Genomic DNA, 51,259 nt, shown 5'->3' with positions numbered 1-51,259 from the left:
AGATTTTCATCCAACGTTTACAAATAGAAGATCATTTTAAAATTATAATAATTATAATGGTTGAATTTTCATTGAACGGTCCATATTTCTTATCCTTAGATAAGGAGAGGATCCTGATCCAAGTCGTCAAACTAAAGAAACAAAAAGAAACGCAACTAAGACTTGAAATGGCCGGCAGCCCAAACCCCAAGTACGGATTTGACACCTGAAAAAATAAAGAGTCAAAAAACACAAAATCACTTGAAGTTTCGACCGTAATTCTGCAATTATGCGAAGATGTCCAACACAATATGCTTCTTGGATATCAGTAACTCAAAAGACGCAAGACTTTGGTTGCTTGGAAAACACCAAGTAGAGGAAAGGGAGGAGGATGGGGAGACGGGTTGACGACTTGCTGTAACAAGATCAAATCTTATGCGTTTAAAATGAGTGTGACCTCTCTAAACGTCTTATTAATAATTAATGTCACAAAGATTCCACATCTATTTTGAGTGTTGAAGATTAGACCTTCGTTGGAACATGGTCAGAATTCAGTTTTAAATTCTTATCATTTTGTAATACAATTTAGTGTATTCCTCTTCACTTGTAAATGAGATGTTTTACGTTTGGTTCTCATTAAAGCAAATTTAAATCACATTATGACTAACCATTCCTCTAGTATCGTTTATTAAAATATATATACAAATTTGCCCTTGCTCGATAACTAGACATTTGCGAAGTCAACCATCTTTACGAGACAACCCAAGCGACGATTTTCGATCCGAGCTATTTTCTCCTCTTTTCCCTTCCTTGGGTTTAATGGGTTTCACGTCAAATTGGTGAACACGAAAGTTCCTTGAAACAAGAAACAAGAATAAACGTGTACAAAATAATATTTTTGTGTTTAATGATTTTGGGGTTACGATCTCTTTCAAATTTGATCCTCTGATTCTATCTCCGTAAGATGTAGATTTGTTGATCCAAGAGCCGTCGAGGCTTGATCTTGGATGAACAGTTGTAAGTTTCTTCAAGGGCCTTCGTGGCTTTGATCTTGAAGGTTGATGGAAGTTTCTTCAAGGGCCTTCGGGGCTTGATCTTGAAGGTTATGGATGAGCGTTTCTTCAAGGGCTTTTGGGCTTGATCTTGAAGAATGGATATGTGGATTTGTTTGTTGATCCAAGGGCCGATGGGGCTTGATCTTAGGATGAACGATGAACACTTTCTTCAAGGGCCGTCGGGGCTTGATCTTGAAGAATGGGTGTATGGGTTTGTGGATGAGTTGTTGATCCAAAGGGCCGTCGGGGCTTGATCTAAGGATGAACGGATGATGAATGATGAACGCTTTCTTCAAGGGCCGTTGAGGCTTGATCTTGAATAATGGTTGTGTGGATTTCTTCAAGGGCTTTTGGGGCTTGATCTTGAAGGAGGATTTGACGAAGAATGAAGAGGGCTTTCTTGATCCTTCGGGATTTTCTTGAGAGCTTTAGAACTTAAGGCTTCAAGGTTTTGGTGTGTGTCTATTTGTTGATGTTGTTGATCCAAAGGGCCGTTGGGGCTTGATCTTAGGATGAACGGATGAACACTTTCTTCAAGGGCCGTCGGGCTTGATCTTGAAGAATGGGTGTATGGGTTTGTGGATGAGTTGTTGATCCAAAGGGCCGTCGGGGCTTGATCTAAGGATGAACAGTTGATGAATGATGAACACTTTCTTCAAGGGCCGTCGGGGCTTGATCTTGAATAATGGTTGGATGTGGATTTCTTCAAGGGCCGTTGGGGCTTGATCTTGAAGGAAGATTTGACGAAGAACGAAGAGTGCTTTCTTGATCCTTCGGAATTCTTGGGAATTTGGATGCTTGAGAGCTTTGGAGTTTCAAAGCTTCAAGGATTTGGGGAATTCTCTCCCAATTTTGGAGTAGAGAAATGTATTTGTGAATTCCTTGATGCTTGATACCTTGATGGAGAAGCCTATTTATAGGCTTTGAGAATGAATCACCACCACAAAATATTTTTTTTCTTTTCCAAGCACCATTGCCTAATTTTCCCACTTAATGCAATATTGAAATTGAAGTGGTGTAACTTATTGCCTAATTTCCCACTTAATACCATTTAAAACTTGAAGTGGTGTAATTTATGGCCTAATTTCCCACTTAATACCATTTTAAACTTGAAGTGGTGTAACTTATGGCCTAATTTCCCACTTAATACCATTTTAAACTTGAAGTGGTGTAACTTATGGTCTAATTTCCCACTTAACACCATTTTAAACTTGAAATGTGTATGCTTTGTCATTGCCCAAATGAGAAAAACTTGTTTTGATCCTCAATGGATTGAAATGTACTTGCCTTGTCATTGCCCAAAATGAGAAGAAAAACTTGTTTAATCCTTCAAGGGTATTTCTTCCCATTTTGTTGAGTCACACACCATGTGTACAATTTGTACAACACGTGGCGTATGCCATGTATGCCTTGACACGTCAAAACTTTAATGCATTGGTGAACATTTGTTTTACTGAAATTTCGATGTCTACAAATGCCCCCACTTCAAGGCGCGTCGTAGACATGTGCTTGACACGTGTAAAAGATGCGTTTTGAAGTCCCTTAATGTAGATGTCAACCCAAGGGCCGTCGAGGCTTGATCTTGAATTGGGCTGGAAATTTCTTCAAGGGCCATTGAGGCTTGATCTTGAGTTCGACTGGAAGATTTTCTGGTTTCCTCCAATCGTTGATTTTCCACAGGCTTAGTCTTGAACTGGGCTGGAAATTTCTTCAAGGGCCATTGAGGCTTGATCTTGAGTTCGACTGGAAGATTTTCTGGTTTCCTCCAATCGTTGATTTTCCACAGGCTTACTCTTGAACTGGGCTGGAAATTTCAAATTTCTTCAAGGGCCATTGAGGCTTGATCTTGAGTTCGACTGGAAGATTTTCTGGTTTCCTCCAATCGTTGATTTTCCACAGGCTGAGTCTTCAACTGGGCTGGAAATTTCTTCAAGGGCCATTGAGGCTTGATCTTGAGTTCGACTGGAAGATTTTCTGGTTTCTTCCAATCGTTGATTTTCCTTTGTGCTACTCTTGAACTGGGCTGGAAATTTCTTCAAGGGCCATTGAGGCTTGATCTTGAGTTCGACTGGAAGATTTTCTGGTTTCCTCCAATCGTTGATTTTCCACAGGCTGAGTCTTGAACTGGGCTGGAAATTTCTTCAAGGGCCATTGAGGCTTGATCTTGAGTTCGACTGGAAGATTCTTTTGGGTCTCCCCCGAAGGTCTGAACTTACTCCTTTTATCTGGAGTTGATTTTGATTCAAGGGTGGAGAACACTTGATTTTGAATCGGACTTGTGATTTCTTCAAGGGCCATCGAGGCTTGATCTTGAATTGGGCTGAAGGATTCTTTTGGTCTCCCCCGAAGGTCTGAACTTACTCCTTTTATCTGGAGTTGATTTTGATTCAAGGGTGGAGAACACTTGATTTTGAATCGGACTTGTGATTTCTTCAAGGGCCATCGAGGCTTGATCTTGAATTGGGCTGAAGGATTCTTTTGGTCTCCCTCGAAGGTCTGAACTTACTCCTTTTATCTGGAGTTGATTTTGATTCAAGGGTGGAGAACACTTGATTTTGAATCGGACTTGTGATTTCTTCAAGGGCCATCGAGGCTTGATCTTGAATTGGGCTGAAGGATTCTTTTGGTCTCCCCCGAAGGTCTGAACTTACTCCTTTTATCTGGAGTTGATTTTGATTCAAGGGTGGAGAACACTTGATTTTGAATCGGACTTGTGATTTCTTCAAGGGCCATCGAGGCTTGACCTTGAATTGGGCTGAAGGATTCTTTTGGTCACCTCCACTCGTTGATTTTCCTTTGTGCTACTCTTGAACTGGGCAGCAGGATTCTTTTGGTCTCCCCCGAAGGTCTGAGCTTACTCCTTTTTTTCTTTTCTTTGTTCAATCTCTCCAATTCGTATTGAAGAGGGTTAGAGGATAGCTCAGCATATGCAGTTGTAGCTTGTCTCCACATGCTTCAATGTATCATTTTCACTTGCCTTACTTGCTCCCCTTTGCAGAAGTGGTCCCTTCTCTGGAAGTGTATCAACCGTTGAAGATGACTACTCGAGAGCAACGCTAGGTAAGCAATCAGGGAAGGGATTCCAGGCAGTCGGTTCCAGATCGGAAGACTGACTCCAAGTGCCGGCTGATTGCTTCTTTCACTTTGCCATGCGAGTAAGAACAAGGACAAAGAAAAGGACAGGGAAAGAGCATGATATGAGATACTTTTGCTTTTGACCTTGATGATATGAGATACCTTTGCTTTTGAAGAAGCGGTGAATGAATCAGCACATGCTTCCATCTACCGTTTCCTCCTGGGTCATCTGTACTCCAGGCATTTGGTATCATCTTTGGGGAAGAAGAAAAAATTGAGTATTTCGAAAGGCTTTGCTGGGAGTGCGCCCTCAGAGGTGAGGAAGAGTTGGGCATTTTCTTCAGGTCTGCCTTGCCATAAAAGATGAAGGTCGACATATATAGGGATTTCCCAATAGCAAGTAGTGATACTGTTCTTTTACCCTTGTCGACAAACGTTTTGATCCCGCAAATCCTGCTTTTTTTTTAAATAGTGACGACTCTTCGATCTTTGAATACGCCTCTTTGATTTCTGAACGACGCCTCTTCGATTTCTGAACGAGCGCCTCTTTTGACAAAGCTGCACGCGTTTTCTGAAAAGCAGAGAAAGTGTCGCCGAACTTTGCGCTTGTCGGCTAAAGATGTGTAGCTGCGATGATGACCTCCACGTGATCTTTTGACAAAGTGGCACCCGTGCTCTGAAAAGCCGAGAAAACGTCGCCAACCTCCACGTGTTTTCAACTTTGTCGGAGATCAATGAACATGCTTTATTGTATTGTGCTAAATACAGATAAAACATATACATCACCAAGATGTGTTATTTCCCTTTTTTTTTTTCTTTTTGTTTTTTTTGATGATGTGACTGTACTTGAAGTTTTGAAGTTTCAAATTGCCTACGTACCCTTGGTTGAGGAGGGATCAAGTCATGACGTAGTTCAAATGAGTGATGGTTTTGATGATGATTTTGCCGTACACAGTTTATGCTCTTGCGGGCCAGGAGTGTTTGGTTGCTGTTTGCAGTTTCAGCTCGTGCATGCAAGGAGCGTTTGGTGCCGTTTGCAGTTTCAGCTCGTGCAGGCAAGGAGCGTTTGGTTGTCACCTTTTAGGCTCGTGCGAACGAGGAGCTTTGGTTGTCGCCTTTTAGGCTCGTGCGAACGAGGAGCGTTGGTTGTCGCCTTTTAGGCTCGTGCGAACGAGGAGCTTGTGGTGTCGTTTGCAGTTTCAGCTCGTGCAGACAAGGAGCTTTGGTTGTCGCCTTTTAGGCTCGTGCGAACGAGGAGCTTTGGTTGTGAATTTGTCAAATGATCTTAGAGAAGCATTCCTTGCAATCTTTATAGTAAGGAATCTTGACTGAGTGATTGAAGAAGTCTTTGGGGAAGAAATCGCGCATCGTGATGGCAACAGACGATCTTTGTGTCATAACTTCATCATCCTCAACACTTTCATGTAGCTTTGAAGGTTGACGATGGCTGCTTTGCCCCCTTTCCGATTGGTGAACTTGTGGAGGAGACCTATGTTTCTTGTGCATTTTCTTTGGAGTGACATAAGTCCATCCTTCAACTTCACTTGACTTGACTGACATGGTTTTGGAGCATGCCCCCAGCGGTTGAGGTGAAGATTTTGAGTTCAAAGAGCAAGAAGTGACGGTGGTATAGTTTGACTTCACCACATCATTAAGATCTAGCTCGATGATCCCTTTCTGAGCCAACTTCATGATGAGATCTTTTAGCACAAAGCACTTTTCCGTCGGATGACTAATGAAGCGGTGGAATTTACAGTACCTTGGACTGTCAGTACGGTTCATATCTTCTGGCCGTCTGCACTCAGGTAGGTCGATCACCTTTTTGTCAAGCAAGTCTTTCAACATGGCAACCACGTCAGAGTCGGGGAATGGATAAGTCTTCTCCTCAAGCTCCTTCAAAGTGCGTCTACGTATCTCTTGATCACGAAAAGCTTCGGTTTGAATCGCCTTGCTTCGTGTATGGATTTTGACTGGAGTTGTGTTGACCGTCATTGCTTCCTTGGTGGGTTTCCACGTAGCCTTATCCACCTTTGGCCCCAAAACTTTGTCATTCTTGTAGTCGGCGATCTGTTCTTTCTTCCCATGACGGGTGATGCTTAACTCCATATCATGGGCGCGGGTGGCTAACTCCTCAAATGTTCGTGGTTTGATGCCTTGAAGGATGTAGTGTAGTCCCCACTGCATGCCTTGAACGCACATCTCAATGGCAGAGGTTTCAGAAAGCCGATCTTTGCAATCCAGACTTAAGGAGCGCCATCTATTTATGTAGTCGACGACAGGTTCATCTCTCCACTGTTTCGTACTGGTCAGCTCTAGCATGCTTACAGTACGACGAGTGCTGTAGAAACGGTTGAGGAATTCCCTTTCTAGCTGGTCCCAACTGTTGATAGACTCAGGTTCGAGGTCAGTGTACCAGTCAAAAGCGTTACTTTTCAGCGAACGCACGAACTGTTTGACGAGGTAGTCTCCCTCTGTCCCAGCATTGTTGCAAGTTTCAATGAAATGGGCGACATGTTGCTTCGGGTTGCCTTTTCCATCGAACTGCACGAACTTTGGGGGCTGATAACCCCTTGGCATTTTCAAAGCATCAATCTTCTTGGAGTAAGGCTTTGAGTACAGTATGGAGTCATGCGAGCTTCCTTCGTACTGTGTCTTGATAGTGCTTGCGATCATCTCCTGTAACTGCTGGATAGAGAGAGATCCCATGAATGCCGTTGCTTGGTCTAGCTTCGGCTTCTCTTCAACTTTCTCCGCTGGTGCCTCCTCTTCTTCGTCGACTTCTTTCTTTAATAGGCCAACATTTAGGTCGACTTTCACGTCGAGCAGCGCATCTAGTTGGTTGACAAGTGCGGCAATCTGCAAGTCCTTCTCTTCCACAGTCTGTGTAAGCTTTGCGATTGCTTCATTCATCTGAGCTAGCTGCTCCTCGATTGAAGTTGCTCCAGTGGTCATGACTTGCATGGTTGTACTGCCGCTCGACTCAGCGTCGGAGAGTAGGGACTCTGAGTATTTCCTCGGGCTTTCCCCTCTTGATGCCCTTAGCGAGGCTAGGGTGATCACAGGCTCGTGCCTCAGGTGCTCTTGTTCCTTTGACAGAGTTAATGCAGGGGCGGAAGCCGCGGCAAAAAGAGCTCTTGCCTTACTTCGGGTTATGGTGCCCGAAATATCACCACTTGCGGCGATGATGTTCTTGTTCTTTGCTTTGATTGCAGGAACAGCTTGATCCTTTCTTGATGCCATTTGCGTTTTTCGATGTTTTGAGGATAGAGATGAGAGGTAGAGATGTCCCACTGGGCGTGCCAAATTTGGTGAACACGAAAAGTTCCTTGAAACAAGAAACAAGAATAAACGTGTACAAAATAATATTTTTGTGTTTAATGATTTTGGGGTTACGATCTCTTTCAAATTTGATCCTCTGATTCTATCTCCGTAAGATGTAGATTTGTTGATCCAAGGGCCGTCGAGGCTTGATCTTGGATGAACAGTTGTAAGTTTCTTCAAGGGCCTTCGTGGCTTTGATCTTGAAGGTTGATGGAAGTTTCTTCAAGGGCCTTCGGGGCTTGATCTTGAAGGTTATGGATGAGCGTTTCTTCAAGGGCTTTTGGGCTTGATCTTGAAGAATGGATATGTGGATTTGTTTGTTGATCCAAGGGCCGATGGGGCTTGATCTTAGGATGAACGATGAACACTTTCTTCAAGGGCCGTCGGGGCTTGATCTTGAAGAATGGGTGTATGGGTTTGTGGATGAGTTGTTGATCCAAAGGGCCGTCGGGGCTTGATCTAAGGATGAACGGATGATGAATGATGAACGCTTTCTTCAAGGGCCGTTGAGGCTTGATCTTGAATAATGGTTGTGTGGATTTCTTCAAGGGCTTTTGGGGCTTGATCTTGAAGGAGGATTTGACGAAGAATGAAGAGGGCTTTCTTGATCCTTCGGGATTTTCTTGAGAGCTTTAGAACTTAAGGCTTCAAGGTTTTGGTGTGTGTCTATTTGTTGATGTTGTTGATCCAAAGGGCCGTTGGGGCTTGATCTTAGGATGAACGGATGAACACTTTCTTCAAGGGCCGTCGGGCTTGATCTTGAAGAATGGGTGTATGGGTTTGTGGATGAGTTGTTGATCCAAAGGGCCGTCGGGGCTTGATCTAAGGATGAACAGTTGATGAATGATGAACACTTTCTTCAAGGGCCGTCGGGGCTTGATCTTGAATAATGGTTGGATGTGGATTTCTTCAAGGGCCGTTGGAGCTTGATCTTGAAGGAAGATTTGACGAAGAACGAAGAGTGCTTTCTTGATCCTTCGGAATTCTTGGGAATTTGGATGCTTGAGAGCTTTGGAGTTTCAAAGCTTCAAGGATTTGGGGAATTCTCTCCCAATTTTGGAGTAGAGAAATGTATTTGTGAATTCCTTGATGCTTGATACCTTGATGGAGAAGCCTATTTATAGGCTTTGAGAATGAATCACCACCACAAAATATTTTTTTTCTTTTCCAAGCACCATTGCCTAATTTTCCCACTTAATGCAATATTGAAATTGAAGTGGTGTAACTTATTGCCTAATTTCCCACTTAATACCATTTAAAACTTGAAGTGGTGTAATTTATGGCCTAATTTCCCACTTAATACCATTTTAAACTTGAAGTGGTGTAACTTATGGCCTAATTTCCCACTTAATACCATTTTAAACTTGAAGTGGTGTAACTTATGGTCTAATTTCCCACTTAACACCATTTTAAACTTGAAATGTGTATGCTTTGTCATTGCCCAAATGAGAAAAACTTGTTTTGATCCTCAATGGATTGAAATGTACTTGCCTTGTCATTGCCCAAAATGAGAAGAAAAACTTGTTTAATCCTTCAAGGGTATTTCTTCCCATTTTGTTGAGTCACACACCATGTGTACAATTTGTACAACACGTGGCGTATGCCATGTATGCCTTGACACGTCAAAACTTTAATGCATTGGTGAACATTTGTTTTACTGAAATTTCGATGTCTACACAAATACGGAATGTCACAAATTTCTTCTTTCTTCTTGCGATTTCTTGCAGTTGTTCAGAAATTTTAATTTAATTTCTGGTTGTAAGAGTATTTGGAAAATGCCTAAAAAAAATCACATATTAAAATTTTTATTCTTGGCTTATGGGTGTTATAATGTTTAATTTGTTGGATTGATTGAAATTAATTTTTGAGTGAGTGAGAAATGGTGAAGAGAAGAAGGTGAAGATTGAGAGAGGGAGAGGTTTGAAAAATTCAAATTAATCATGGCCGTTCATTTTTTATTGAACGCTCCTGCTTGAACGAGGGATCCGGAGAGGATCCAATCATCATCTTTACGAAGGTCTCTTCACTTGTTTGACTTGACCCTCGATGCTTGTACATTCAGTGCATCTCAAGCACAAACATGCTCAAGAACATCACAACCAACACAAATGGAATTAACTTGGTTACGCAATAGTTGAAGAAGAATTTCTCCTCAATTCACTTCGTGTCGATTTACAGAATTTCAAGTTTACAATCGAAACCATTAATTTTGTAAGTCACTACAAAATCATTATGCAAAAATTATGATATATAAGATCATTTGATCCTCAAATTATACAAAAATAGATGGATAGATCCAATAAAAACATTATAAACCGTTTTATGTATTTTCTATATTCGATTGACTAAACAATTTTACCTTTAATTAACTTTATATATAAATAACCTTTACAAAATGATTTAGAATATCAATAGTTTCAAATATAAACACGAAGTTTTGTAAATCAAACACAAAGTAAATTAAAAAGGATCCGCATCCGGTACACAAGCAGCTTTCACCATGCCTTTCTTGGTTGGACCAGCCCAACCGGGGGACTTCCGTCCTCCTAAATTGGAAGAGCAAGAACAAGTCTCTTCTTTTTCTTCTTATCATGGTACTCTCAACACAAATTCGTCGTAAGTAATGAAGCAAACAACACGCACAAGAAAACACTGACTAGGTTGACCGCGTAAAAAATGTCCGTAAAATATCCGTAATTATTATTCTGCCCTTTATTTTCGCCTCAAATTTCGCATCTCATGAAATTCAAAAAACAACAAATATAATAGGGTACTGCTATCTGCTAATTTATTTTTAACTTTTCACACATTATTTTATTTTTTTAGTTATTGAATTAAATAAATTAAACGAAAAACAACGAATAAAAAATAATAAAAATATGTGAGAAGTAAAATGGTGGAAATAACATTATCCATATAAAATCTTAGGAAAAATAATAAATTCCGAAAAACAAAAGAAAAAAATTTAAAAATATAAAAACCATGCGTGTTTGAGAAAGTCCCTCTGTATTCAAATAGACAATTTCTTCCCCACGTCTCCCTCGACAGCTACAAATATGGAATCCTCCTCTGGCCCGGTAGTACTAGTACGCACAGACTGAGACCCTAACCTGCGCAGTGCGCACCCCCGGCGCAGGATATGGAGTCGCCCTCCTTTGTATCCAAAGCAAGGACCGCCTTCCATTCTGCGGCGGCTAAAGCGGAGCGAGTTCTCTCAGACTTGAAGCCCGATCGAGGTGTATTTTATTTTTAATCTCATTCGTTGAATCGTATTTTCCTCCGTTTACTATTTTTTACTGCCCCCAGACTTCCATTTGACTTTTCCCCGATGCTATTTTTGTTTTGTTTTTCGGGATTTGATTTCTTAATTTCGGATTATAAATGTTGTTTAGTTTTTTAATAATTTGGTGTTGAATCGGTGAAGATTCTGACAAGCAGTCGCCGAGGAATTCGATCGATTATGAATCGCCGAGGGAGGATGGCGAGTCAAAGGTCAGTTGTTGTTATTTTTTTTTCTGGAATTTCAAATTGGCTTTGATTTAATTGTTTGTGTTTTTATTGGATTGGAAATGTAGGATAAATCGGTTTAAGTTTCGTAGGATTTTGCTTTTCGGTGTTTTGGTTTAGGGACTAGAACCAGTTTTTTTTTATCATTTTCTGTTTGGTTGCTGAGAAAAAAAGATACTACATTGTGAAATCCGGCTTACTTGAGTAGAGTTTTTGATAATTTACGATTTGATAGGGTTGTTTGATTTCTATTGCTTGGAAATGAAATAATACAGGGCTCGCATGAATTGAGGCATCTTAGGTGGAGACCACCAAACATAGGGACAAAGCAAGATTGGCAGGATAGATTCAGGCACATTGGAATAGGGAAGAAAGGAGGTGAAGATACTGAGAAGGCTGAGAATTCTTCAATGGCGGTTCATTTTTATGATGAAAATTTGTACCTGCTGAACATGAAAAACGATATGGAAGCAAAGGTAGGTTTGCTTCTTATATCTTTTATTTCTGTGTGTAACACGTTATGATGGTTTGTCTTCTAAGTTTTCTGTTTTATATTTAGATCATCAATACATAATCACATCACATTCACGAATGAAAAGGTAATTTATTCGACCTTTCTCCCAGGGCCTCGCGGACTGGTTTTGTTCTTATATTAGGAAACTCAACTTAATTTTTATTAGGTGTTTGGTCCTGTACATATTAAGAAAATTTAGTGATACACGCTCAGTAACTGATAACGATGGAAAAACACTCACATTGTGCCAAGCTGATAGATAAAAAGAACAAAACCTTATCATCATCCAATTTGTGTGATGCCTAATCTGGAAAGTTTGCGATTGATAGCTTTACTTACTGGATTATTTGTCCCTTGTTTCTATTAGTTGTTTTCACTTTGATGATAAATTGGGATTGATATTTGCAAGGGGGCAGAGATGATACCATCAGTTGAAAGCTTAGTCTCAGACAACATTGTGATTCCTCCGTTGTCTGTTATGAGACAATTGGCTACAGCTGTTGAGTAAGTATTTACATTTTTGCGCTTCATTCTTTAACAAGTCTTCTTTCTCTGAAACTTTTCCTATAAACTTGTGAATCTTTACAACTTTTGGAGTTCACTTGTGTTGAAAATTTGTTCAATTGTAGTCTTTCAACGTTATGAATATGTTTATATGTTAAACGGATACCAGTAGTCTTGCATTCGTATAATAAGAAGTGAATATCTTTTCTATAATCGGAAAGTCTCTTTCTGTAATACATGTGCCCTTAGTTATTAAACGGTTCTATATGTCAATGTGAGTTTTCAGTTTGTACATAATATCCTAACTTTCTGCCCTTATATTTTGGAAATTTAATCCAGGGCTGGAAAGAAGTCTAAGTCATTGAAAGATTTTTTGGCATCATCAGGAAGTTCCTCACCTGTCAGGGAGAGAGCAGGTCTGAGTCTCTCTGCAGTGAAGTCATTAGTGCTTCGTGAAAAGGATGAAAAGCCATCTGATTTTTGTAGCAACGAGAAGGTCCTAGCATTGATCCACGCTCTGTTTGATGCAGGTAGATTCATACGTTAGGTGACCTCATGACAGTTACTTCCTTTTGGTTCTTATTCCTGTTTTGTTTTTCATTATCGTTATGATCTTTCACTTCCGTTGTAATATTTGCAAGATATTCGCAGAGGGGAGTTTTCTAAGACGGAAGATTGATTCTGGTTCAGAGGCGATTACCACAGCATCTTTGCCAAGAGATATTCATGGTGCTCCTCCTGAAAGCCTTGTTGTTAAGTTAGCTGAAGTCATTGGGAGCTTCAGAACCCTCAAGAAAATGACTCTGTTTTGGTGCAGATTTGTTGTTGAAGTAAGTTCTGTATACTATAAGTATGAGTTCTTTGAGCTTTTTCCAATGACTTACAATGAAAAGAAAAAAAAGGAAAAAAAAGAGAAATATGGGCCGACACTTCTGGCTTCCTGTATTGCAACCATAACACATTATATATTTTCTGGAAGTACACTTCTCTTTGAATAAGGTCTAGGTAGTATTTTGTGATCTTGAGTATAAACTTACTATCATAAACTGAAAAAGAAGAAATTGGGTTCAGTTTCAGCCTTCAGGTGCAGTATTATCCTGGCTTATCACATTTTAGTGCCATATAATCCTACCGAGTAGATTTCTAGCCAGAAAGTTTTCATCTTAAATTTTCTGGCTTTTTTATGCTTATATATACTTCCTCCGCTGAAATTGAATACTTAATATGTTCTTTTATCATTAATGTTTTGTTGATTTGAATTTCCTTCACATGCAGCTCAGAAGAATTTGGTCTGAGGAACAACATGTACCTAGCATTCCCTTTGATGAGATTCCAGATCTGAATTCCTGTCTTTTGTATCAGCGGCTGCAAGTTATGAACTGTTGTGTTTCCAGGAAAAGGCGTCGTGATATCGCCACTGAAACGTTAGACTTTGTAATAAGGGAAGCTAGTCCAAATGCAGAAGACTTTGCTCTTTCCAAAGACAATCCTGCATGCCCTATTTTGTATGCTAAGTTAAGCACTGGCGAACTTGTCCTCCGACTAGGTGCTGATAGCCCATCTGGCAACCTGACAATGTTGGAAACTGGTGAACCTGTGTACTCCCCTGTGACCCAGGTATGTTTTAATAGCTTGTCGTTCAAGGAAAACTATTTTAACTTGCCACATTATTTGAGATTATATCATATATGCACATTATTATATGTAGGAAGTACCTTTGCTTACTGAAGATCTTATCAAAGAAAATGAGGAGTTTGTGCTTCGAACAGGAAGGTCTGTATTTGAGTTAATTCTTAGTCACATTTTGTTTTCAAGTAACTTTTGGCATTTTGCTTAAAGTGACTTGTTTACTTTCCTAGTTCTCTGTACATATACATTTTTTTATTTTTAGAAGAACTGTACATATACATATTAATCGCAATAAACTTGCATGCTATTATCCTTATTAATCTAGGTATATTTTTTGACAATTTGCCTTATCTTTATGCTCAGCGTTGGTGCTGGATGTTCTCAACTCCTCTCTGACATGCAGGCTTTCAAGGTTTTCACTAATGAGAGCTTATTTTATAGATTCACTGAATGGTGTGTGTTGACTGTTTAAGTTAACTAAGTTCTGATCATATGCAGGCTGCAAATCCTGGTTGTATTTTGGAAGACTTTGTGAGATGGCACTCCCCTCCTGACTGGACAGAGACTGAGCCAATTGATGAGGCTAAAGACTTGTTCGATGGTAGTGACGAATTGTCCACAAGAGGCTATCTCAGTAGCCGAATGCAAAAAGAAGGTGCTACCTTTTTTCATTGTTCCATTTCTATATTGTTTGTCACATAACGGCTTTGTATATCCAAGTTAACAATAAGAGGATGTCGAATTCATAAAACAGACTGCAAATTACTTTGCTTATAATAATACTTTGGTTTAGTACACTATATATGTATATATGGGAGAAATTCTTAGAAGGTAACCAGTCTATCATATTATTGCCTAGAATAAGGATGCTTAGCTGTTTTATGTGATTATTTTTTAACCTGTATAATGCATACGTGCATCTGAAAGTTGGAAGTACCACCATATATTTAAATCTCATTTGAAATTTCATACGGTTATACTTTGATGTTAGGCAATTTGTGGCGTGAGTTTTGGGATACATCCAAACCAGTTCCAGCGGTTAAACAAGCACCCCTCTTTGATGAGGATTTAGCAGTGTAAGTTGGAAGAACTAATGCTCATTTTGCCACACCTGTTCTGGTTTTAGTATAACTGTCTAACATTAATAGCATCGTGTATTAATCTTGTAGGGAAGGTATCCTGGATGGTTTTGAGGACATATCACCTTCCGAGCTTTTTCAGCAGCTGTTTGTTTCTTTGGTAAATTCAAATTTTTATGTTATCATATTTGCTTGTTTTTAACATCGTTTAATACATTGCCGCTGTTTCTATACTGTTCTAATGATGCCCGTTCTGCAACATCCAGCTTGGTTTAGGATTTGTAATTGCTGAGGCTAAACTATCTGCGAGCAGTGATTTTTCGAAGCTGTTTTATGAGTGCAAGGAATATGTTGTTTCCACTTGTCAAAGCAGCACGTGGACTGAGAAGGTTGATGAGCTTTGCCAGGTATGATGGATTCATATTGCTAAACCAAAGGTTGATTGTTATAATTTTATGTCAACTGGACATAAAATGGAAACAACAGTAAAATTTGTTCATGAAATATTTTAAAAAACCAAACAGCTTTGAAAAAGGATTATTTCAACTGTAAAATTTGTTCATGTTGGTGTCATCCACTCGTAGAATGGATACTTTAAAAAACCAAAAAAGGATTATTTCAACAGTAAAATTTGTTCATGAAATATTTTCAGATAAAATTTGTCGATAATTTTGTGGCGGCCAAGGTTATCATAAGAGAAGATGAGTTCATCTACAGTTCGATTGTTTAATTATTCTCTATCCTTCTAACCTATGCCTAGGTGGCTATCACCTCTCTATAAATAACTTTTAATTATTATTTTCCTCTTTCGGGGTTTAGGGTGGGGGATTCGAGCAATAAGGATGTAAATTTATTTGCTTAGCCAAATTTGAGTTTGATATTTTGTTGGTCAATGCTTGGTGCAGGTATATGAAACAGTAGAGACTATGTTGGTCAATCCAGAGGAAGCACTAAGAGCAATGAAGCAGCCCGAAGAATCGATGACCCCTTCGGGAGAACCAAAAGGGCGTTTTAGGAGACTTACCCTTAACTTTGGTGGTAAAGACAGACAGTTGAGAAAATCAGGTTCGAAGGACCAGAAAAACTCGAAGAGCCCCGGTAGCCAACCGTTTTCGAGTTTCTTCGACAACAAGTCATCATTATTTTCAAAAAAGCCTCCTAAGCCTGAAAATACATCCCCTGCTGAAAAATCTTCGAATACAGTTGACAGTGATTGGACGGTTGTTTAGGGTTTTTTTTTTTTTTTTTTTTTTCCTTTTCTCTTTTTTGATTAAAAACAGGCTTGATTTTGCTGGTAATTGTAAATTGTTTTGAGCAAATATAGACCCAAAACAGCACAAGACAAGTTAAACAGTGTAGGTTCCAGATTATATATTTTTGATGATTTATTGATTTATTTGATACATTTGGATAACTAAACGATTTCTGATTTGAATGATTTTTTGTATAAAATTAAACGGATCTGATTATAAAAATTTTACAATGAAAATACGTTAAATGCAAGTGAAGACCGAGGATGAACTGCAAGTAGTATTCATCATAAAATTATATAACAATAAGTTAGCACATTAGGAATCATATTTGTTATTTGTGCCCTCCCAACTTTAACCCAAAACGAACTTCTACAGTGAATAAAAAACAACTACAATAAAAGAAAATCTCGACATTTTCTTGGAATCATTTTCCTTCCGCTGTGGCCTGTGCTGGTCTTCACCTGTTAAATAGGTCGCCATCGTCCTCAACTTCTTCACCCACCTTATCGAACCCGAAAAATTTCGAGACGAGAACTGGCACAACGAAGTTGGAAAACAAGTAAACCAAAAGAAGCACCCCGCTGCAACACATAACCAAAAAAACAGAAGATAAAACATGAATTTCACAGTTGGAAAAATGAAATTTTATATTGGAAGGTGAGAAAACAAGTACCCAGTTTGTAGGAGGACAGAAATGTCTCCACTGGATTTGGCAGAGGGATCGACACCAAGAAAAGTAACAGCGTTTTGGATGGCCTTGGTTCTTAACGAGAGCAAGTGCTGCTGCCTATGCGGTGCAGGTGCAGGTGCAGCAGCAAGTTTAGTGGCATGCGTACCCAGTAGCTGCTGTCTTTGGCTTAGCTGGGTGTGCAAAGGAAGCATTGCTGGGTGAAACAGGATGCACCTCATCGTGAAATCCCAACTGCCTAGCAGAAAACGTGGTTTTATTATCTTTGCAACTTTGTCATACTTCAGCAGGCCAATTTGGGAGATTTTGTTTTGGATAATGTTTATTGGCTGGGAAAAATAAAAGGGAATTGAATTGATTGTCTTCACCTGCATTTCGAGGAGCGGCGTTCTGGGCTATATATCCCATTGGAAGGCCTGGCTATCATATAATTTAGCCCAAACTTCTGGCCTAATTGTACCCAGCAAATTATTACTTCTATCAAAATAAAAAGTATATATTGTTATCGACACACTAAAATTTCTATATTTAGACTCTATTTATTTCAAGTTTTTCATTTTCAAAGTCTATTTTTCTTTATTTGGAAAATGAAAATTTGTTTTAGAAAATGTAGCCAAACTACACGCGTTAAGTCTGATGAAAAATGAATGAGGATCCTCTCTGGATCCTCTTTGTGAGGATCCGGGAATCCTCCAATTACATCCGTTTATCGTATATTGTGCGGCCAAAAATCATTGTAAATCTTTTTATTTAAAATTAAATATAGCAAGAATATAAGGAAGAAATCACAAGAATGCAATCCAAATATAAAGAGGGCAATGATTCATAAACAAAATAAAATCCAAACACATAATTGCCCAAGGAAAAAGCAGAATCCTTCGAACAAAATTGTACTTCTTTGTTACAGAAGACGTTTACAACCCAGAAGGCCAAAGGACTAACAATAACAAATATCCCTTGGCCGCCTACCAACTCTAACTAGATCCTCACTGAAAAGACATAAGACACCAAGGCTAGCAGTACAATCTGTGACTTAATTTATAGATTAATCTGCTAGCAGTACAATCTACGATAATCAACATACCGAGCTATCAAAATCTTTGAAACTTGGTCTCCTTTAGCAAGTTTCTTCTTTGCGCAGGAAGCTTTGTGACGAACCGATAACCAACCAAACAAGCAGAAGAGCATTGCAACCATGTCTTTTACAGATCAAATAACGCAATAAGCAGTAGCTCTCACTGGACTGCTTTTTGCCTAGCACCAGTGTCTTCATGCTCCACCTGATAAAATAAGTAATAGATTCAGATTGGGGGGAAAGAGTTGTGCACATCCCAACAGACGTGGATATAGGGGACATAGAAAGTTATTTCTAGTCATTTTCCCATCATAAAAAATAAAAAAAAAGGTATTATTTGTACTAAAGGCACTGCTCTACCGACCATTTACTGAGATACCTAAGTTTTGACATACAAAAAGATCGAAATCCAACCCGTGATCATTTAATCTATCCCCATAATGGGAAATATAGGATTTGTGTGAGTCTTAGGTGACAGCACTACTAGTTTTACTTTGAGTGATGTATCAATAATTTCAACTCAAGATAAGCGACACAACTATAATGAAAGTCTGAAACCAACAACAGAGTTCCAGTAAGTTTGCACCTCTTCAAAATAATGGCCCATAAGTTATTATAAATATAATCGCCATTTTCTGATCTCATACTTAGTGATATGATTAAAGTTACATTTGATCATAACTAACAATGTAGTGAGACTGGACGAATTTACAATGTAACTAGAATTACCTCAACAAGCACCCTTGGCTTTTTCTTCGATTTGACAGCAGGTTCATCTTTCTCAAACTTTTTAGAAGAAAAGGCAGATTCCTTTCGCCCTCTCTTGCGAGCAACTACTGCCCCTTCATCACTTCCAACTGCACAATAAGATCCTTTATTGAGTCCATTTGCTAGACACGAACACTAACGCAAACTTTTCCCATAGTTTTATTATTTTTTTCACCAGTTAGAACAGTGCCTGGTGAATCTTTTTTCCTTTGACTCACGAATGAGTACAATATAGAGTATGAAGACCAGACTTATGAAATTTTAGTATTGACCATGCATGCTTCCATTTCATATTCTGTTAAAATAATAGAATATGGTTGTACTGTACCATTATCGTCATCTGCATGCAAATTGTCCATTGCAAGACCAGCAAAATCTTCTATATCATCTTCCTCTTCAAGTTCATCATAGCCTTCAACATATTCTATCTCAGGTTCCTGCTTATTTCGAAGCACAAAAGCATTTACATTATGATAAAATATACTTTCAAATAGACCTAAAATTAAATATTTTGGATTTCAGTACTAATAACTGAGACACTAGACCATGCAAAAAGAGGGCAATGATCAGATTGTACGAGAATACCTCCTCCTCCTCTTCTTCTTCCCTTTCAGTCTCTACCTCTACCCCATCAAGAACTTTTTGGTATTGTTTAAAGGGATAGTTGTATATATCTCCATAAACATTTTTGTTAAGGCGTTCTAAAAGTTCCTTCTCAATGCTCTGCAAAAGAATAGCAAATCATTATGAGAAATAGGGAACATAACTAATAGCTCGGGTGTATTTAGTCTGTGGCAACCGCATAAGTTATAACCTGGTCCAATAGTGCAGCTTTTTCAGCCTTTTCCTCTCTTCTAGCCTCTCTCTTTATCTGTTTCCTTGGTGTCGTCATTATTTTCTCCCTGATAAAAACACGATAAATTGTCATGATACAACAGCTCAACATAGCTTCCTTAGGATGGACATTTTGGAAGGTAATGAAACCAGTTCTCTGAAGCCACTTTCCAGGCAACTTTTTTAAAGTACAATAATTATTAGATGAGTGAACATTCATTCCACGGGCAAGAAGCGTTACAAATTCAGAAGATACCAACCTTGTTTTTAAAGCAAGCTTCCTCATGCGTATCCGCATCTGAGTCATTTTAGTTAGCCGTTGCTTTGTTTTGTGCACGAGAAACTTAGGCCAATACATCTGCCAATTGAGAAAGGTCAATGTGATTAACGACTTTGTGAAAGCTAATAACATACACAAGTGAAGTAATAAACAGTTAAAAGAGGGTCCAAAGGTTTTCAAATACCAGATGCTTGTCAATAATTTCAAGTGCTTTCTCGTAATTCCTCGGCAACTTAACTCTTTCCCATAATTTGCTCGGCATATGAGCTCTCTCTATAGTTTTCATATAAAGATAGAAGACTCCTGCAGGAAACAAACATAGCAAATAGAAGTAATTCATACATTGCTGCCGGCGTAGAAGCGAATTGTTGATATCAACATAACCAGAAATTTGGAAAATCGGCTAAAACGATCAAAAATCAAATCCCAATTACTGAAATAATCAAATATTGACTGGCATATCGATCAAGTAAGTAATTCCTTAAAAAAAAAAAAAAAAGGCAAAAAGTACCGTCATGGTCGCGAATGGTGGCGTAACGACTATTAGCGAGAGGGCAGGAGCTCCGGTTACAAATCCCGGTAACGTTATAGGGGTTTCTACAGAAAATCCCAGTTTCAATTCTGCCAAAAGAAACCAAATAATTAAGAAATACTCAAAAAAACGCGGGCAAAAATGTTCAAAATATAAGGGGGAAAAAGGAAGAAAAAGGCAAATACTTGGACATGTAGCTGCAGTGCTTGTGGCGGATAACCTGCCATATAACCTCGTCGTGCTGCATCGTCAATCGATTTCGGTCGTTGCAGAGGAGGAGGTCAGGGGTTACGGAAGGAAGGGTAAAAGGGGGAGCTCAGCTGGTTAGGGTTTTAGATCCCAGACGGACCCAGAGAGAAATTGATTGGATTGGATGGGGATGAATGGGGAAATGGGGTTTAGTAGTTGGGCTGTTGGGCTGAAGGGAATTTCGTAAACATTTGGGTTTTGAATTGGGCTCAGCAGAGTGGTGGCGCTTAGGAGTATTCTCAGCCAATTTCGATGATCTGTCAAATATTCATAAAGTTAAATCGTTCATTTGTCTGATTCCACGATTGATTTGTTTGGAAATGCTTTTAAAATAATTAAAATGTTTTTAGTAGAATAATTGTGGGTTCCAAAAGTAATTGAAGTGCATTTGGAAAAAAACATCAGTTATATGCTTATTGCAGGAAACACTTTAAGTGCTCGAGAATGATTCTAGGGATGAAAATTCAACCTGTTAAATCCGATAACCCTGGATAACTGCATGAATGGCACGGATTCGGGGATAAAAATTTGAATATTTTTCAGACATGGGAAAAAAGTGTTAATTTATTTGGTTGTGTTTTGAATTTAGTTATAATGTGACATCCCACATTGCCAAGGGGAAGTGATCCTTAAATGTATATTCCCATCCTTACCTAGCACGAGGCCTTTTGGGAGCTCACTGGCTTCGGGTTCCATTGGAACTCCGAAGTTAAGCGAGAAGAGGGCTAGAGCAATCCCATGATGGGTGACCCACTGGGAAGTTGCTCGTGAGTTCCCAAAAACAAAACCGTGAGGGAATGGTAAGTCCAAAGCGGACAATATCGTGCTACGGTGGTGGAACGGCCCGGGAAGTGGTCCGCCCCGGGCCGGGATGTGACATATAAGGGTCCCCAATCCATATCTGTCCTCAAATCCACCTCAAATAATATATATATATATATATATATATATATATATATATATATGAATGTAAGTATGTTCACAAGTATTGAAATTATTTGATAATTTGTTTCGTCTTTCTCCGTAGTGGTTGTGGTAGTTAAATTTTGTTTTATTTAGTTATGACGAAATTGTACCTACAAAACAAATAAACATCTTTTTTTTTTGGGAGGGGGGGGGGACGCTTAAGTGCGTACCAAATGCCTATAAAAAATGAGTGTTGATGGGGTATTTATAGAGCTAGGGCCGGCAGCATGTGTAGGGTTTTGCCATGACATGTGGCGCCATTCGATTGACTGATGTGAGTCATCTGTCTAACGGATAGGGAAGAAATAATCTCAAAGATATTATTTATTAAATAATATCTTGAGATTATCTTGGAAGTATCCTTGATTGAATATGATCATGATTCCTTAATTGATTAAGTTGATCTTCAATTAGGAGGGTATTAAAGATGAACGGCTTTGAATTTTCTCCTTACCATGGGCATTGGAGATTGATGATATTATAGTCAATTGCTCTAGGGATGTTGGACTGCGCGTGGAAATCTCTGTGGGCCCCTAATTTAATAAGGGCATTCTTGTCTTTTTACGTGAAAAAGTTCAAGTGTCAGCCATATGATATTTTAGATTTTTTTTGCTCCATCGTGGCTATTGTATTTGCTTTTGCTTTTGTCATCTCTTTTCTTTTTTCATGAGACCAGTTTGCCTTAATTTGCTATCATATTTGGCTTATAACGAACACCTCCAGAAAGTATTGTTATGTTTATGATGATTTGGATGTGGATATTTAGTGATGAAATTAGTATCTATTAAATTCTAATGTGTTAGTTGAACAAATAATTTTTTTTGTATTGATGAAGATGGATATAACCGTTAACCAATAGAAAATTCATTACCTGGTGAGTATGGTTATGAATAATCCACGATGATTAGTTTGCGGTTATGAATATCGTTAATTTTTGTGCTTTTCGGAATGGATATAACATTTTCATCCCAAACCATACCGTTGTCATCTCTAAGGATGAACTTGCATTGGTTTCAAAAATAATTTCATCCAAAACACTTTCAGTGAAATTAAAAGCGCTTCCAAACTCGTAAGGTTCAAGTTGACGCACCGATTGCTCAAGCTGAAGTAGGTAAGGTTCTAAAATGAATCCCTATCTGAAACTGTTAATGTAGCTTTTCACAGGCTCCCACAGATCGAAACGAATAGTTTACCAATTTTTTTCTTGATTTGGGTTTCAAAACTATATCACATACGTAGACAGTTACTTGTTTGTTTATATGTTGATGTCATAATCATCACATGCAATGCCAGATGCTATCAGTCGAGTGCTTTTCTGGTATCCAAATCATACCAAGCATATGGAGATTAATGTCCGTTTTGCTGAGAGAAAGAGTGTCTAAAACACATCCTTGTGTTCAATATTTGTTTCTTCAAATGAACAGTTTGCAGATATATCGACAAAGGGTTTATGTGTTCCTCTATTTCAAACACAATGGAGAAAGCTCAGGCTTGGCTTCTCTACTCCTGAGCTTGGGGGGGGGGGGATGTTAAGAGGACAGATCAATGGTCATTAAAGTGCCAAGTATCATTAGATTGGAGGATCAGTTGGCAACTAAATGAGAGTTTGGTTCTAGCCCTAGCCTGTTATATCAATGCAACAATAAATCTTCAAGACTCGTTTGTCAAAGAGGAAAAGCTTGAATGAAATTATTCACCATTTTAAAAGCATTTCGAAGCTAATCCTCTCTAACAAATAACGTCTCATTGTATCCATTGACCACCGTCGTCTTCTTTTTCTCCCTTTGCTCTGCTTAACATGATCACTACCAGGGCCTCCGGTCAAACTGTGCATTCAATGTTCAGCTACCATTTACCATAATTCAACTAAACTTATTTACCCAAACAGAAAAATTCAACTCAACTCGCTGTTTGGTTAGTTTCAGTCAGTAGAGCTCATATCCCTGTTAGTCAAATAAGCCAACCCAACCACCACCACGACGAATTAACTCTCTCAATTATCAAGCCTATCTTATCGAGCTACTTGCTACATATTTCCAAAGCATTTTTTTTATATCGAATTAAACTCCTTCATATAATTATAATCAAAGCCAACTTGGCCAAACGAGAAAATAGGCAACAGCATTACTAGTTGAATACAGTCATGCGTGACATATTTATTTTTTAATATATTCCCTCATATAGGATATAATAATAAAAATTGAGATTTCACTATAAAACCAATTGACAATATAGATAATAGTTCAACTTACTTGTCAGCTCGTACACGATCTCTTATCTCAATGTGCGATTCATTCTCAACATATACAACCATTTGTCTATCTCTCTTATCATATGATAAGAAAGATGGACGTATATTTGTACAACCGGTTCCACTAAAATTTTCCATATAAAAAGGACCTACGCTCATAATCTTCCTATTAATGCACCTCCATCTCCATCTTTGGTTTTTCAAGCATTAGTTGGACTCGAAAATAAGTGTTTTTTAGGACGTCCGAGCATGCATGCATAAAGTCTAATTTTAACAAACATTTGTAGGCGAATTATTTGGATACAGATGTTTACCCACTAATCAATCAATATACTGTTCTCTATTTTCTGACATGTAAACCGAAGGTAAGATATGAACTAAGTGAACACTACTTTTTTTTTTTTTTTTTTTTTGATAGTGCTATTCATACATTCATTTTTATTTTTCATACATTATTTTTGATTTCCAGCAATCGAATCGATTGAATTGAAGAATATCAATGACAAAAAATTAATAAAAGTATATGAGAAGTAAAAATAGATGTGTCAATAACACTATTGTCTCTTTTTTTAACGAAACCTTTGAACACTCATCAATTCTTAGCTGGTAGCTCATATATCTCTTTGTACCGCCTTAATTTATTATACTTTTGCTTTATTGTTGAAGGCGTGGTTAACATTAACTTCTTGTGGTCCCTTGATCATTAATCCATACAGATCTGCAAGAGCGGCGAGGCAACCTTCATAGCCTAAAAGGCAAAGATAAAAAAATTTGAGTTAAACAAATAAAGAACAATGTGAGCACTTCTAATTTGTCATTAGACATTCATCTGTGCACTTTTTAAAAAAAAACAAAAACTCGTGCATACTTTAAGATAATAAAATAATCTTTAGCGTGTAAAAGTGTGAACCACGATATTCTAACGTATCATACAATGTAAAAAAAAAAAAAAAAAAAAGTAATGTTAGGTAGATTAGTTTTTTAAAACCAAATTTGTAAACTATTTGATGTGTCACTAATAGCAAATAAGTATGTTAATTATCAAGTAAGTAAGAATCCAATCATACAAACAACGACTTCAGATGATTTACAAAATATAGTTTAAATAAATCGTCTCCCTAGCATTACTCCAAAGATATATATATAGCAAAAAAGTTGGATTAGAATCTTTTGATGAGAACAAAAGTTGGTTAGTTCTATCCACCCAATACATATTCTTGGCCAAGTCCTCATATTAGAGCATCTTGAATGAGAAAATTCAAATTTTATATCTATGCTCTTATATTAGAGTAAAAAAAACAAAAAGTGGTTTTGAGTTTTTTTGGTTTTCTTATCCAACGCAAAGATTTACCTATATTCTGATATTCTGCGTTTTAAGATTTGAATCCTTGTTTTGGAGGAGAAAACATTGAAGTCAAAAACCAAATTTGAGTTTTGGCAGTTTCAATATGTGCATTGAAGATGATTCGACTCAAAACTCAAATGTTACTTTTCTTGTTAAATAACATTTTTCTTTGTTGGCATGAGCTCTACCCAGAACTGAATTAAAACCAAATCTAAGTCTCACTTTAATCAGAAAACTTAAATATGAGTTTTGAATCCAATATCTCCGGGTACATTGGAGATACAGTTATACATCGATCAAGACAAAACAGTTCGGAGAACGATATATTACGTAGTGCACCAGATTCCTTGCTGAAGACATGAAATGAGGCACATGTAGTCACCAGAGACCCATGAGAGAGAGAGAGAGAGAGAGAGAGAGAGAGAGAGAGAGAGAGAGAGAGAGAGAGAGAGGGGGGGGGGTATATCATGCAAATTGCAAAAAGTCCACTCGAATTGCGCTGGAATGGAATGCAAGTGGCAAGAGCTAGCAAGCAAAGTGAAGATCCAACAAGAGTAGTCACGGTTGAGGAAAATTTCAGTGTATATGGAACAGAAAATGGTATAGCACGTTCCATATTATAAATAAAAAGACGTTAAAATATACATAAAAGTTTGACATATCAACCCCATATGATCACATGGTACACATAAAAATTTCTCTCAAGGTCGAGTGGGGCATGCATGTTGCATCCAGTAGAGGCAGAAGGTTTTCTTTTTCAAAGACGTACAGTTGGGGTTTGCATGCATTAACTGTCCCGGCACGGTTTTGTAGATGAGAAGATGGTCCAAAATTTAAGACCAAACCCTACCACAATCTCCACTCTCGCCATCTTTCACATCCATGTCTATATATAATTTTCTCCCTCAATCCCCCGCTTCACAACCAAAAGTCACTTAATTAGCAACTACATCCGAACTATGGCTAATTATAAGATGACTTCTTCTTCTAAGCTTCTTCTTCTTACGCTTATCGGTGCTTTCGTTTTCTCTACTGGTGCAAGGAAGCTCGGCAGTGAAAAGGGCTCCATTGAGGATCAGAAAAACTTTTTTCACCGTGGTGGTGGTGGACTAGGCGGTGGAGGTGGTGGTGGTCTTGGAGGTGGAGGAGGTTTAGGAGGCGGTGCTGGTGCTGGTGGTGGTGCTGGAGCTGGAGCTGGTGGCGGACTTGGCGGAGGTGGTGGACTTGGTGGCGGTGGTGGTGGAGGATTGGGCGGAGGTGGCGGTGGAGGAGTAGGTGGTGGATCAGGTTTTGGTGGGGGAGCCGGTGGTGGGTTTGGAGCCGGTGGTGGTCTTGGGGGTGGAGCTGGAGGAGGTGGCGGAGGAGGATTCGGTGGTGGTGGTGGAGGAGGACTTGGGGGAGGAGCTGGGGGAGGTTTCGGTGGAGGAGCTGGAGCTGGCGGTGGGCTTGGAGGTGGATTGCCTTGAAGACGTACGTGTGCATGAATAATCTACGATTCATTTCTCCATGCACTTCCAAATCAATTATATATCAATCTTGAATTAGTAATTTAGTGCGTACTGTTGAACTCTCTCTAGCTCTATGAGTATATTAAGGAGAGTCTTCTTGTTTTGTGTCTACTGTAATGTGTACCATCGTTGCTTTAGCAACCAAGTATTTTAATCCTGAGGACTTTGTTCATGTTCGAACCCTAATTTGTTGAAGACACAAAGCTGATCTTCGTATGATTGTTAATTACCCAATTGTGCTTATGTATCCACGCATGTGTTACAGTGTTGTTATAAGAAACTTTTATCTGCTCATGATCTCTCGCCGAAGCTAAGCTCTTTCTCTTAATAAAGTCCAACAATATCTTTGAATGTTGTAAAGGAAAAAGCAGTATCGATCTTTGTAGACTTAGTTATAACTTCTTATTGTTCAATACGGGCGTGCTTGGTACGTGGGATGGGACGGAACGGAGTGGGACATACACGTTCCTTCCCATGTTTGGTGCGCTAAATTATGTGGAACGCGCTGTCCCACGGAACGAAAATAGGTTAAATTTTCGTTTCACCTCCTTGCCTGGAACGGGTCGTTCCGTCCTGTGGAACACAAAAATCATGAAATTTTAAGACAAAAATACCCCTTAGCTTTTTCAATATTTACGCCATCTAAATCATACAACAAACCCTAACTATCATCTTCTCTTCTTTGTCGCTGTGAACTTCTTCATCCCTGCATCTCCCCTTCGCAACCTTCTTCCTCATCCTCTTATCCATGAACTTCAGCTCTGCATCTCCATTCCAGGTTCGATCTGATTGTGATTGTGTAGCCTCTCGGTCTCTCTTTCCTTGTATTTTGTAGTACTTTTTGTTTCTCTCTTGGTTTGGTGTCTGCTGTTGCTTTGAGTATCTACGTAGCTTTCAGTCCTCGTACCACTTTCTGGAGGCCCGCAGTCAGAAACCCTACCCACTTGGACTGATTGAAACTAAACCCCATACCATCCATGTGACAACTGTTGAAACTAAACCCCATACTCTTACAAATCCTCCAATCTTAACTTTAATTAATTTTGATGTAAATTTGAAGTGGCATTATTATTCTTTTCTGATTTGCTTGTTTCGAGTTCATTAACACCCAGTTCCTAATTTTGTTGAATTTCTTTGTATTTTGTAGTGCTTCGATCTTCCCAATATTGCGTCTGTAACCAAAGATCTGCCTCTGTTTATCTGATTCCACTCCCCCTATTGAGTAGTATTGCATTCAGAGGTATCTCTCTATCTGGATTCATTTTTTCAGTGTTCAAGTTTCGATTTTTATGTGCTGAAATCTATAAATATGATGTCTTTGGGTTCTGTTGGATTGGATTGGGTTACATGTTTTGGATTTTCCTCTGTTGGATTGGGTTCTCTGTTGGATTTTCCTCTGTTGGTTCATTGTTGCTCAAAATATAGTCATTTTATATCTAGTTTTGTACATTGAACTTCTAAATGTTAAACAAAAAACACAGTGACTATTTTAATTGAACAAAGAATCGTAGTGCTCGATTTTGATTCCCCTCACCAATGTATATGATTGTTGAGGATAATTGCTTGGCTTAGAAATTTTTGATTTCTAGGAAGGGGAAAAAGCTAGAGTTTCATGGGGGGAGAGAGAAACAAGAGAGCATGGGTGGAAGAGAAAAATGGCTGGGGTCTTTTGTACTAATTTTTTATTGTTATTTTTATTTATGTGAGGTTTTGTGATAAGGGAGGTTGCTTTACTGCAGCAACAGAAAAATTAAAAATTGTTTCAAGGAGGAGTGAAATGACTCCAATTTTAGGAAGCTTGTGCTTTTGGTTTGTCATGAGAAAGAGAGAACACGAAGTGGGAGATGAAGATACAAAATATTAAGTTTAATTGTAATTTAAATTTTTTTTATACTGTTAGTGGAGGAACCCATCTATTGGGTGAAGTGGTAGGTCTAAAAATGGATATCATCCAGTGGAAGAACTCATACGTGGTGTTTATTTTTACACAAGATGGGAAGATGTAAACAGTTGGAGGTTCATACCATTTTCCAAGTTCTTTATTAATGTGAATGTTTATGTTAGTCTGATTAAGAACATAAGTGAATAAATCGTTTTCGAATTTGTAAACAAATAATTGCTTACAAATTCATAAAACTTTCCACCATAGTGAACTCCGATCTGCATCATAAATGCATGAACATATTAAAGGGGTAAAAATGCAAGTACTATTTGTTAGCAATAAAGGGCAAGGTTAGCTCCAACCTGGAAATTTCATGGACATATCCAATTCTTAATTTATTATGAGCAGTTGTAGAATGCAAAGAAAGACAAGACTTTGTTTCATCTTCATCCATTTTCTTTATAACATGTTTAATGAAGAAATTTTAGAGAGACCAACACAAACATAACACGATGTTGAATGGCAAAGAAACCGCTCAAAGATAATTTAGCAAAATTTTACAATTTGCAACCCCATCCATATGTGAAATCCAAGCATCTTTGTGACTTCTAATTTGTTCGCTTGTTCTGATAGTGATTAAACTATAGATGTTAATTAACTTAATTTTTAGGTAATCACAAATTAGAAACTTCATTAATTACATTACAAGCTAATACTGATGTTGCATCACTGATGCTTTCAGCCTACTGATGTTGCATCAGTGATGCTACACTCAAATTTTCAGTGCATGACAAAGTTGATGCTGCACTTTAAGAATTGCAATTAGGATATAAAGCTTCACTTTGTTTTACCATTTAATCATACGCTTGTAATTGAATCCTGCTTATGTTGATGCTCCATTCATTCATGTGTTGTTTTTTTGCATGTGAAGGTATAGATGAATATGAGACTCAATTCTTTGTTCTTTTGAACGTTTGGATTATAATGGCACAAGTCTTTACTATGAATGCACAATTGTTGAGGTATAGACAACAACAAAGGAGACAACGAGAAAGAGTTAGTTTAGAGCAGAGGACATTTGTTAGACTTCATGTTAGGAGAGAGGAAATAAATCGTACCACGCGATTGAGTGATACTAACTATTTGTGGGAGCTGCGAATGGATAGGAATGCATTTGCAGTTTTATGTGATTTACTACAAATTCGTGGTGGGTTGGTAGATGATGGTCATGTTACAATAGAAGAGCAAGTAGCTACTTTTGTTAACATATTAGCCTACCACAATAAAAACAGGTCAATGCAAGTTAGATTCATTAGGTTTGGTGAAACTATTAGTCAGTATATCCACAAAGTATTGTGTGCGTTGCTCAATTTGCAAGACGTGTTGTTTGCAAAGCCAACCCTTATCCCAGAGGATTGCACGGAATCGAGATGAAAGTGCTTTAAGGTAAGCATCATAGTAAAATCATTAATAACAAAATTATTTGTAGTTGGTAATTAATATAAGTTTTCTTTTGTCTAGGGTTGCTTAGGAGTGCTAGATGGAACATACATAGAGGTCACTGTGCCTGCGGTCGATAGACCAAGATATAGAACAAGGAAGGGTCATATAGCAACTAATGTGTTAGGTTTATGCGCACATGACCTCAAATTCGTATATGTGTTATCCGGTTGGGAGGGATTAGCTACTGATTCAAGAGTTCGTGGCGACGCTGTTACTAGAGCTAATGGCCTCAAGGTCCCAACCGGTAAGATAGACAAGTACCTAGTATTTTTCCTTACCTTTGTTGGCTAACAACTAAAATTTATTATCAACTAATATAGGTATATACTATTTGGTTGATTCCGGATATACGAATGGTGAGGGTTTTTTGGCACCGTATAGAGGCACTAAATACCATTTGCAAGAGTGGGAAGACAATTCACGTGCACCTAGGAATCATGAAGAATATTTTAATATGAAACACTCACGTGTTAGGAATGTCATTGAGAGATGTTTTGGCATCCTCAAAAGACGTTGGGCTATCTTACGAAGCCTTCCTACTATCCAATCAAGATTCAGGGACGAATGATCACCATATATAGTTTACTTCATAATTTTATCAGAATGTATATGGCGGTTGATCCTGAGGAAAATGCACGGCTTGCATTTGATGAATTGCCTATAGGGGAAGATTTATCAGAAGTATTAGCCTACATTGAAACTGTTGGGTCAAGCCAGACATGGACTCAATGAAAGGATGATCTTGCAAGAGAAATATATGATGAGTGGAGAGGAAGGAGAGCTTCAAAATTGGTTGACACGGTAGTTGTTGTAATTGTCTTTTATTGTTTGATGACATTTTACTGAGATGATTGCTAGAATTGTTTTTTATTGTTTGAAGACTATTGAGATGTTTGTTTTTTATTTCTCAAATTATCAGCAAGAAAAAAAATACTAACAATAAAGTAAAAGACAGAGAATAAACATTTAGCAAAATAACTTGCAGCAAACTGATTGCAATGACCTTTTCATTTCTTCATATTGTAGAATCAAGCATATGAATATAAAAGACAAAAAAACGCTGTTTACAATGGCCTTTTCATTTCTTCGTTTTAGTCCCTTCTTACTTGCCGTAAGTTGTCTTACTAGCTAATACTGATGCTGCACCTACTGATGCAGCATCACTGATGCTACACCTACTGATATTGCATCAGTGATGCTGCATATGAAACCAAAGAGTTGCAATACTGCCCAAAACAACAGTGAAAAACAAACACATATATTGTTCACTGGATTTGCTTTTTAATTGATCATATATATTGTTCACTAGATTACCTTTTCCACTAGGAAGTAATTTAGCTTTGTAAAAAGCTGTAGGCAGATATTAACTTAATTGCATCATGTTTGCTCCACTAACAATATGTTTCTTTGTTTTACATATGTAATATTATGGCTTTTTTGATAGATTATATGGCCACCTCACGTAATTGGACTGATCATGACGAGGATGTACTGCTTACCATCCTCGAGGAGATGGTAGTTAATGGTGTTAGGTGTGAGACTGGCAGTTTTAAAGCTGATACATTTGTAATGGTTGCCACCAAGATGAGGGAGATGATTCCGGGCATTAATATAGAGCCAAAACATATACAAAACAAGCTGAAGTGTCTAAAAGAAAAGTATTCATCTGCATATGACATGATGAATACCTCTGGATTTGGTTGGGATGACGAAAAAAAATGTGTTGTTGTGGATAGTGATGATGTACTTCAGCTGTGGGTGAAGGTACATTTTGTTTCTTATTCTTTTTCAATTAGTTGCTTTAAAAGTCATAACTTTGATTTCTTTGGGTTCTTATTGTAGAAACATCCTAATGCATCTTACAAACCAAATAAGCCATTTCCGTTGTATCTACGCTTGTGTACGGTGTTTGGGAGAGACCGAGCCACGGGTAGTATGGCTGAATCAGCAACAGATGCAATCGAAAACATGAGATTGGAAAATGAGGATGGCGATGAGACATTTGAGATGCCTCCGACTTCACCTACCCCATCTCCCTCTATTGGTTCGTCCAATGCATCTCAACCTATTAGGAAGAGGAAGAGGAATAAGAATGATGCTGATGCAAATATTGTAGCTATTATCTGTGAAGGATAGGATAAAGTTGTTACTGAAATGAAAAATTTGGGTGAAAGTTTTACTTTGAGAGGAGCAAAAGCCAAGTTACCTTCTCAGCTTCAGGCCACGGGTCTCCCATATGATCAGGTGTTGAGAATTTCAATGAAATTAGTGAAAGATATTGATATGATGAGTATCTGGTGTACACTGGATGACTCTCACAAGGCAGATTTCATTAAAATGTATATGGATGACATCTGAGCATTAGGGGGTTTAGTAAGACATTATCTTCTTTTGTTTTGTTTTGTTTTTTTTTTTTTGAAGTCAGGACGAATGTTTAATTTGGGAATATTTCATGTTTATTGCTTTAGCAAGATAATATCATTAAGCTTATATATTTTTCATCCTTGCATGACAACCAATGCCATAGACATCCAATTGTCTCACAGCTCAACTTATAATATACATATTGTTTGACACAATTTGCATTTCAATGTAATGACGAAGAGATGAAAGCAGATTGTATCAAAGATTCCAACATAGTTATTGCATCTACGGTTGTTCTACCACGCCAACCTCTTCATATGTAATTCATCACATATACATAACCATATACATATTGTGGCTACACTACCATGTGCCAAGTGCTAGGGCAATGGCATGCTCTCACCCTATTATTTTTTTAAATCACATAAAATTAATTGACGTATTATCCCACTAAATTAATTATATGAGCAACAAAGTACAAATACATGTCTCTTGTTTTCTATCATACACGGTACGAAATATGAACACATCCAAGTATAGTGTACAAAATATATCATAGATAAGCAGCAGCAAGAAGAAGAAGGAAAAAAAAAAATGTTCCGTCCCGTCCCAAACATTGTACCAAACAACAAACAAAACAGGGGTAAGTTAGTCACTTTAATGTTTTGGTTCCGTTCCGTCCTGCGCTTACCAAATGCAAAACAGAACAACTCTTTCATTCTGTCCTGCGCATACCAAACATCACATGGAACCACTATTTCGTATCGTCCTGTCCTGTCCCATCCCGTCATGTTCCGTCCCGTCTGCGTACCAAACGGCCCCTAATAGATTGAGATAAGTTAACGTGGTTTATGTAATGGAGCTATCCATTAGAAATTTGTATACTATGGAAGATTTGTCTCGTGGTATAATATGGGTGGACGACTGATATGTCTCATTTTTATAGTTCATTAATGAGTTTAGTGAAATTTTGACACCCATAAATCTCTCGCTATCGATGCTCTCACTCATTAGCATTGTTTGTTTATGAGTAATGTTACACTTACCATTTATTTGTACCAACTTTCTAATAAAGGTATGACCCATCAACGCATACCGGTTCTATCTCTAATAGAGAGATAGTACAAATGATGGTATAAATAGATGATAAAAATAGCATTTTTGTTTGTTTATAAATTGGAAGATGATAAACATACACCTTTTTTAGCGTTTCATATATCTCTACTTGGTCATTTTGGTTGTTTCCATTTGATTTGTGCAATTAGATGACTATAAATAAAGAGGGTTGTGTGAAAATCTCTATTTAGTCATATTGGTCTTTACCCTCAAATTTTGTCAAATCATTTTGGACCATTGTTTGTAAAATTGAGGGTATTTTGGTCCTTTAATGACATAATTTTTCACAGAATGATAGAAAAATGATTGATGGTGAACAAACTCTGGGGCCACATCTATTGATTTCAAATCTCATGGACCAAGTGAGTAGTTATGCAAATCTCAGAAACCATTTAGACTAAAAAACCTTGCATATTATGACATGTAAAGTATCGCTTGAATATCTAATACTTCAAAAAAAATCTCCCACCCAAAACCGAACCAACCCAAACCACAGACGCCAATAATATACAAAAAGAGCAAGACGTGTAGCTTACACATCTTGGCGCCGTGCGTGTCAATGAAAGTGACACTTATAATGGTATTAAAAACTCTACGTCCTGAAATCTTCATTCCATTTGTATAAACTTCACGTAAACCCTCAACCCTCAACCTCGGAGAGAGAGAGAGAGAGAGTGATCGAAACGGTGACGATGCTTGGCGTTCTAAGGCGAAGAGTCGTTTCCGGAGGCTCCTCTGCTTCGGTAAACAACCCAATACCACGTATTTTTTCTTGTATATTTTTTTAAATGAATTTGAAATATATATTTCGTAGATTATTCTGAAAGCTTTATTTCTGTTGTTTGTCTCAGATTTTGGGGCACTCACTGCTGTCAATCCGACCTGTTGCAAAATCGGAGGTTCTTTCTCTACTACTTTGGATTTCCCCCTTTTTTTCTTTAAAAAAAATTCAAATGTATATTGTGTTCTTCTGTGATGTTACACAATGTGCATGCTTATGTTTACTATAAATTGGATTTGGTTTTGCTAGCTTCTATCAACGTCGAATTCCGAAGTGTGGGTTTACTTTTAATGTGTATTATGTGGTATCCTTATTGCATTTTTTGATTTCCACGCACGTGGGCACAGATTTTACTTCAACCCAAAGGAGGATTAGACCGTATTCGAAACCTTTCTCACCTCATTTTTGCAGGTAAGTTTTTCTGAAAGATGGATTACTTTTTACATATGGTTTTGTTTTGTATCTCAATCAATGTATCGGTGTGATTGATCCTGCTGTAATACATGTTTTCTTGTTACAGGTTCCTCGCCTTGTAGCAGGACAACGAGGTTAGTGTTCTGTCTATTCTGTCTAACTGGATAATTACCAGCTAGTGTCTTGTGAATTGACGGTAATGTTATCCTATTGTACATTGTGTTCTGCATTCACAAAAGAGATTTGTTCTGCATTCCAGTCGGATTGTGTACACTGCTCATGTAGACAATGTAATTATGTATCTGTATGCGTAAATGATTGATAATGTATGAAGCAAGTAAGTGCTCTTAGGGTGCAAACCTCTCTTTCTCACGCTGCATCTGTTTGAAGTTTATGGTGCATTTGTTCTCAATACTGGTTTTCTAATGACTGAGTGACAACATAACCGTTTGGTTGCGAATTAGGTTTGGGGCATCTCTATATTCATCTCCAGTCTCTTTTTGTCACCTTGGTCCTGAATTGTAAACCGAGATGTCAAATTCACTTCATTAACATGAAACAAATTTTAGTGAAGAACTAAGATAAAGTTATTTTTCCCCTTTGTATTTGAGTTTATTATGAATTCGTGTTTCCTTTGCTCTAGTTCAATTTCTTTATTCTAAAAAGAAAAAGAAGGAAATTGTCATGGCTTGACTGTTTCTCAGGAATGTCAGTGGCTACATTCTGCCAGAGCCTATCAGGCAAATGTGGAGCAGGCCCTTTTCTTCCATCGATTTAACTCACTCGAATTTATAATTGTTGGCATGCTGTTTATTGTTGAAGGATGAATGCTTGCTTTATGTTTAAAGTAGTAGGCTATAATACTTGTCATTGTCATTTAATTTTCCTTTTACTACTTTTTTATAAAAATATTGTCGTCAGATTTATTTGAATGGGGAGTCACTGAACAATTTACGTTCATTATAACAGACACCGTTGTGAATCTAAATTGGCAACACTACGGTTGTATTGCATATGTTCTGTTCTCTGTTAATTTTATGCATCTAATATGCAGTGACCTAAATAAGGAGAAATGTCAATGGTCAATCTAGTATGGAGAACACTCGTTAATATAGTCGTCCTGTTCATATGTTCACGCACAGACTGACATTCACAAACAATTAGAGCGTTGACGAGCTTGAGAGTGAGAAAGAATCTGGGTCCTCTTACGAGTTCAACCCTATGAGTGCTCTCCGAAACTGGATCAATAACGGGCAATACCTGTAGGAGGAAAATAACTAAATGTAGGTGGATTAAACAAGAAAAGAAAATGTAGTACTAGTTTTTCACCAATTCACTAGGAGAACTTAGGAGTGGTTTCATTTTTAAGGTTCATAATGTGAAAGTAGGAATGAACGAACATCCTGGAGTAAGTTATTTTAAAATGGTACTCTTCAAACTTTGCACAATTTATGATACTTTGAAAAGGATTAGGATTGATAATTTACACCGGTGCCTTAATAGTAAAAAGGAGCCTTTGAAATATGCATTGTGTGCTCAGAGTATTTTAGTTCCTGTGAGGAAATTAATGTCTTTGGTATCTCGTCTCTCTCTCTCTCTCTCTCGGGTGAGGTTTAACTATTGGCTTCCATGTGATGCAGGGGATATGGTTGATGCCTTCGTCCCTTTTATGGGTGAATCTATCACTGATGGCACTTTGGCGAAATTCTTGAAGATTATGCTCAGCCACTTCTTATATTCTGTCTAATATACATAGTGCTGAATGTTCTTGGGTCTGATTCTATGACTTATTATGCCCTTTTTGGAGGCAGAGCCTGGTGATAGGGTTGCAGTTGACGAACCAATTGCTCAAGTTGAAACAGATAAGGTTCTATAATAAAGTCCTATTTGAATGTTAATATAGTTTTCCACAGTTGCAAAAGGGATTGGTAACCCCTAATTGACAGGAACCATGATTAGGATTTTAATTCTGTGATTATTTTTCAACACGTGACGATTGATGTTACTAGTCCTGAATCCGGTGTGATCCAAAAGGTATAGATTTTAGTCCCATTAACTTTGGTGCTCTTTCATATGAGTGCATTGGTTGCTAATGTTTTAGTTCACCCTGTGTGTTTACTTTAATTGTTGGCAGTTTGTGGCCAATGAAGGGGATACTGTCGAACCAGGCACCAAGATTGCTGTTATCTCAAAGTCTGGTGAAGGTGTAGACAATGTCAGTCCATCTGAGAAGACATCGGAGATAGCTCTTGCTCAACCATCTCCCCCTGTTGAAAAGATTGTCAAGAATAAAAAACTACACCTGTTACTGAAAAGCGTAAAACTCCCTCTTCGCCACCTCCTAAACCCTCTGCCAGAGAACCTCAGCTTTACTCTAAGGAAAGGGAAAGACGAGTAAGTCTTCTATGGTTGCTTATATTATGTTCATTTTTAGCATATTTTAAAATATAAAATGAAAATCCTCTGCAAGATTTTATAAGGCTATTTTGATTTTCTGCTTGTAATCATTTAAAACCGCATCATTGAAGATTCCAATGACAAGGCTTCGGAGGCGGGTTAGTATAAGATTGAAGGACTCACAGAACACATTCGCAATGCTGACGACATTCAATGAAGTTGATATGTGAATTCCAAAAAATTATTCTTCAGCATTCATCATGTTTTTTTTTTTCTTCCAGCTCTTGGATTAATTCACCAGCTTTTGGCATGCCCCATCTTGAATAAATTGACTGTAGTTTTCTTTAGATGCTATTGCATGTATTTTCTTCAGTGTGGCTGGTTAGCGGAATTCAATCTGTGCCTTTCCAGTTTTATCAGGGATTGTATATGTGCATCTTCTTTTCTTCCCTCACTGGTTTGCTGCTTGTGGCAGGACCAATTTGATGAAGCTTCGTTCTGAGTACAAGGATGCATTTGTTGAGAAGCACGGAGTCAAGTTGGGGCTTATGTCTGGATTTATCAAAGTACGCCGTACATAATACATGTAGAATTGCTAATCTGAAAGACAGAATAATATGTTGCGTGCATATCTATATTCTGTACCCATATTTGTATTTGTTTTCTATTAACAGGCTGCCGTCAGTGGTCTCCAAAACCAGCCTACTATTAATGCAGTCATTGATGGGGACGATATCATATGCAGAGATTACATAGATATAAGTATAGCCGTTGGCACTCCAAAGGTTTGGCCATGATTCTTTTGATTTATATACCTTCCATCTTGACAATTTGCAAACATAGATGTCAAAGTAGCAACTTTTTATGTGAAACTAAAAATTTTACCCCTCTTTGATTTCGGCATTTGCATTTGCAGCTTCGGTCGGTTTAACAGTCTTCTAAATCCGTAAGATCCCATCCAGAAATCTATATTTTAGATTTTTAAGAGTGAAAATGTGGTATTCCTTCTACAAACTATGTCACATAAGCTCAGGGTTTGTGACGGTATTCTTGTTGTTTCATCTGTTTGACCGTGTAATTTAATATGCAGTGCGACATATGATTGTTGACAAACTATTTCGTTTTAATACCTCAGAAGTTGTAACCTTTGTGTAAATAAATATACATGTTCTTCATGGTTATTATGTTCTGGAAGGAGTGGAAACATAGTAGCTGATCGTACCTGTAAAATAAGATTGCATTTTAATTGCTTATTTTGAAGTTTTTCAATTTATTTTCTTGCAGGACCTTGTTGTGCCAGTTATCCGCAATGTTGATCAAATGAATTTTGCTGAGATAGAGAAGGAGATCAACACCCTCGCAAAGAAAGCAAACGATGGATCTATATCGATCGACGAGATGGCTGGAGGTACATTTACAATATCCAATGTGGAGTTTATGGAAGCCTTCTAAGTACCCCCATCATCAACCCCCTTCAGGTTTGGTGCTTCTCTGACACGATTAACTTGGACTTTTATTATCTTGTTTGAACAACTGGAACTTCTTATTCTGGGTGGACACCAACGTTGGAAACGTAATCTCACAAAAGCGATTTTTTTGGCAGTAGGCAATCTTGAGCATGCACTCAATAGTTAACCGTCCAATGGTTGTCGGAGGCAACATTGTCCCGCGGCCGATGATGTACGTTGCTCTTACCTATGACCATAGGCTCATTGATGGAAGAGAGGCAGTTTACTTCTTGCGTCGTATTAAAGATGTTGTGGAGGACCCTCGGAGGCTTCTCCTCGACGTATGAAGCCCCCCATCAGCAGTGGTACGTGATTTGATTCGGGTTTTTGGAAAAAATCTGATATACTACAGGAAACATTGATATACTACAGGAAACATAAATACGTAAGGCACCATTTTTGGTAGGATTTTGATCTGTTAACTGAGATCCTAGGTGAGTTGTTCAATTGAGGCTTGTCAGGTTGCGTTTTCTAATTCTAATGGTTGATCGACCCCGTTTTCTAGATGTTTTGAGCTATTGTGAATCTTATATGGTACGAATTATTTCCAAGGAACAACATTTATTTAGAACTACAAACCTTTTTGTAGAATATATCTTATTGTCGAAAGACATTATATCCTTATCAATTCTTGGATTTTGTTTCGGCTGATGATTCGAATGGTTTATTTTCATGATGTCCTTAACATTGTCATTGTTATTTGTTTTTGCTTTGCAGAGTCCGAGTAAGGAGATTGGCCCGTTCAGAAAAGTCTTTATCTAAATGGATTCTTATTCTTTTTTCTTTTCTTTTTTTATTTAAATGAGGATTAGTTGTGAGGCCTATCATACATTGAATTTCAACGATTCGAACTGTCAATTTTTCTAAGTCTTTATTTATAGATCCTCCTTGCAAAATGAGTAGTCGAACCCAGGACGATGCTTATCCTTTCCAATCAATGTAATCCAAAATTTTCTTGTGATCCAAATTCGATCATATATTCAGTCATGAAACGTGAACTTGTGAATCTCAACTTGTGATCCAGTCGGATCATAGATTGATTTGTATTGATTACCAACAATTATAATATTCTCGTATTTCTTGAGCTGCATTTAGGAAAACCAAAACCACTCTCCAGACCAAAATTCCCAAAAATCATCCCATTTTTCGGTTCCCAGGCAGCTCCTGGTGAACGAACTGAATCTAACATCCACTAAAACTGATTTAGAACCAGCCCGAAATTCGAAAACGCCAAAAAATAAAATGGTAACAATTTCGGATTCAAATTTGGTGCAAGAGAAGTGTTGTATGCAATAATGGAGATTGTCTCTGACAGAGCAGAAATGCACAAGAACATTTAGGATCCGGAGCGTCCATTCTGCCCCTCACGCTCTCTGCCAGCCTCCTCTACATTTCCGTCACCAGGATTCTGTTGGTGATGAACAAAATCCAACCTTCCCCGCTTCCTCTTTTGGGGACCATGATCGAGAAGTTCCCTTCCCGCATGGAGCCAGCTGTGTGGTGGCCGGACGAGCTACAGGCTAAACATGAAAAGGTAGGCGAGGAGGCGGCGGAGAGGAAGGGATGGGATGAGAAGTTGGAGGAGGAAATGAAGGGGGTGTTGGGCATGGTGAGAGAAAAGGACGGTGCGGAAACGAGGGATCATTTCGAAAAGGAGAGAAGCATTTTTCATAAAACAGAGTCTTAACGACTGCGCTCGGGTTCACTTTGCTTCAACCACGCAGAGTGAGTGAGTCTGAGAGGTTGAAGAAGATGATGAGTGGGTTGCGAGTTACCAAATGTGGGACTGCAAATTGGCAGACGAGTAATATGTCACATCATATACTGTAAAATACAGGAATGCAAAAATCTACACACTATAAGTTCTGCCTAAATCCACAAAACATAAGGTTCCCCGTTTAAACAACTCGAAAATTCGTTGGCAGTCTTGATGCCGTAACATGAAGGTACATGCTCGTGTCAAAAGGCTAAAAAGTTTCAGCTTAACAGATTGACAAACTTGACATCTCTCAAAACCTTTTTCTTTTGGCGAAATAGAAAATCAGTCACCTGCATATTTCAAAGCGTTAGGAGCAATGATGCGTTCAGATTCTGACTTCTATGTGTTCGTTTAACAAGTGCTCCTTCACTGACTGAATAGGCACCTGCAAGGATTATAATCAGAGTATTACTAATGATGATCAGCACCTACATGCTAACAAGTCAAATAAAAGGTTCAAAAGCTGTACCTCCTTCCGATGGAAAATACCAGCAGCTAGGGCAGCCGATGCATTTGTTTTCCTGAACACCTCTGAGAAGTGTTCAGCAGAACCCGCACCGCTACTAGCAATCACAGGAATGCTCACAGCATCTGAGATCAGCTTTATTAAATCTATATCAAATCCCTTCTTTTGACCTGAGAGCATCGAAGACTCGACATAAGCATGAAAATCCAACAAAAACAACAAACTAGTTTGAAAATGACGTAAAAAAAAAACAAATGTAAATGACATCAATGCCTTCCAGAACAAAATAGATAGTTTCAAACATTTGGGTAGTTTACGAAACTAAAACTTACAGGGGGAAGATAGCATTCATTGTACATAATAACTTTATGTATCCATTTTATAAGGATTATGCTCGAAAAATAAATTAACGTAACAGAAAAAAAAAGTTTCGAGTAGAGCAATAGTAATCTTTACCATCACAATCAATACAGTTTAGCAGTATTTCTCCAGCTCCAAGCTCCTCTACTGCTTTTGCAAGCTCATACGCCCCAATTGGTCGGCCTTCTCGGCCACCGCTAACCTGAAGAACAAACAACAGATATTTTCAAGATATAATCCGGAAAATCTTGTAAAAGCGGAACCAGCCAAGGCAAGGATCTCTAATTGTTGCATCTGACAACCAAGTTCATACTCTTGTCCTCCCAATTATATATTTTAACATACAATTGAAGCACAGAAATGTCTTACAGCATACCTTAACACAAGTTAAATTGGAAAAATGAAACAATTCAATGATGCACAAACAGATATAGCAGTGTGTGCGGTAAGAATAAGATGACGTAGGTTACTCTAAGTTCCTTTCTTCCTTGTGAAGAACTTAAAATTCCACCCACGACTATCTTAAATCAACAATATATACTCCTAATCATGTCTTTAGAGCCAACAATTGACGCCATACTACGATACTTTAAAGGCGACATGGAGGTTCAGGGCTTTCTTGTTACTATTATTTTCTGGGGACAAATTAAATGAAGCATTCCATGTAATATGCATGCTTCCAAAATATATCATGTTTTAACTTTGAACAGTAGTACAGAGGTAAAGAAAGCAATGGAAAAGAATACTTACTGTGCACTGGTACCATGCAAATTCTTCTCCATTTGGACCTGTAGTCAACAAAAAGTAATTTTCTTGCTTATAACTTTCCTAGAAAATTTGAACACACGATTTTACTCTATAAAACATGAAGATCAATGGCATATCCAAGCTGGAGAAACAAGGTTATGCCCCCTTACCTGGGTTTGTTACCCTTATAGTCTTGAACTCTACATCTTTTGGATTCTTAACGTACACTCTGCGAGGATCAATGCTCACAACCACAGCCTGCATCATATTTTTCATATAAACTCAATATCGTCTAAGCTCAATAAAAGAAACAATGATCCATGCTTTCTGCGAATACTAAGACAATACCAGACACAATTAAAACCATCTAGGTGACCATGACTAATTAGTCAGTCAAAACTACAGAAATTCCTTCACCCTCAATAAATTCAGAACACGTAAAAGCAGAAAGAACAGAATGAAAAGAGCTTCTTCATCAACTCTAATTTCCTACTTATGGTCCTACAAGAACTATAATGAATTCTCGGAGGGTCAAAAGAAATGCTCCAGAAACGGACACTGGGACAATTTCAGCAAAGGAAAATAACAAAATGTGTACTGAGACTTCTGATATGATGTCCAATTGTGTAGATTAACTCAAAAGAATGTTAAGCATGGATGCATCTATTGGACAACAAATTACCTGATTTCCATAAACTCTAGATATCTGCTCTAAGCTACTTTTTCCACTTTTTACCTGAAAATTCAGTTGAAAAACCATTAGAGAGGCATACACAGTGTGATGTGTATACTGTACCAATCTGAATTTCAAACAGCAAAAGTTATTGCATACTCCAGTTCTTAAATATTCTTCTGCAGCATATACTGCATCACTTCCAATAGAAATCTTATCAGCCCCGCATCTGAAATATTCAGAAGCAACTTCCAAACTAGAATAGTGCCTGAAAAATAAAAAATTGAACCTATAATCCATGTCCATACTGATACATTTAATTAGCATATATAATTTGAGTTGAAGCTATAGGATTTGAGTTTCTCTGGTAAAAAACATAAGCAGTAAGGTTGAAACATGCAAGAAACGACAATTATTGGTCCACCAAAATTTTACACCGAAGATTATACCTGCCATTTGCATCTGTAAAATCTCTGATACCACCTCCAACTGTTAATGGTACAAAAACATTTTCAGATGTGTATCTCAATACCTACAAAGCATGAAAGCAAACAAGAATTAGGAAATTAATGAACATGTAACAATCCAGCTTTAAAATCGGAGAACTCTGAATTGTGTCAAAACTGAGATTCAAGTCGAACATTAACTGATTCTCTATCACAAACCTGTAACATGGGCAAGTCACCCAGAGGGAAGTCTCGAAAACCAGTAATATTCAGAAAGCTGACCTGAAAAATTTAAAATTAAGACCTCAGCAGGTTACTAGAGCTCTTAGATGATACATAAGCAGTGAAATTTGTTCAAACTTAAAGGAGGCATACCTCATCAGCCCCATCTTTGTAATACTGTCGAGCAAGCTCCACAGGCTTACCAAGTTCTCTCACCTATTAAATTTTTTGATTAGTAGACAAAAGAGCAATTTTCATGACATAAAGAAAATAATTTGAATCATATAAAAAATATGAAAAGATATCAAGTACGATCTTGAATAGTCATGATAGAACAAGAACCCCAATGAATAGAAAAAGTAACCCTTTTCTTTTTAACTAATAACAATATTCCATCAAAACAAAGATACGCTTTCTTCAGGTAGTGCTGCTGATCCTTTTTAAAGCAGGTCGCATACTCAAAGTGAAAAAAAGGGTATCAACCATGAAACCAGAAGTGCTTGAAACAAGCAAATAATCTACAGTAGTGGGGCTTATTGAACTAGATCTTATATATTTTGGATGTGATAAAATATTATTCACTGATGGCTAATGATTTAGAATATCGTTTGTAAGCATGACAAGCATCCAGAAATAAGGTTTAAAAATCACCAAAATCATACAAGGAAAGAGTCAAGAAATGTTGCAATACCTCATTCTCTTTTGTGTGCTCTCTTACATCATATTGGTCGCCTTTGGTTACAACAAGATCTCCCTTGTCATTCGTCCTCACATCAAGACAAGCAATCACCTAAGTAACAGAATTTAGGGACAACCTTCACAGTCAGCATATGACGGAAAATGAGATAAGTCATAATCCGAATCTGAACTATGATATTGTAAGTTTTTTTTTTTTTTTTTTTTTTTTTTTGAAGAAGAAGAAGAACCAATTTTTTATTGCAAAGAAACAATAAAAATACACAAGTGGACAAGAAGTCCGCAAAGGCACAAATAAAACAAGATAAAAAGCACCATCACCCAGACATTTAGAACTATGATATTGTAAGTTGGACTACAATATTTTAGGTCAGATTAAAATTCAATCCCTTCTCCCTTTTCCTACCACTAAAAAGATAAAACTATAAAATAAGTCAACAGGAATTACCCTCTTAGCAAGTTTCAAAGCCTTCCTTTCAGTGGGCTTCTGTCTTCACAAGAACATCTCAGATGGTTAGATGGTTAAACACAGTCAACATATGGGAAGCATATTTCTCATAAGTGCAAAGGTTACCTTTTCCAGGTTTGTCTTTGGATACAAAAATCTTCTCAATATCGTAAGACCAACATCTAAACATTCACATTCAGGCAAAATTGATATCAATAATAGGCCTTCATATAATAAAATAAATCTAAATCACTTTTCATGCATGGATAAAGTGAGCTGGAACAAAAGTCTATAAAATAGATCTCAGAATGCCAAAATTACACAGCAAAGGTCAGAATGATCCACTGCCTAGCCCTTAAACAAAAACTTTACCTCTTCATTCTAGGAAAGAACTCGATGGTCTACCTTAAACAAAAACTGTACCTCTTCATTCTAGGAAAGAACTCAATGGTCTAAAGTCATGTGAGATAAAATCTGCTCCCCCTTTACTAAAAGAAACAAGGCATGGAACATTCCTACAATCCCTGTACACTTTGGACTACCATTAAATCTACTAACAGACAGGAGAGAGAAATGATATCTTGCCTCCACTCTTTTCTGGGTGGAATTGAACTGCATGCACATTTCCCCTTCTAACAGATGCAATAAAATTGTCTCCATAGTTGCAAGTAGACGAAACCCAGTCTTTGTTTTCATCTGACTGAAAATTGGTATAAAACTATGTCAACCCCAGTAAACATACAAATCAATGTATTCTTAGTGGAAGTATGCAGCAGATACATGAACTTTAAATTATTTTCTGTGAAATAGGAGAATAAGACATACAGGCATGGCTCTGTAAGAATGAACAAAATAGACATGATGGCTTCCAACATCATCCAAAATTAATGAGTCTTTTTCAATCTGTAAAGCATTCCATCCAATGTGTGGAACTCTGAAACCATTTGATGAATCAAAACGGCCAACCACTCCGGGTATCAAGCCAAGACCTTTCACTGAGACATGTATAATATCAGTTCAACTATTACTAAATTAAATAGATAAAAAATATAAAAGCTATAATAATGTTATGTACATTCAAATTAACATTAATTTGTTTCTAGTACTATCTCCTTAAACCAAGCTGTCTAACTCAATTGTCACTAACAGTAACAACCTGAGGCTTTCATTATCAGGATAACTTCACAAATGGATTGCTGCATCCTCAGTATTTGCTATGTATAACAGCATGGAAAGGAAACTCCTATAATATGGGAAGAGTGATTTCTCTATACTAGGGGTTTTAGGTACCATTATATAACAAAATTTATTAACTGGAATTTACAATATATAACGCAAGAATACAATACATTCATGTCAAATGCAATTGTACAACTTAAAGCAATTGCAAATCCATTTCTACTACATTTTTTTAAGTTATTCCGAATCCTTTTCAATACGTGATTTACACTATGTTTGGACGAGGGAAATAACCATGGAATTTTGGTAAAAGTCAGAATTTATAAATTGACAGGCACCAATTCTCTTGTTTGGATTCATAAACATAGAAATTTAGAATTTCCGTATGGAAAAAAAACTTGGAATTTGGAACCTCCAAATCCCAAGTTCAAATTCCATGTAAATATGTATTATTTCTCAATTTCTATGATTGAGAGTTTAAAAAAATAACAAATTCCGTATTCAATTCCATTGTTTTTTAGGTTAACCAAACAAGAAAATTTACAAATTCTAGAAAATAAAATCTCGTCATTTCAATTTCAGTCATTTTTAAATTCTTTAGTAATCTTAAATTTCTTCACCCAAACATAGTGTTAGTGTTCTAATACATTGTATCTAGCTTATTTACAAATTCAATGCCTTTTAAACCATTCCATCCAAATAACTATAAGTGAATCGTAGATGTTGAGTTACAAAATTGGAAAAACAAAGTTGGTGAAAAAGGAGGCATGAAGCACTGACCTGGTCCATTCTCTTCACTGGATTCAAAAAGGAGCTGAAGTCCAAGACAAATGCCTAGAAATGGTCGATCCTTCTCAATATATGAACAGATTGCTTCCGCCATCCTGAAAAACAATAAAGGGCTGAAATTTTCCCACAATCTAAAAGCTAATAAACTATAAATGACATGAAAAATATTATGTGATTAGTTAGCAAACAAGAAGATTCAGAGCCATTATTTTGAAATTTGTTATTCAAACTAACTACCAATCATTGTCACGATGCTTCTTTGATCATGAGTAACTTAACCACATTCCCCATTCTCCGAATATGCACTTTATCCGTTCTTTGCCACTAATCCATTTAAACAGACTCAACAAGCAATTGATCCTTATAGAATCCAACATAAAATAAAAGAAACACATACCCGTTCTTATTCAGCACATCCATGGCGGCAGCAAAAGCCCCCACGCCAGGAAATACTAGGCGTTCGGCATTCAGAATGTCTTCCGGTGTTTGGACCTACATTTCGAACTTCTGTTAAAATTCAACTCATCTATTTACCATCCTTCACACCAACCGATTTTCGTCATCTTTCTTTTCTATTCCAAATTTCTAACAAAATCTATAACATACAACACTACAAAGAAATTGGTTACAAGGGCATAACTTTGATAGATAATTGACCAAAAAAGAAAAGAAAATTTACATCTTTGACGTCGAAGCCTAGGTGGCGAATGGCATTTCTCACACTGCGAACATTGCCGGCGCCGTAGTCGAGCAGAGTCACCACTGATTCATTATTCAAACAAACTAAATTATTATTAAAATAATAAATAATAAAAAAAAACTCAAATTTAACAGAGAGAGAGGGAGTGAGGGAGAGCAGAGCACCGGAATCTGCGGTGGAGGAGGCACGGACGGAGAAGCTTCTGGGACGTCTGAAATTGAGGTGAGTTTTGGGAAGAAACAGAAGGGAGGAAGCGGAGGATGAGCGAAACGGTAGGGTTTTGGTGGAAGAGGCGAATGGCGGCGCCTCCATTGCAGGCTCTGAAAAAGTAGTCTTCCCCTGGCTCAGACTCGGACTCTGATGAAAGGCCAAACTAGAGTTGGAAGTCTACTTACCTAATGCTATTTGGTTCTCGCTCGTTGTTTGTGGCATGTGTCTCAAACCACGGCAGCGCACCGTTTTGAAGAATTTACTATTATTATTATTATTATTTTTTGGTTGTGAAAAATTATAATTTTTATAAAAAAAAAATTTATATGAATTATATACTACTAGAATCTGATTGTCAACTTCAAATAAAAAAAACTATATTGTACCCTTTTGTACATAACTGAAAGACCATATTAGAAAAAAATAAAAAAGAAGACAATATTAGAAAAGAAAAAAAGGTGGGCATTAAAAAAAATTTGCACAAACAAGTTTTTCTGTTCTTTTTTTGAACCACATGGTCATGTCACTCTACTAATACTCTAAGGGTGGGTTTGTTTGCTCCACTAGCTCTCACTAGACTAGAGTAGGTGTAAGTGTAGTCTCGTATTTGTTATACTTCAATAGTAGTTTTAATGAGACTCACATCGACTAAACGCTTCACTAGAGGGTCTTAGTGAGATCCCCTGAAATCAAGTGGACTACTAAGATCAACTTCTCCGCTTCGCCCCTCCCATCTGCTTCTTCCTCACTTCCCACAACCATTTTAAATAGATCGACAACGGACCTGCATCGCTTCACCAGGCAACTTTTGGATTCAATTGTCACCACCAAAACGACAAATCCCACAAGTCCATTTATTAAATCCCCTCCGATTCGATCTCTCCTTCTACGATTTGTTGTCGGTATTTTGATCTTTCCCTAAAACCTCCACGATCTGTTCCCAGAGAAGAATCAGCCAGTAGTGCGCTTGCACGTGGGCCCCAAACGTTAATTTCTTGCCGAAGATGCGTGTCCCCTCCTACATGTTTTCCACGCACCTGGCGCCAAAAAAAAAATATCCATCATGGTTGTCGATTCGAGCATGGGGGAGAAGTCGGGCTCCGTTGGAGCCCAGTGAATGGTGTGGGTTGGAGGGGGAGGGGGAATGGATTTAATCACCTATAGCCTAGGGGATTGGATTGGGTTGAAGTTGCTCTAAATTTGGCATTACAATTTCAGAGCTATAAGGACAAACAATAAAAATAAGATGACATCATCAAAATTTGAAAGTTTTCCTTCTTTACTATAAGCAAAATTAACACAATGCTATACTAATAAAAGGAAGAAATTAATGAATTGAGACGCGATAATTTGAAAAGAAAGACCTTATGTATCAGGGCAATCCATCAGTTTATCACTTTTACATGAAATTCCATCTATTCTCCATGACTTGAAAGAATCTTTTGAAAAAAAAAAACTCTCAATTCCTGAACAACAAGATATCTGATATCCCTAAGAGACATAGATACCAAGTGTGTCCTTTGGGGACATGATGAAATAATTCTATCCCTGCCTCATGTAATCATGGAAAGTATAATTCCTTGATTCAACCATAAGTTTGAAGAATCATATCACACAGGACACCTACAAAACGAACCCTAAACAATAATTACACCATTGTTTTTTTCCACATCCTTCAGATAAAACCACTTTCATGTTAGCAAAATCATTGAAAAATAAAATTAACTTTGTTGCTAATTAACCAGAAGCAATGATTCAAATTTTGTTTACACTTGTGTTGGCTGAAATGGCATTGATTCTGAGCCTTTTGTTCAGAACCCCTCTGAGGAAGTTGGTGATCGTGGGGTTAGATCGATCGAAGCAAGGACGGGGGCCATTGGTGGTGAAGAGCGTGGGAGGAACCATTCTCGTCTTCTTTAGCTCCACCATATATAGTGTATTCAGTGTTCAAAAACGTTTATCAGAGGCAGGCTTTGTCAATCCGACAGATGAGGTTCTTATGGCACATCGTCTCCTGGAAGCATCTCTCATAGGTGAGCTATATCATTCATTATAGTAACCCTTTTCCTTAAAATTTACTTGGGAAAAAACTATATCCGTAACCTTGTCAGGGTAAAGTTGGAGATTTTAATTTTGATGACTGTATGTATCTAATTTTGGCCGATGAATGAAAATCCTTTTCTGTTGGCAATCCGGTAACCAATCTCTATGTCATGTTAAGTCTTATAAAACAAAACTCTCCGAAGCAGGAAAAAGCTTAGTCGGAAGTGAAAGAAGCTGAGATTTTTTTTTATGTCAAACGATAGATTTTATTAGACTAGATGTTAGATTAGCCACCGACAGGGTTTGAACCCACGACGTCATGCAAGAGCTTAACTCCTTTCCACCACTATGCTAAACGGTCACTTGCCAATAAAATAAAATAAAATAAAATAACCCAAGTTTCATGCACCCTAAAATCAATGGGTGGAGTCATCCAACTCTTTATAAAACTTGAGATTTTTGAACTTTCCGACGTGGGACAATTCTTCACACACTCACAAGAAGTACCATATCGCCTTCTGTCCCAATTGAAAAATACAGATTGTCTTATTTATAAGTTGTGTTAGGGTCTTGCAGCAAGTTAACTAATACAACTCGATCAATGCCAAGCTTTTGTTCATAATTTATATGTTTTCAATTAGCTAGTTGTAATTATGCCATTTTTCTCTAATTAACCTGGAATGTTTATCATTACACAGGGTTTTCCCTATTCCTGGCAATGATTATAGATAGACTACACTACTCTATCAAAGAGCTCCGTCTGCTACGAGGACTCGTCGAAGAAGTGAAGAATCTGAAAAAGGATGATGAGCACAGGAAATCTACTGCTCCTGCAGAAGTGAAGAAGGCAACACAAATGATCTCATTAATCCCCTAAGAATAATTCAAATCAACATATAGGTTGATCATTGAAATAATGCATATATAGCTTGCAAAATTTTAGATTTCTTCATAGATAAATGGATTACTGTGGTCTCCTGTAAAAATCATACAAACCTACAAATTGTAATTTCTTTTTATTGATAGTGCACAATGTGATAAACTGGAAGCATGTGTGAGTTGGGTTAGAAATTTAATATATGGGATTTGGTTATTTTTTTTATATACAAATGATATTCGACTTTAAATAACTTAAACTGCGTAGAGGGAGATTCGAACTCGATTGTATAAGAGTGAGTGAAACACATCCACTCTAACCAATATCATTCATATCGCACTACTACAAAACCATTTATTAGTGTCGCTATGATAACCAACAAAATCCAACAGAAAATGGATGCAGTGGTGGATATAATAAACGATAGAATTGTCAGCGTCAGGAAATGAATTTTCCTACATAAAATACTCTAAAACCGACAAAAATTGTAATAGATATAACCGACAGAAAATACTCTAAAATAAAAAAAAATTGTAGCAGATATAACCGACAGAAAATACTCTTAAATCGACAGAATTTGTGTTGGATATAACCGACAGAGAATTTATTAATAATGAATAAATAAGAGCATTATTTGTCGGATAAAATCGACAAAAAATATATTAATAATAAAAAAAATATAAACCACTTTCTGAATCATTTCTTTCCCACAAAACTAGATCCAAAATCATTAGCAGGTGCCAAAGGATAGAATGCTTGTTGTTGAGGTTGTTAGGGTTGAAAACCAGAAAGTTGTGTTGAATTATTTGAACCAAGAGGAACACGACTTCTTCCACCAGTTGATAAGTCAATACCAGCAGAATTAGAACTTGTCCTGCACCAGTTTGATTATGAGAATCCAAGGAAGAACTTGCAAACCCTTGCATATATAGTGCAGAAAAACTAGTATTCTCCACTTCAAGATTAACAAGAAAACTAGTATTCTCCACTTACAAATTCACAAGCATACACAACCAACTTATCACTTTAAGATTAACAAGAAAACTAGTATTCTCCACTTACAAATTCTAACTGTAATCAATCTATGGCCATCGACCTTCACAACTTCAATCAAGATTCACAGATTTGGCAATTGGCGTTCAAACAATGGCATTTGACCTCTATCACATTGGCAATTTGGCCTTTAATTGTTTCAATACTACTGATTAACTTTCATAGTAACATATATGCTTACTGAAAATCTCATATCTTTAACAAGAAATAGCTC

General features: G+C 37.5%; 8 protein-coding genes across 14 annotated transcripts; 5 read left to right on the top strand and 3 right to left on the bottom strand.

The window, feature by feature from the left end:
* Nucleotides 1-10,433: 10,433 nt before the first annotated feature.
* Nucleotides 10,434-16,059, top strand: LOC103951380 (rab3 GTPase-activating protein catalytic subunit). Of its 2 annotated transcripts, XM_009362738.3 has the most exons (14): nt 10,434-10,666; nt 10,855-10,922; nt 11,213-11,413; nt 11,861-11,955; nt 12,295-12,485; nt 12,607-12,785; nt 13,231-13,572; nt 13,664-13,728; nt 13,948-13,996; nt 14,083-14,239; nt 14,576-14,660; nt 14,754-14,823; nt 14,930-15,070; nt 15,569-16,059. In XM_009362738.3, the coding sequence occupies exons 1-14, from the start codon at nt 10,570-10,572 to the stop codon at nt 15,890-15,892; spliced, it is 2,064 nt and encodes a 687-aa protein (XP_009361013.2). In that variant the 5' UTR covers nt 10,434-10,569; the 3' UTR covers nt 15,893-16,059. The 2 variants fall into 2 exon arrangements, with proteins under 2 accessions (XP_009361013.2, XP_048429299.1); XM_048573342.1 differs by lacking the exons at nt 10,434-10,666; nt 10,855-10,922 and having other exon boundaries at nt 11,275-11,413; nt 11,868-11,955.
* A 116-nt stretch (nt 16,060-16,175) lies between these two features.
* On the bottom strand, nt 16,176-16,978 carry LOC103951381. The gene is made up of 2 exons (XM_009362739.2): nt 16,590-16,978; nt 16,176-16,497 (listed from the first exon to the last, which is right to left on the bottom strand). Exons 1-2 carry the CDS (start codon nt 16,976-16,978, stop codon nt 16,374-16,376), a joined length of 513 nt encoding a protein of 170 aa, XP_009361014.2. The 3' UTR covers nt 16,176-16,373.
* A 431-nt stretch (nt 16,979-17,409) lies between these two features.
* On the bottom strand, nt 17,410-20,466 carry LOC103951382 (protein MAK16 homolog). 2 transcript variants are annotated; one of them, XM_009362740.3, is made up of 9 exons: nt 20,279-20,466; nt 20,073-20,182; nt 19,746-19,864; nt 19,542-19,639; nt 19,262-19,349; nt 19,033-19,170; nt 18,776-18,887; nt 18,409-18,536; nt 17,410-17,884 (listed from the first exon to the last, which is right to left on the bottom strand). In XM_009362740.3, exons 1-9 carry the CDS (start codon nt 20,338-20,340, stop codon nt 17,840-17,842), a joined length of 900 nt encoding a protein of 299 aa, XP_009361015.2. In that variant the 5' UTR covers nt 20,341-20,466; the 3' UTR covers nt 17,410-17,839. The 2 variants fall into 2 exon arrangements, with proteins under 2 accessions (XP_009361015.2, XP_009361016.2); XM_009362741.3 differs by having other exon boundaries at nt 18,776-18,884.
* Nucleotides 20,467-25,710: 5,244 nt separating this feature from the next.
* On the top strand, nt 25,711-26,706 carry LOC103951384 (glycine-rich protein 23-like). The gene has a single exon (XM_009362742.3). It carries the CDS (start codon nt 25,864-25,866, stop codon nt 26,368-26,370), a length of 507 nt encoding a protein of 168 aa, XP_009361017.1. The 5' UTR covers nt 25,711-25,863; the 3' UTR covers nt 26,371-26,706.
* Nucleotides 26,707-26,886: 180 nt separating this feature from the next.
* On the top strand, nt 26,887-32,306 carry LOC103951385. Of its 4 annotated transcripts, none has more exons than XM_048573346.1 (4): nt 26,887-27,190; nt 27,560-27,652; nt 29,226-31,561; nt 31,640-32,306. In XM_048573346.1, exons 3-4 carry the CDS (start codon nt 31,226-31,228, stop codon nt 31,931-31,933), a joined length of 630 nt encoding a protein of 209 aa, XP_048429303.1. In that variant the 5' UTR covers nt 26,887-27,190; nt 27,560-27,652; nt 29,226-31,225; the 3' UTR covers nt 31,934-32,306. The 4 variants fall into 4 exon arrangements, with proteins under 4 accessions (XP_048429303.1, XP_048429301.1, XP_048429302.1 ...); XM_048573344.1 differs by having other exon boundaries at nt 27,560-29,740; nt 29,816-31,561; XM_048573345.1 differs by having other exon boundaries at nt 27,560-30,041; nt 30,118-31,561.
* A 1,663-nt stretch (nt 32,307-33,969) lies between these two features.
* LOC103951386 (dihydrolipoyllysine-residue succinyltransferase component of 2-oxoglutarate dehydrogenase complex 2, mitochondrial) lies at nt 33,970-40,018 on the top strand. The gene is given in 16 exon segments (XM_048573334.1): nt 33,970-34,020; nt 34,129-34,176; nt 34,406-34,469; nt 34,579-34,606; nt 35,177-35,239; nt 36,105-36,196; nt 36,284-36,344; nt 36,467-36,506; nt 36,607-36,763; nt 36,766-36,866; nt 37,001-37,095; nt 37,345-37,435; nt 37,544-37,654; nt 38,154-38,295; nt 38,298-38,347; nt 38,473-40,018. Coding segments are annotated over 16 exon segments (1,386 nt in total). The 3' UTR covers nt 38,665-40,018.
* Nucleotides 40,019-40,170: 152 nt separating this feature from the next.
* LOC103951387 (imidazole glycerol phosphate synthase hisHF, chloroplastic) lies at nt 40,171-47,190 on the bottom strand. 2 transcript variants are annotated; one of them, XM_048573333.1, is made up of 19 exons: nt 47,027-47,190; nt 46,842-46,945; nt 46,560-46,654; nt 46,154-46,257; nt 45,020-45,189; nt 44,780-44,894; nt 44,321-44,376; nt 44,195-44,233; nt 43,742-43,840; nt 43,204-43,266; nt 43,048-43,110; nt 42,832-42,914; nt 42,542-42,650; nt 42,392-42,445; nt 41,880-41,967; nt 41,713-41,750; nt 41,059-41,164; nt 40,606-40,772; nt 40,171-40,521 (listed from the first exon to the last, which is right to left on the bottom strand). In XM_048573333.1, the coding sequence occupies exons 1-19, from the start codon at nt 47,172-47,174 to the stop codon at nt 40,462-40,464; spliced, it is 1,761 nt and encodes a 586-aa protein (XP_048429290.1). In that variant the 5' UTR covers nt 47,175-47,190; the 3' UTR covers nt 40,171-40,461. The 2 variants fall into 2 exon arrangements, with proteins under 2 accessions (XP_048429290.1, XP_009361021.2); XM_009362746.3 differs by having other exon boundaries at nt 46,842-46,924.
* A 1,530-nt stretch (nt 47,191-48,720) lies between these two features.
* On the top strand, nt 48,721-50,245 carry LOC103951454. Its single transcript, XM_009362822.3, has 2 exons — nt 48,721-49,105; nt 49,814-50,245. The coding sequence occupies exons 1-2, from the start codon at nt 48,823-48,825 to the stop codon at nt 49,990-49,992; spliced, it is 462 nt and encodes a 153-aa protein (XP_009361097.1). The 5' UTR covers nt 48,721-48,822; the 3' UTR covers nt 49,993-50,245.
* The last annotated feature ends 1,014 nt before the right edge of the window (nt 50,246-51,259 follow it).

This window comes from the organism of the source record quoted next, unplaced genomic scaffold, assembly GCF_019419815.1.
Source record: "Pyrus x bretschneideri cultivar Hongxiangsu unplaced genomic scaffold, Pyrus_bretschneideri_v1 Contig66, whole genome shotgun sequence".
In the NCBI taxonomy this organism is placed as follows: Eukaryota; Viridiplantae; Streptophyta; class Magnoliopsida; order Rosales; family Rosaceae; genus Pyrus; species Pyrus x bretschneideri.
Note: the sequence above shows the minus strand (reverse complement) of the source record. Positions and strands in the feature narration are given on the sequence as shown.

Bases quoted from the DNA above. Each gene is read 5' to 3' on its own strand.
- LOC103951380 (XM_009362738.3), top strand. From the start codon at position 10,570: ATGGAGTCGCCCTCCTTTGTATCCAAAGCAAGGACCGCCTTCCATTCT. The intron at 11,414-11,860 runs GTAGGTTTGCTT...GATATTTGCAAG, and splicing joins AAAACGATATGGAAGCAAAG to GGGGCAGAGATGATACCATC. The intron at 11,956-12,294 runs GTAAGTATTTAC...AATTTAATCCAG, and splicing joins CAATTGGCTACAGCTGTTGA to GGCTGGAAAGAAGTCTAAGT.
- LOC103951381 (XM_009362739.2), bottom strand. From the start codon at position 16,978: ATGCAGGTGAAGACAATCAATTCAATTCCCTTTTATTTTTCCCAGCCA. The intron at 16,498-16,589 runs GTACTTGTTTTC...TATGTGTTGCAG, and splicing joins TCTGTCCTCCTACAAACTGG to CGGGGTGCTTCTTTTGGTTT.
- LOC103951382 (XM_009362740.3), bottom strand. From the start codon at position 20,340: ATGCAGCACGACGAGGTTATATGGCAGGTTATCCGCCACAAGCACTGC. The intron at 19,350-19,541 runs GTTGGTATCTTC...TGTTTTTATCAG, and splicing joins AAGCTTGCTTTAAAAACAAG to GGAGAAAATAATGACGACAC. The intron at 19,171-19,261 runs GTTATAACTTAT...ATTCTTTTGCAG, and splicing joins AAGCTGCACTATTGGACCAG to AGCATTGAGAAGGAACTTTT.
- LOC103951384 (XM_009362742.3), top strand. From the start codon at position 25,864: ATGGCTAATTATAAGATGACTTCTTCTTCTAAGCTTCTTCTTCTTACG.
- LOC103951385 (XM_048573346.1), top strand. From the start codon at position 31,226: ATGGCTTTTTTGATAGATTATATGGCCACCTCACGTAATTGGACTGAT. The intron at 31,562-31,639 runs GTACATTTTGTT...TTCTTATTGTAG, and splicing joins TACTTCAGCTGTGGGTGAAG to AAACATCCTAATGCATCTTA.
- LOC103951387 (XM_048573333.1), bottom strand. From the start codon at position 47,174: ATGGAGGCGCCGCCATTCGCCTCTTCCACCAAAACCCTACCGTTTCGC. The intron at 41,165-41,712 runs GTAAGTATTCTT...TTTGTTCTTCAG, and splicing joins TTGCATGGTACCAGTGCACA to GTTAGCGGTGGCCGAGAAGG. The intron at 40,773-41,058 runs GTAAAGATTACT...CGATGCTCTCAG, and splicing joins AAACTGTATTGATTGTGATG to GTCAAAAGAAGGGATTTGAT.
- LOC103951454 (XM_009362822.3), top strand. From the start codon at position 48,823: ATGATTCAAATTTTGTTTACACTTGTGTTGGCTGAAATGGCATTGATT. The intron at 49,106-49,813 runs GTGAGCTATATC...ATCATTACACAG, and splicing joins CCTGGAAGCATCTCTCATAG to GGTTTTCCCTATTCCTGGCA.